The 72,089-nt window shown below is 45.9% G+C and overlaps 2 long non-coding RNA genes across 4 annotated transcripts; one reads left to right on the top strand and one right to left on the bottom strand.

The window, feature by feature from the left end:
* Nucleotides 1–37,850: 37,850 nt before the first annotated feature.
* On the bottom strand, nt 37,851–53,663 carry LOC126987346 (uncharacterized). 3 transcript variants are annotated; one of them, XR_007740761.1, is made up of 4 exons: nt 53,165–53,663; nt 38,336–38,419; nt 38,084–38,167; nt 37,851–37,999 (listed from the first exon to the last, which is right to left on the bottom strand). It is a non-coding gene; the product is annotated as an uncharacterized LOC126987346 (long non-coding RNA). The 3 variants fall into 3 exon arrangements; XR_007740762.1 differs by lacking the exon at nt 38,084–38,167; XR_007740763.1 differs by lacking the exon at nt 38,336–38,419.
* LOC126987345 (uncharacterized) lies at nt 38,769–54,437 on the top strand. Its single transcript, XR_007740760.1, has 2 exons — nt 38,769–39,070; nt 53,650–54,437. It is a non-coding gene; the product is annotated as an uncharacterized LOC126987345 (long non-coding RNA).
* The last annotated feature ends 17,652 nt before the right edge of the window (nt 54,438–72,089 follow it).

Below are 72,089 nucleotides of genomic sequence, written 5' to 3'. Positions count from 1 at the left end.
TCTCGTGATGCGTGGCATCTAGCCGAGAGTCGCTTGTTGTGTACTACAGAGAATTTGCCAAGTGATCACTGTATGGATAGCTAATTCAGTATGCCACGACCTTACAGCACCACCTATGACAAAAAAGCCCACCTCAAGATCACCCACCCACCACATTGACCTAGGGCATTCATGGTGGGTTGCGCTATGCCACCACCGCCTACAATTAGCTCGAATTAGGCCTTTTATGGCAAGCCCTTTTTAGGGTCCACCATACCACAGCCACGACTCGTGAAAGCCTAAAAAAGGGTCTGCCAACGTTCTCGGGTTAAGGAGGGCGCCCGGGGGGGTCCCTCCTGGGCACACAGTATGTCCTATGGCTTTGAAATTTTAGTATGTTGTTTGTTGGTGTAAGTGTATGACATTCTGTGAAATTTGGGTGAATGTGTAGAGGAGACTCAAACAAAGCATAAAATCTTATTTTTGTTTCACAGACTTTAGTTGAAAAAAATATACCATAGAAACTTTGTGTATAGATCTACATTTATCATTTTGTAATTTTTTTCATTTTTTGTTCTGGCTTAAAAAAATTGAAATTCATTTTCACTAATAATTTTCTCCACTTTCTCTCCCGTTTTCTTTTTACATTTTAAAAAATGTACAAAATGAGAAAAATTGCCGTTTAGTTGTAGATTATATTGATACCTTACAAAAAACTGTCAGACATTTTGTCGATTTTGTGAATTTTTTTTGTGTAAAAAACAAATTTTCAAGATTTTGGCTCCTTAAGATTTTTTTTTCCATTTCATGTGTCTTGCCATTTGTATTCATTTGATTGTCATGAAATGTTCACATATGATTGTTTATACCTTGTTCACTTACTGGGCCGCCAGTGTGCTGAGCAGATGTTTCACTTGTTGCATATTGGTACATCTGTGGCCCGAATAGCCCTTTCTATAAACTTTTACAAACATGAGTATATAAACAATAGGGTAAATTTGTATTTATTATGACTGCAGATGTGTTGCAATGGTACCAGGTAATAAGTTGAAAATGATAAGGTAATAAATATATAGCTATGTAAAGGCATCCAAAATACATTTAAAGTTTGGTGACATTTTGCTTCCAAATATAAGCATTTCATTATGTAACAGTAATCAACTGTAGAGGCAAATGCCCCTCATATCAAACAACGTAAAAAAAAAAAAATCCTAATAAATGAAAATCTTGCTTTCATAACAAAAAAATAATGCTCCAGATCACTACTTACTAGTACTTGGAATATTAGATTATCCCAATGGTTGATTTATTATAGTGTATTTTACTGAACTGTACAGGGAAATACCACTCCACAGATAACGTAAAAAAAAAAAAAATTTCCTGATAAATTAAAATTTTGCTCATAACAGAGAACATAAGAACGCAGGAGTCTGCAAGAGGCCGGTAGGCCTGTACGAGGCAGCTCCTTTGACCCTAAGCTCCCATGTATCTAACCCCACCTAATATCGCTGTCCATGAATTTATCTAGTCTATTTTTGATCGCCCTCCTTAAAAGACGGTCGGGTTCATTTCTGTTGAAAAGTAGGGAAAAAACATTATTAATAGTTTTTTTATGTACAGCTCATCAAAATGTAAGATATTGTATCGACACAAACTCGTATAATAATCATAAAAACTACACCAAATAGCAGAACAAGACTTTATCGTCAGTGCGTCGCGAACTGGTACATATATGCACCAACCCATGCCTGGTACATTGGTGCACCAATACGCGGCAGAGGGAAAAAATATTAGTGGTCCGCGATTTGGTATATATTTGTACCGTGGATTTTTACACTATACTACAGGCTATCCTCTCATAATGATACATAACTCCTCTCTCTGCAAAAGTCCAACGGACACTGGCGTGGTGGGCGCCGTGAAAGTTCCGCGGAGCAGGCAAGAGCGCTGAGTTGCCAAACGCTATTGTAACAGTCCCAGGTTCGACCCCTGGTCATAACAGGTTGAAAAATAAAAAAAGGGGAGGAAGAGGAAGAATAGTGACGCTATTATTCCTCAGCCTCACAGAGAGTGTACGGCTGGGTTCGATTCCCTGCTGTTCTCTCTCTGTAAGCTGCCACCAGGAGGTTGTAATATGGCACAACCCCCAAAGCCTGTAAGCGAGGAACGGCAGTTCTATGAACCAGGTGGGACGGAACTAAACTAACTGGTTAGTCCCCAGACTCTCCCTGCCCTTGCAGGCCAGGTAACACTTGACCTTAACAACTGTCCCACCTGGTAGATAGTGTCCGTCGCTCCCCAGCTTACTATGGGTTGTTCCTTGAGGTAGATGGTATCCTCAGTCCAAAGTTTGGTAGTGTGGGGTCGTGGTTACCTTCGGAGGTCGTGGTGGGGGAGATTGCGAGACTGCACCGTAGGCTAGGAAGGCTGTATGCATTAATACAGGACATAGGCAGAATACAATTTATTGGTTTGTTTCCCAAGTTCCCTTCCCCCGAACAATAATCCTCACTAGACGAGGGAAGTGTAGCATGTTTTGTTTATAACTGTGAAAACCTTTCTTCTAATCCCTAACATTCTTATGGATAAATGCTACACACGAGAGAGATGAACATATGTAGGTATATATCACAGGGCTACCGCCCGATTGGCTAGACAATCCGATATCAACTTTCTGCATCGGCGTGCACACACACCAAAAAACACTCATAAAAAAATAGGAAGAAAAGAGTTTAGTATGAGGGAAAGATCAGACTGTTACAGCTAACGGGGGGGGGGTCACTGTTAGCCCCTCGTCCACACAGCGGGTGCCCCTTACCCATTTGACACAATTTCCTTGTCTGGTGGAGGCCTGAGAGCTACACAATATGCTGTCGTGCCTTGCCTACAGGGGGGGTTGTGGAGCCGTTTACTCCCATCACAAGCCTGCTGGTCTCCCGGGCGGCGGCAGGGACTGGAGTGTCTCGCCCTTACCTTTGCTCAGTTCAGGCACTCATGACTGAGGGCATGACCCTTGTCAACCACTGGCGTCTGGGTCCATTCCCGACTCAATTGGGCGGCTTCAAGATGGCGGGCACTCGCCTTCCCTACCCCTGGACACCGGCCTTCAGCTGTCTCTCGCCACCTGCGCCGTGCGGGAAGATTAAGTCTAGAATGAATCACTAATGAACGTCGGCTAGGGCTATCTCTCACTCCCAGGCAGCCGTACTCTAGCGAGCTGTGAGCTTACCTCCACCGTGCGGGAAGGTTAAGTCTAGAATGAATCATGCCAGCCGGAGCGGTTGCCTCGCTACCTTTCCCTCTGACGTGGCCTTCCCCAGGTTCTAACACTTTTCCTTCTTGCCTTTCAGCTTGGTACATTAATCTATCCTTCCTCTGCCTTTCTGAGGTTGTCTTTTTGTGTGTTGATTCTAAACTTAATTTTCCCTTATTTTCTAAGACGTAACGTATAAATATATAAAAATATATGGTTAGAGTGGATTTATATCAGGGGTGCCAACTCAAGCTGTGGTTCGTATTTCTCGTTCTCCTCCCTTAGCTACTTATAACATATTAACCGCTACGGGTATTGTTTTGGCTGAGGAGAAACTGGATCCGGTAAATAACCATGGCCAAGTACAAGGGGGTATTCCCAATTTTCCCAGCTGGCTTTTAACTGGCGTCCACGGTGTTGGTATGCTGGCGGGTATGTTACACTATTAATGTGTTAACAGGCCTTAAAACTATCAAGCTTGCAGCTTTGGTCGCTGGATATTGTCCATTTACGTGTAGTTCTGTCTTAGTATTGTTACGAATATCGCTTCAGATTTATTTAGGTTAGTTCAAAAGACATATTTATCAATGAATATATTATTGCATTAGTTTATTATTAGTACACGCACTATTTGCCTGACCCGGTGGCCTGTGGCTTGCCTTCGGTGCACCCACCACCGCCCTGATCCCTCCCACCAACTTCAGTTTCCTTACCAGTCTTTATTTATTTATTTATTTATTTATTTATTCTTTTTTTTTTCAGCACATGACTTTGTGTCCCAATGTCCACCACTGGTGTTAGTGTTGAAGTGAGGCATCGAGACAGTTGCTGTGGTCAGTACTTGTTCCGTCCCTGCTGCCGCTGACTTCAGGACTCCTTGGTGCATCCCTCGCCTTGCCTGCTCAATTGGTCACTGAGTGTGGCTTTGAAGCAACCTCGCCGCCTTCTCCAGCATCTCTGAGGTTCCTCAAGGCCAGCCAACTCCTCACATCCAGAGTAGTGTTGCAGTGGAGGCTGCAAGGCGGGACAGCAGCTGGAGTGGCTGGGATCAGCAGGAGCAGACTGCTACTGGTGTGAGGTTCAGGAGTGATAAAAAACACCACCAACACAACCACCAACAACAACAACAACAACTGCTGGCCTCTTCATCCACAAAGGGGGAAGTTTGAATTTCAGAAGTGTGAGAAGATCTGAGAATGAGAGCAAGTTTACTGACCAAAGCCAAGAGTGTGAGAAAAGACATGCAGGGAAGGATGACCTCAACAAATACACCCACACACTCTGGTGTAAGACCTCATGAAAGTCGGGAGTGTGGCAAAAGGTTTAGTAATAGGAGTAACCCCAAACATCACACCCTTACACACACCAGTGCAAGAAATCATGAGTGTGAAGTTTGTGGGAAATGTTTCAGTCAGAAGGGTACCCTCAAATTACACACTCTTACACACACCAGTGCAAGAAATCATGAGTGTGAAGTTTGTGGGAAATGTTTCAGTCAGAAGTTTACCCTCAAGAAACACACTCTTACACACACTGGTGAAAGAAATCATGAGTGTGAAGTTTGTGGGAAATGTTTCAGTCAGAAGGGTAACCTCAAGAAACACACTCTTACACACACTGGTGAAAGAAATCATGAGTGTGAAGTTTGTGGGAAATGTTTTAGTCTGAAGGGTAACCTCAAGAAACACACTTTTACACACACTGGTGAAAGAAATCATGAGTGTGAAGTTTGTGGAAAATGTTTCAGTCTGAAGAGTATCCTCAGGAAACACACCCTTACACACACTGGTGAAAAAAATTATAAGTGTGAAGTTTGTGGAAAATGTTTCAGTCAGAAGGGTACCCTCATATTACACACTCTTACACACACTGGTGAAAGAAATCATGAGTGTGAAGTTTGTGGGAAATGTTTCAGTCGGAAGGATAACCTCAAATTACACCTTGTTACACACACTGGTGAAAGAAAGCATGAGTGTGAAGTTTGTGGGCAATGTTTCAGTCAGAAGGGTCACCTCAAATTACACACTCCTACACACACTGGTGAAAGAAAGCATAAGTGTGAAGTTTGTGGGCAATGTTTCAGTCAGAAGGGTCACCTCAAATTACACACTCTTACACACACTGGTGAAAGAAATCATGAGTGTGAAGTTTGTGGGAAATGTTTCAGTCAGAAGGGTCACCTCAAATTACACCTTGTTACACACACTGATGCAAGAAGTCATGAGTGTGAAGTTTGTGGGAAAAGATTCAAACTGAAGAGTATATTGGACATGCACCTCTTCAGACACTCTGGTCATAAAGGGTTCAAGTGCGATGTTTGTGGGAAACGTTTCATGACTAAGGGTGAGATTGTCAGGCACATGAAGGTCCACTTCTCCTGAGGTGCTGTGCTGATTCAGTTCTGCTGTGTGTGTGAGTGCAAGTGTTTGTTGTTGTGGTGTTACAGGGCTGTGTGTAGCACAGAGAACAGAAAATATTCATCTGTTGGAACAAATGGTGACTGTGACGGCATGATCTGTTATTCACTTTCCACCCCAGGCTTCATGTGGTTGGTGGGTCCTGTGAAAGGTCTGATCTTTTTGGTGACTGTGCTGGGCTGGCTGTTGTGGCCTGGGCTTATTGGTCAAGTGTGTGTGTTAATAGTAATAATATAGTGTATTTGGTCTTACCAGCCGCTAAGCTAAAAATGTACACATTATAAACACATTGTAAAGAACAGTAGGTAGGGGTTCAGGGATCTAACACATCAGTGGGAGGTTGGAATGATAGTGGTGGGAGGGTTGAGTGCAGTGTGGTGGTGCCGGGGAGGGGGGGACATCCTCTTCCAGATGGTGGCAAGGTGTTAGTCCCAAGGTGTGACATTCATGTAGGTGTGAAAGAGGGGTGACGATATGATTGAGCACATGCTACTTGAGTGATGTATGTATATAAGAGAGAAAGGGATTATGGTAACAGTTGTGACTGAATGGAATAGGATGTTGGAGAGGGATGTAAAGGTTAAATGCATGCAATATTATTTCAGCTGAGGTCATTTTCAAAGCAGACAATTGTTGTCATTCAGTAGATCATGTCATTCTTAATCATCAGAAATCATTTTCAAGACTCAATTCTGACCTGTCACATTGCGTAGATCTTGTCATTCTTAGTCAGTTGAGGTCATCTTGAAGCCAACAATTCTTGTTTCATAGTTCAATTCTTGTCATTTTCCCTCTTTTTGTTCCTCAGATATATTTTTCAAATTAATATCATATTTATTTCCATTTATTTCATTTTGGGAGCAGGCATAAAGGCCAGGTTATGTTAGGTTACCTTATATTTAGTTTAATTAGGTCAGATGAGGTTAGGCTACATTTAATTTGATTAGGGTAGTTAGATTTAATTGTGTTCAATGAATGTGTAATATGCTTCAGTTATATAATGTGTACTCGCCATTGCCAATGGAGCTTGGGAATAATAACACATGACTTAGTCATTCACTTTTTTATTGGATTAACCTGCAGTTTGAGTATTACAGCTTGATGTAGCACGTAACAGCTGATACAGCACAACAAATAAGTAATTACTGAGAAATCATCTATACAGGAAGGTAGTTGGTGTGGAAGAGAAATGGCTACTAACTCTGCCCTGTGCACAGGGGGTGATAAGTGGTGCCACAAAGAGATGCTCAGGGCTGAGAAATGTAAATCAAGTAGTGGTGCATTACAGGTGCCCAGTTTGTGAAAGACGGGACAGGAAACGGAGGAAATAGGTAACTGGAACTGTGTGGCAAAGCAGAAGGGAGGAAAGGACCTGCAGAAGCCACTGCCTCAACAGACTATTGGAAATGGTTTGACTATAGTAAGTCTGCTGGTCAACAGAAAAATATTCTTAATGTCGTGCCTGGCATGGGCACTCCTTAATAATGTTGGTTAATTATACCTCAAAGTAGAATTAATTGTTGATCACTTAAACCAGAGAGTAAAATTAGTAGTTCATTTACCAAGTCTAATAAGGCACCGTTATCGCACACAGGATTATCATCTGCCAAATAATATGGGTAGCGTGACTTTAACACTATTACTTAAGGTAAATATATTTGTTTAGAGATTCTGATGATGAACTAAGGGTCAAGGGACAGGATTCAGCCATACAAGACTAAATTGTCGCTCATAACACTTAGAACTTAGTCTAATTATAAACTAACATGTAAACACAAGAAACAAGTAGCACCAACACACGAAGAAAACCTATTGTTATGCCGGACGTGTTACTTGGGTTCCGTGTCGCCGTCAGGAGACTCCGTGGGAGGGAGATATGGAAACACCTTGCACAGCTTCTGTAGTTTAATATTCTTCCTTAGTTGTACAATTCACTCTTGACTCTTCACTGACCACTAGCTTACTATGACTGGGACTAACTCCTCTCGCCCTCTTCTCCTATATATACCGAACAGTACAGTCTAGAACGTTACAGTATATATTAGATTATACAAGAACATGTAGCAAAAATATGTGCGAGTTGGCAACACTTCCCGCCTGGCGCCTGGCCGCGGGGCGCGGGCGGGGCCTTGCTCCCCGCCCCTCTACTCGCTCCTCCCGGAGCCTTCCGGAGTCCCATAGACCCCGGGGGAAGCTTCCAGCACAACACTATCAAGTGTTCCCACTAATGTGTGGTAAAAAACCTGCTCACTCAGTCTAACATCACTCATCAACTTAATTAAGCCTTGACTACAACTACCGAGTGTTTGCGCTCCACCGTGGTTACCCCTGATAATGACACACACACCATTTGTCCTTTACCCTCTTTCCTCCTCCCGCACACAACCCCCAGGGCATGCTGGCTTGGGTCCCGACAGCAGTCAGCCAGCCTACCATCAGACAGACTTACTTCGATACCTCGTATAAAAGTCCGTAAATATAATATTATAGCCTAGGTATATTGAACACTTCTATGTATGTGAGGCCAGTTATGCTATTCGAAGCAACAAGTTGAAGAGGATGACATGGAGCCAAGAGTGCAGAATGCTGAGATACATGGGCCATGTGAGATGGACAAGTAGGGTATCAAACTAGGTGATAAGAATGTGTGGTGTGGAGGTGGTGCCCCTCTTGAAGATCTGTTAGGCAGCATGTTGGTAACCCTCCGCCACTTGTCAATGGTTGAAAACTCTCAACGTCTTGCAGTGGGAGTCAAGTCCTCTGGATCACCACGTTGTTTTATTCTTATGCCTCCGACTGTGAGTTGTGCACATTTACATTTGAAAGTAATCTATTACTAACTGCAAGGTCTACATATATGCCTACCTGTACTCAGGAAAAGAAGTTTCTAATAATTTCCTGCCTGACAACTTGACCAGGAATCTGTCTGTTGTTTCTCACAGGCTGAACTGGTACTTCTTCTGCAGCGATCCACTCAGTAGTTGTACAGGAGCATACAAGAGGTCGCAATCTTCATAGTCTTCTTGGGGTCATACTGCAAACTTCCTCCTGACTTATGTAGGCACCTGCACCTTGACTTGAGGATCCCAAAGGTCCGTTCGACAACGCATCTTGTCCTGCGAGGACTTGTTGTATCGTTCCTCCCCAGGTGTTGTCGGGCTTTTTTTTTACAACAGAGGAGGCAGCTCAAGGGCACAAAAAAAGAAAACAACAATAAAAAAAGCCCGCTACTCGCTGCTCCCAAAAAAGAATTAAAAGAGGTGGCCGAAAGAAAGATCAATTTCGGGAGGAGAGGTGTCCTGATACCCTCCTCTTGAAAGAGTTCAAGTCGTAGGCAGAAGGAAATACATGTGAAGGAAGGTTGTTCCAGAGTTTACCAGCGTGAGGGATGACAGAGTGAAGATGCTGGTTAACTCTTGCATAAGGGGTTTGGACAGTGTAGGGATGAGCATGAACAGAAAGTCGTGTGCAGCGTGGCCGCGGGAGGGGGGGAGGCATGCAGTTAGCAAGTTCAGGAGCCCCTCGGCGTGCAGGCCCCCAGGGTGAGTGTGCGGGTGGTGGAGGGCCAGGGTGTGGACGGGCTACACTTGGGACAGGAAGGAGGGGAGGGCCAGGGTGTGGACGGGCTACACTTGGGACAGGAAGGAGGGGAGGGCCAGGGTGTGGACGGGCTACACTTGGGACAGGAAGGAGGGGAGGGCCAGGGTGTGGACGGGCTACACTTGGGACAGGAAGGAGGGTAGGGCCAGGGTGTGGACGGGCTACACTTGGGACAGGAAGGAGGGGAGGGCCAGGGTGTGGACGGGCTACACTTGGGACAGGAAGGAGCGGAGGGCCTGGGTGTGGACGGGCTACACTTGGGACAGGAAGGTGGGGAGGGCCAGGGTGTGGACGGGCTACACTTGGGACAGGAAGGAGGGTAGGGCCAGGGTGTGGACGGGCTACACTTGGGACAGGAAGGAGGGGAGGGCCAGGGTGTGGACGGGCTACACTTGGGACAGGAAGGAGGGGAGGGCCAGGGTGTGGACGGGCTACACTTGGGACAGGAAGGAGCGGAGGGCGAGGGTGTGGACGGGCTACACTTGGGACAGGAAGGAGCGGAGGGCCAGGGTGTGGACCGGCTACACTTGGGACAGGAAGGAGCGGAGGGCCAGGGTGTGGACGGGCTACACTTGGGACAGGAAGGAGCGGAGGGCCAGGGTGTGGACGGGCTACACAAGTGACAGGAAGGAGCGGAGGGCCAGGGTGTGGACGGGCTCCACTTGGGACAGGAAGGAGCGGAGGGCCAGGGTGTGGACAGGCTACACTTGAGACAGGAAGGAGGGAGGGCCAGGGTGTGGACAGGCTACACTTGGGACAGGAAGGAGCGGAGGGCCAGGGTGTGGACGGGCTGTACTTGGGACAGGAAGGAGCGGAGGGCCAGGGTGTGGACGGGCTGTACTTGGGACAGGAAGGAGCGGAGGGCCAGGGTGTGGACGGGCTGTACTTGGGAGAGGAAGGAGCGGAGGGCCAGGGTGTGGATGGGCTGTACTTGGGACAGGAAGGAGCGGAGGGCCAGGGTGTGGATGGGCTGTACTTGGGACAGGAAGGAGCGGAGGGCCAGGGTGTGGACGGGCTGTACTTGGGACAGGAAGGAGTGGAGGGCCAGGGTGTGGATGGGCTGTACTTGGGACAGGAAGGAGCGGAGGGCCAGGGTGTGGACGGGCTGTACTTGGGACAGGAAGGAGCGGAGGGCCAGGGTGTGGATGGGCTGTACTTGGGACAGGAAGGAGGGGAGGGCCAGGGTGTGGACGGGCTGTACTTGGGAGAGGAAGGAGGGGAGGGGCAGGGTGTGGATGGGCTGTACTTAGGACAGGAAGGAGCGGAGGGCCAGGGTGTGGACGGGCTGTACTTGGGACAGGAAGGAGGGGAGGGGCAGGGTGTGGATGGGCTACACTTGGGACAGGAAGGAGGGAGGGCCAGGGTGTGGACAGGCTACACTTAGGACAGGAAGGAGGGAGGGCCAGGGTGTGGACGGGCTTGACTTGGGCCAGGAAGGTGGGTAGGGCCAGGGTGTGGACAGGCTACACTTGGGACAGGAAGGAGGGAGGGCCAGGGTGTGGACGGGCTACACTTGGGACAGGCAGGAGGGAGGGCCAGGGTGTGGACAGGCTACACTTGGGACAGGAAGGAGGGGAGGGCCAGGGTGTGGACAGGCTACACTTGGGACAGGAAGGAGCGGAGGGCCAGGGTGTGGACGGGCTACACTTGGGACAGGAAGGAGCGGAGGGCCAGGGTGTGGACGGGCTACACTTGGGACAGGAAGGAGCGGAGGGCCAAGGTGTGGACGGGCTACACTTGGGACAGGAAGGAGCGGAGGGCCAGGGTGTGGACAGGCTACACTTGGGACAGGAAGGAGCGGAGGGCCAGGGTGTGGACGGGCTACACTTGAGACAGGAAGGAGGGGAGGGCTAGGGTGTGGACGGGCTACACTTGGGACAGGAAGGAGGGGAGGGCCAGGGTGTGGACGGGCTGTACTTGGGACAGGAAGGAGCGGAAGGCCAGGGTGTGGACGGGCTGTACTTGGGACAGGAAGGAGCGGAGGGCCAGGGTGTGGACGGGCTGTACTTGGGACAGGAAGGAGCGGAGGGCCAGGGTGTGGATGGGCTGTACTTGGGACATGAAGGAGCGGAGGGCCAGGGTGTGGATGGGCTGTACTTGGGACAGGAAGGAGCGGAGGGCCAGGGTGTGGACGGGCTGTACTTGGGACAGGAAGGAGTGGAGGGCCAGGGTGTGGACGGGCTGTACTTGAGACAGGAAGGAGCGGAGGGCCAGGGTGTGGACGGGCAGTACTTGCGACAGGAAGGAGGGAGGGCCAGGGTGTGGACGGGCTGTACTTGGGACAGGAAGGAGTGGAGGGCCAGGGTGTGGATGGGCTGTACTTGGGACAGGAAGGAGCGGAGGGCCAGGGTGTGGATGGGCTGTACTTGAGACAGGAAGGAGCGGAGGGCCAGGGTGTGGACGGGCTGTACTTGGGACAGGAAGGAGCGGAGGGCCAGGGTGTGGATGGGCTGTACTTGGGACAGGAAGGAGCGGAGGGCCAGGGTGTGGATGGGCTGTACTTGGGAGAGGAAGGAGGGGAGGGCCAGGGTGTGGACGGGCTGTACTTGGGAGAGGAAGGAGCGGAGGGCCAGGGTGTGGACGGGCTGTACTTGGGAGAGGAAGGAGGGGAGGGCCAGGGTGTGGATGGGCTGTACTTGGGAGAGGAAGGAGGGGAGGGGCAGGGTGTGGATGGGCTGTACTTAGGACAGGAAGGAGCGGAGGGCCAGGGTGTGGACGGGCTACACTTGGGACAGGAAGGAGCGGAGGGCCAGGGTGTGGACGGGCTGTACTTGGGACAGGAAGGAGTGTAGGGCCAGGGTGTGGATGGGCTACACTTGGGACAGGAAGGAGCGGAGGGCCAGGGTGTGGACGGGCTGTACTTGGGACAGGAAGGAGGGAGGGCCAGGGTGTGGACGGCTGTACTTGGGACAGGAAGGAGCGGAGGGCCAGGGTGTGGACGGGCTGTACTTGGGACAGGAAGGAGGGGAGGGCCAGGGTGTGGACGGGCTGTACTTGGGACAGGAAGGAGCGGAGGGCCAGGGTGTGGACGGGCTGTACTTGGGACAGGAAGGAGGGGAGGGCCAGGGTGTGGGCTCCTAGGCAAACTCGGCCCATCGCTGTCTCGGCAACTCGGCTCGTTAGAATACCAACTCGGCCCATAAGATACCATCTCGGCCCATGTTGAAATTGCTATCATTGCTTTTTTCCATGATAAGAGCGTGGCAGAAACTGAATGAGCAGCGATACTAATATTTGTAAATATGAAACAAGTAAAAAAACAAGCAAAACGTAAAATACAACAACAAGATGGTATAAAAGCAGTCAAATAAAAAAGAAAAAAAACTAGTATGAATAGTTAAAAAGTAAAACTAAGTAAAAAGAAAAAGTTCTAAAATACATGCAATCAAAAGTTAAAAATTATGGATTAACTGCAATATGATGTGAGACAGCCCTTAGTAAGTTCTTGGCAGAACGCTGGCCATTACTGAATTCTTCCCAGAGGTTCACAAGCTGTCCATGTTGTTTCCGATACTTCTGTTTCTCGTACCTCAAAACTTTTCCATCCGACAAAAGCCTTACTTGAATGGAGACCAGCTTGGCTTCATCATGTAGAAGTTTTACTAACAGGTAAAAGTTTAATTGGCCTTTCCTCGCCTTCAAATTTAGTCTGCAGTGCCAACCTTCAACATCGTTGTTTGTGCGTATACTTCGCTGAAATGCACACCAAGAAGTCGGAGGCCATATGCTTGAGGTAATCCACGTGGTCTTGACATAGTCTAGAAGTTGTAGCAGCTGTGGCGATCCGTTGGCTTTCCTGTAAAATCGGATGAATAATTCTTCAATGTTCTCTGCTGGCACATATGGAAGAGAAAGTAGCTTTCTTAAGTACTTGTGCATATCTACGTCATTAGTATAAGGACTCTGAAGGCCAAGTTCTTGTATTTTCCTCCATACAGCCTGGCCCCAATGAAATACACATCCACGAATCTCAACCTCTGGGAAGATTTCAGGAATTGCGCGCCAAACGCTTGCCTCGAAATCAATTAAAATTTCCGTTAATTTAAAACTATCACCGAGGATTTCCTTTGTTTTAGCCAGAATTTTCTTGTAGTCTCTCCTCCGTTTTCCAGACATTAAAGCAAATAAAAGAGGAACTTGTTTAAAATTTCCATCACGCTGCACAAATGCATGAATACTAAATAGCTGCGTGAAGGGCTGTCTCACAACTTTAAAAGTAGCGTCAGCATACCATCGTTTTGCCTTTGCAAGTAACTTCAGCTGATAATTAGTAGCAAAAATCAAATGGCGCCTTTCACCTACACGAACATCATATTGTAAAAACTCTGATGGTATGTGATCCTCATTTAAATCAAAGTTCAGGTCAACTGGCTCGTCTGGTCTGTTTGCCCTGCATTTTCGGTTTCCTTGACGCGCCAAGTTAATAGGAGCGGGAAGTGAAGTCAGAGGAACATTTTGGTCCACGTGTTCCCTTAGAACCTCGTCTACTATGTCTGCTGCGGGGCGGAAGACATCTTCCATTGCCTTTCTCTTAACTATGGATGACACTTTTGTTGAGAGGGCAGGGCAGGCTTCGGGTGGATGGCAGTGGTCCATCTCTCCCCGAATATACTCATTATTATGTTCTTTTATTACCACTGGGCATGTTGTGTTTCTATTTCTTACAGAACAACGCCAATGTACACAAACGTTAGTTTTCCTTTTCACTGTGTATGAATACCCGAGACTATCTATAAGTTTATGTTGCCCTCTCTGTGTGGAAGAACAAATCTTTTCATATGTCACAATTTCACTGGGACTTTCTGTTTCAGAGTCCCCTGCTGCCACAGCACCATTGATAGGCGAGGAACATTCACCATTTTCTAGCACTGGGATTTCATTTGCTTGGGAGAAGCACAGGTGACACATCCAGTCAATTTCCCTCCCTTCTCTCACTGCTGCACGATATTCGTCCCTAGTTATTCCAGTTCCACATTTGCGATGTTGCCACAAACTGCATCTATCGCATAACAACGCCTCCTGTAAAGAATATAAAAGTATCATTAATAAAGAGTCTTCAGGCTCTCTAAACACATGCACATACACACGCACACATTTTTCATCCACGTACCAATATGTCATTATCACATTATAAGAATACACTTAGATTTCGTTTTACCTGTAAAGGGCGCACGGTATTCCCGCAGACCAAACAGTTACTCTCCATATTGACTGACCAGTCCTTCCTCCTCGAAGTGCAGGAGAAATCTAACCTGTTTCCCAAAGCAGTCCACCACCTCGTCTTCCCCTCGTGAAACAACCTAATACCTCGCTTTTCAGTCCCGTCTTTCAATTGGTAAACTGCTGCTGCCTGGTAGTTGCATGAGAACTTACCAAACTGCTAACTGCTAACTACCGTCAACTGCCGTCAACTACTGTCACCTCCCTTTATTGATAACTAGAAATACATGTAAAAATCCCTACTTGTTATACATCCACCAATATTTTAATGAAACTTATTGTTTCAGTACAAAATATTAATTTGCTGACTTTTAATGCTAAGTACTATAGAAATGTATTTAGGCCCAAAAATCACTACTTGTTATGCATTCAGCATTTTAATACAACTCATTTTCTTAGCTTGCTTACGAGGTCAGTTGTCATGGGAACGGTTTCGATACCTGAACGTTTCGCTCCTTAGTATGAATTTCGGTAGTTATATATTTTGTGTGTGTGTGTGTGAGGAAGGAGGGTGGGGTTGGAGGAAAGGAAAGAGGGAGATAGCAGGGAGGGAGAGTCTGGGAGGAAGGGAGGGAGGAGGGATGGGATGGGAGATAAGGCGACAAGCGTGTGTGCAGTGTGTCTGGGTGTGGGTGGGTGTAATAATAATAGTAATAATAATAATAATAATAATAATAATAATAATAATAATAATAATAATAATAATAATAATAATAATAATGTATGTAATAATAATATGTATTATTATTATTATTATTATTGTGTGTGTGTGTGTGTATCTTTATCACTAAAAATTTTACATATCTCTGCTAATTGCGATGGTAAGTGAGTGATTATCGGATTAAATTAGTTCACCCTTATGCAAAAAAGTCTCTTAAAGACAATGGTGTATAGCTTGTACAGATGGTCCGAGTTGGTGGAGATAATGGTCCGACTTGGTCATATAAATGGGCCGAGTTGGCGTTTGAAATGGGCCGAGACAGCGATGGGCCGAGATGGCCCGACACCGGGTGTGGACGGGTACACTTGGGACAGGAAGGAGCGGAGGGCCAGGGTGTGGACGGGTACACTTGGGACAGGAAGGAGCGGAGGGCCAGGGTGTGGACAGGTACACTTGGGACAGGAAGGAGCGGAGGGCCACGGTGTGGACTGGTACACTTGGGACAGGAAGGAGCGGAGGGCCAGGGTGTGGACAGGTACACTCAGGACAGGAAGGAGTGGAGGGCCAGGGTGTGGACGGGTACACTTGGGACAGGAAGGAGCGGAGGGCCAGGGTGTGGACGGGCCACGCGTGTGTAGGGTTGCCACCCTGACCTCAGGAAAATACCAACATCTTACTCCAATACGGAACTAACTGTATTTTAAGTTATGGGTCTTGTCTTGTTGCAGTGTAGGTGATGTTCACTTTGGGCGACTTGGGAGTCCACCGCCCAACACTGTGCCCTACTCCTAGGGCCGCTTTCACTTTATTTGTTTGATCATTACCAATGGCGGTGATCAACGCATAGTTTTCCACGTGAAACTGGCCTATGGGGTAGTGGTAGAGGAGGTGAGAGGTGTTGAGAGTGTGTGGTAAGGTGCAGGGCTGGGCTCACCCCGCAGCCGCCACTACCCCATAGGCCAGTGTTACGTGGAAATACTATAGCGGCAATCACCGAAATTTGTAACGATAAAAACAAACAAAATGACTGTGAAAGCGGGCCCTAATGTGCCTCAGCTGGTCAGGGAGGGAGCTACTCTCTGCCCCCTTTGGAGTAGTCGCGTGTAGGACAGGGGGCTCATCAAGGATCCCCTGCAGAAACAGGTCAAATTTTCTCCTGAAGGTCTCCATGCTGCAGTTTGAGGTGTCCCTGATGTCCCTGGGCAGGCAGTTGAATAGTCTTGGTCCCTCGTTGGTAAAGCTGGCAGCATGTATGGACCTAAGACATTGACTGACTGTTTCAATGGATGTCCTGGGGCAGGTGCGGCCAAATTGGGGGTGTGTCTGGCGTGTTATCCCTCCTTCAGTTTGTGGTGATGGGTTAGGCACTTGCTTCTTCAGTGTTAATTACTGTATGTAGTACTATCTCTTCGTCTTTGGAGGGAGTAGAGTTGCAGAGTCTTGAGCCTGTCCCAGGAACTCAGATTTTTCATTGAGTTCAGCTTCCTTGTGAAGACCCTTTGTGTCTGTTCCAGTCGCTTGATATTGTACATTTTGTGTGGGGACCACAGATGGCACAGGTATTCCATTTTCGACAACACCAGGGACTTACAGAGCGGGAGGAGGTGTTCGGGTTCCCTCGTCTTGAAGGTGCAGAGTATCCATCCTGTCATCCTGCTGGCCGTCCTTGTGATGTCAATGTGCTCAGTGGGTGAAAAGTCATTACTAACTAGTACCCCCAGGTCATGTACGGAGCTCTTCTCTGCAATTTCTTGACCTTTCACCTGGTACTGTGATCTTGAGGTGGCCATTTTCCCCATATCTTATTAATTCAAATTTATTTTTGTTCAAAGACATGTTGTTGTCCTAACCTAACCTAACCCAGCCCTAAAATTTCTGTGGCCTGCCATGACTGACAGCCGCTGCCCACTGCTGGTGGAGGAAGGGGGAGGGACATTGCGTCGCCTTCTTTACACATACGTATTTTAAGACAACCCATAACAAATACATCATTTTTCTGTTGGTATCCAAGGCGGTGGCTGAGTGGTTAGCGTGCCGGTCCAGTATTCACTGCGTTGTGGATGATTTGGGTTCGAATCCGCCGCTACCACCTGGGATTTTTCAGTCACCGCCGAGGGGCCCAAGACCACCCACATGCTGTCCTGAAGACCACCCATCAACGTGGACTCTAAAGGAACTGTCAAAGGGAAATCAAGAATGAGCTTCCGGGCGCAGCATGAGCCAAGAATAGACGGCGCCAGTATAAACACTTGCCTGCACCACGTCGGGCTTGGGCCAACCACCACTCTTCCTATGGCTATTTATTACCCACAAAAAATGGAAATGTGTACATTTCAGGATAAATAAAAGTACAGTAAAACCCCGATTATCCGAAATGGAAGGGGGGAAGCCTCTTTCGGATAAGCCGATTTTTCGGATAATCCGGATTTATGGCCGCCATTTTGATCGCCGCCAGTTTGATCGTCGGCATTGTGTCTTGCTTTCTCGTTTGGATGAATATCACTTTGATCTTGCACCTTGGTTCTTATTTTCTCATTAGAACACATGTAGCTAGTATGGACGGACCATTAGCCAGGATGGATGAGGATGCTGTCGCTGCTGCTTTTTATCCAAAAAAAATTGTGTTGTGGATGGAAAACAATTTTTCGGCATGGTGATGTAGAAAGAAGTGAGGTCGAAGCACAGGTAGAACGCGATGCGACTGCCCAGTGTGAAGTGTGTGACGCGACTGCCGCCGACTGACGATGTAAACAATGAAACCAAACAAACACACGCTACGCTAAACAAAGTAGTACGCTTAAAACATGTGATGTAAATGTTTTATTGTATGTTTGTCTGTGTGTCTCCTTGTCTGGACCAGTGTATGTTGATACTTGTGAGCGTTGCAGATCTGAATTGTGAATGTTGCAGAGTGCGATTGTGAATGGTTGTGCAAGCTTGCAAGTGTGACCTTGATGCATCGTGCAGGTGGAGACACAGTATGATGACTCATATTATCGCGCAACTCGTATGTTGGAAGGGGAATGTGGCATGGAGTGGAGAGGGGAGTCGTGTTTGTGTCGTTGTCTTGAGAGTACGGTGTGAGAGTAGTCGTGCAGTAGTTTGTTCGTTCGCCGCACCTACGTCCTTGCTGGGGCGAAGGTGCGGACGTGGTGTTGTTGAGAGTTTGTTTAATGTTTTTTGTCTAATACATTGATCTATTCGTTACAAGCTATTTCGGCAATACGTATTAGAAAGCATATTCATTTTAACTGTTCTTATCAATTTTATATGTGTTAATATAGTACATATGTAGTTACTTTTATTTATTTTTGATGTTTTATAATGTTTTAGTATAGAAAAAAAAATTTAATTGCATTATCCAGATCAATTTCGGATAATCCGCTTTCGGATAATCGGGGTTTTACTGTACGATGAAAGAGAAGGTTTTTGCCTTAGGCCAGTATTTATGTTATGACTACAGTACCCTCTCCAGTTTCGTGCTCACTTCGTTTTTTTTATGTGGCTTATGGCGCCGGTAAACTATCCATCTGAGCCTAATGGTCGGCCCCGAGCCTGTCATGGCGCAGGCAACTGTTTATAGTGGTGCCATTATAATTGGGTCATGCTGCCCCCCCCTTGTTATCTCAAAATACGTACCTTGGAAAATTGGCTGAGCTCTGAAAACACGCTTGTGATTCGCTGGGAGTCCAATGACGTCATCGCTGGCGCTCACCCAATCAGCGGCCTCACTGCCTTATTAACCCGTAGGCCGTAGACCGTAGGGTTGCGCTATGCCACCACCGCCTACAATTAGCTCGAATTAGGCGTTTTATGGCGAGCCCTTTTTAGGGTCCACCGTACCACAGCCACGACTCGTGAAAGCCTAAAAAAGGGTCTGCCCACGTTCTCGGGTTAAGGAGGGCGCCTGGGGGGGACCCCCCCAGGCGCCCTCCTGGGCCCATACTGTGGGCACACAGTATGTCCTATGGCTTTGAAATTTTAGTATGTTGTTTGTTGGTGTAAGTGTATGACATTCTGTGAATTTTGTGAAATTTGGGTGAATGTGTAGAGGAGACTCAAACAAAGCATAAAATCTTATTTTTGTTTCACAGACTTTAGTTGAAAAAAATATACCATAGAAACTTTGTGTATAGATCTACATTTATCATTTTGTAATTTTTTTCATTTTTTGTTCTGGCTTAAAAAAATTGAAATTCATTTTCACTAATAATTTTCTCCACTTTCTCTCCCGTTTTCTTTTTACATTTTAAAAAATGTACAAAATGAGAAAAATTGCTGTTTAGTTGTAGATTATATTGATACCTTACAAAAAACTGTCAGACATTTTGTCGATTTTGTGAATTTTTTTGTGTGTAAAACACAAATTTTCAAGATTTTGGCTCCTTAAGATTTTTTTTTCCCATTTCATGTGTCTTGCCATTTGTATTCATTTGATTGTCATGAAATGTTCACATATGATTGTTTATACCTTGTTCACTTACTGGGCCGCCAGTGTGCTGAGCAGATGTTTCACTTGTTGCATATTGGTACATCTGTGGCCCGAATAGCCCTTTCTATAAACTTTTACAAACATGAGTATATAAACAATTTGTGGGTAAATTTGTATTTATTATGACTGCAGATGTGTTGCAATGGTACCAGGTAATAAGTTCAAAATGATAAGGTAATAAATATATAGCTATGTAAAGGCATCCAAAATACATTTAAAGTTTGGTGACATTTTGCTTCCAAATATAAGCATTTCATTATGTAACAGTAATCAACTGTAGAGGCAAATGCCCCTCATATCAAACAACGTAAAAAAAAAAAATCCTAATAAATGAAAATCTTGCTTTCATAACAGAAAAAATAATGCTCCAGATCACTACTTACTAGTACTTGGAATATTAGATCATCCCAATGTTTGATTTATTATAGTGTATTTTACTGAACTGTAGAGGGAAATACCACTCCGCAAATAACGTAAAAAAAAAAAAAATTCCTGATAAATTAAAATTTTGCTCATAACAGAGAAGAAAATAATGTTCCCCATCCTGCTCTTCATCTGTTTCTAACTCGTCACTTTCCTCGGAGAGCTCATCATCTGGGTCATCTGAACTGACAAAAAACCTGAATCATCTGAATCACCAGATGAGGTATCCGATCGCCCTCCTTAAAAGACGGTCGGGTTCATTTCTGTTGAAAAGGAGGGAAAAAACATTATTAATAGTTTTTTTATGTACAGCTCATCAAAATGTAAGATATTGTATCAACACAAACTCGTATAATAATCATAAAAACTGCAGCAAATAGCAGAACAAGACTACATCGTCAGTGCGTCGCGAACTGGTACATATATGCGCCAACCCATGCCTGGTACATTGGTGCACCAATACGCGGCAGAGGGAAAAAAATATTAGTGGTCCGCGATTTGGTATATATTTGTACCGTGGATTTTTACACTATACTACAGGCTATCCTCTCATAATGATACATAACTCCTCTCTCTGCAAAAGTCCAACGGACACTGGCGTGGTGGGCTCCGTGAAAGTTCCGCGGAGCAGGCAAGAGCAAGGCAAGTATAGAGAGGTATCGTCACTCTCATAGAACGTGAAGAACCAAATTTTGAAATAAGCTTTTTTATTAGGACCTCTCGGATGTTTTTTATATTATAAACTACCACAGTAAAATAAAATAAGATGTGGATTTTTCGTTATATACCCTATGAAGCAATTGTCGGTGAATAAAAAATATAAATAGAAATGCTCACGGCATCTCATCCTGGACGATGATTGGCTGGCGTCTCGATAAGCTCCGCCCCTTCCTCGAGCCTAATTAAGCCCCGCCCCATCCTCGTTGTCTGCCCAAACCGACGACTTCACACACCTCACTCCCACCCTGTTTCTTGACCCCAACATTCATTTTTACGAAAAATTGAGACCACCATCATCTTCCTGAGAAAATTCTGCATCACACTAGCATAAAATTGTAACCATTATGAAAAATTACACATACGAAAATCAGAGTTAAGTGAACTATGGAGTAAACATTTTCTTGCACTAATTTCCCTTCAATTCCTTAGTACTCAGCTGGTTTTCGTCGCATCACTTTTTTAAGCACAGATCCTAAATCTGCATGCTTTTCTGCTTCTGATGATATGTGGTACGTCCCGAGGTAAAAATACGCATAGGGTCAAAATCGCCTCTGAACATAAGCCGTGCCGTGACAGCGTTCATGCACATCGGCATTTGTTTACTCAAGTCAGACTCGCCGCTCACGCACAGCCCCAAGGCCACGGCTTGAGGTGAGCGGCGAGCCTGACTGAAACAAAAGCAATGCGAAAATTGCCGTCTTGAGATTTTCAGAATTTTTCAAGCATTACAAAAATAGGCTGAAAGTCAAAATTGAGCTCTTGTGAAAGGCTATAGGAGTTGCCAACAGTGATTTCCTCCCGCCTGTATGACGATACCTTCTCTATACTTGCCTTGGGCAGAGCTGAGTTGCCAAACGCGATTAATGTGTTAACAGGCCTTAAAACTATCAAGCTTGCAGCTTTGGTCGCTGGATATTGTCCATTTACGTGTAGTTCTGTCTTAGTATTGTTACGAATATCGCTTCAGATTTATTTGGGTTAGTTCAGAAGACATATTTATCAATGAATATATTATTCCATTAGCTTATTATCAGTACACGCACTATTTGCCTGACCCGGTGGCCTGTGGCTTGCCTTCGGTGCACACACCACCGCCCTGATCCCTCCCACCAACTTCAGTTTCCCCGTCCCAGGGCTCAATGCATTCAGGCTAAAAATCGGGCAAACAGAGTACTAGGTTTCATCTCAAGGACCGTGAGCAATAGAAGCGCAGAAGCCACTGCCTCAACAGACTATTGGAAATGGTTTGACTATAGTAAGTCTGCTGGTCAACAGAAAAATATTCTTAATGTCGTGCCTGGCATGGGCACTCCTTAATAATGTTGGTTAATTATACCTCAAAGTAGAATTAATTGTTGATCACTTAAACCAGAGAGTAAAATTAGTAGTTCATTTACCAAGTCTAATAAGGCACCGTTGTCGCACACAGGATTATCATCTGCCAAATAATATGGGTAGCGTGACTTTAACACTATTACTTAAGGTAAATATATTTGTTTAGAGATTCTGATGATGAACTAAGGGTCAAGGGACAGGATTCAGCCATACAAGACTAAATTGTCGCTCATAACACTTAGAACTTAGTCTAATTATAAACTAACATGTAAACACAAGAAACAAGTAGCACCAACACACGAAGAAAACCTATTGTTATGCCGGACGTGTTACTTGGGTTCCGTGTCGCCGTCAGGAGACTCCGTGGGAGGGAGATATGGAAACACCTTGCACAGCTTCTGTAGTTTAATATTCTTCCTTAGTTGTACAATTCACTCTTGACTCTTCACTGACCACTAGCTTACTATGACTGGGACTAACTCCTCTCGCCCTCTTCTCCTATATATACCGAACAGTACAGTCTAGAACGTTACAGTATATATTAGATTATACAAGAACATGTAGCAAAATATGTGCGAGTTGGCAGCACTTCCCGCCTGGCGCCTGGCCGCAGGGGCGCAGGCAGGGCCTTGCTCCCCGCCCCTCTCGCTCCTCCCGAGCCTTCCGGAGTCCCATAGACCCAGGGGAAGCTTCCAGCACAACACTATCAAGTGTTCCCACTAATGTGGTAAAACCTGCTCACTCAGTCTAACATCACTCATCAACTTAATTAAGCCTTGACTACAACTACCAGTGTTTGCGCTCCACCGTGGTTACCCCTGATAATGACACACACACCATTTGTCCTTTACCCTCTTTCCTCCTCCGCACACAACCCCAGGGCATGCTGGCTTGGGTCCCGACAGCAGTCAGCCAGCCTACCATCAGACAGACTTACTTCGACACCTCTGTCTGGGGCGATACCTCGTATAGGAGTCCTTAAATATAATATTATAGCCTAGGTATATTGAACACTTCTATGTATGTGAGGCCAGTTATGCTATTCGAAGCAACAAGTTGAAGAGGATGACATGGAGCCAAGAGTGCAGAATGCTGAGATACATGGGGCATGTGAGATGGACAAGTAGGTTATCAAACTAGGTGATAAGAATGTGTGGTGTGGAGGTGGTGCCCCTCTTGAAGATCTGTTAGGCAGCATGTTGGTAACCCTCCGCCACTTGTCAATGGTTGAAAACTCTCAACGTCTTGCAGTGGGAGTCAAGTCCTCTGGATCACCACGTTGTTTTGTTCTTATGCCTCCGACTGTGAGTTGTGCACATTTACATTTGAAAGTAATCTATTACTAACTGCAAGGTCTACATATATGCCTACCTATACTCAGGAAAAGAAGTTTCTAATAATTTCCTGCCTGACAACTTGACCAGGAATCTGTCTGTTGTTTCTCACAGGCTGAACTGGTACTTCTTCTGCAGCGATCCACTCAGTAGTTGTACAGGAGCATACAAGAAGTCGCAATCTTCATAGTCTTCTTGGGGTCATACTGCAAACTTCCTCCTGACTTATGTAGGCACCTGCACCTTGACTTGAGGATCCCAAAGGTCCGTTCGACAACGCATCTTGTCCTGCGAGGACTTGTTGTATCGTTCCTCCCCAGGTGTTGTCGGGCTTTTTTTTTTTACAACAAAGGAGGCAGCTCAAGGGCCCAAAAAAAAAAACAAAAATAAAAAGCCCGCTACTCGCTGCTCCCAAAAAGAATTAAAGAGGTGGCCGAAAGAAAGATCAATTTCGGGAGGAGAGGTGTCCTGATACCCTCCTCTTGAAAGAGTTCAAGTCGTAGGCAGGAGGAAATACAGATGAAGGAAGGTTGTTCCAGAGTTTACCAGCGTGAGGGATGACAGAGTGAAGATGCTGGTTAACTCTTGCATAAGGGGTTTGGACAGTGTAAGGATGAGCATGAACAGAAAGTCGTGTGCAGCGTGGCCGCGGGAGGGGGGGAGGCATGCAGTTAGCAAGTTCAGAAGAGCAGTCAGCGTGGAAATATCGATAGAAGATAGAAAGAGAAGCAACATCGCGGCGGAATTTAAAAGGTAGAAGGCTATCATGGGAGGAGGAGAGCTGATGAGACGAAGAGCCTTAGGAACAGAGAGAGGGATAGAATCCGGAAGAGGGCAAAATGGGTACTTCCAAAACTTTATTTGACAACAAAAATAACGTTACTGGAAACGCTGTGCCGAATGGCACACGGCACTCATACCAGAGAAGTGAGAAGGAGCAGAGGACTGTGATACCCTCTCCTCAACAGGGCACCGACGCACTAATACATGCCCGTGAATGAGTTGAAAAATTCGGCCAGGTTAACCACAGTGAGCGCGAGTTTCAAAACCCTTAATTTTTGTGCCAAACGGCAAACGGTTTCCATTCTAGGGTTAAGCAGTATAGGATATACGTTGTCAGGTCCGGGGCTTGTATTTGTTTTAAGGGACTGGAGAGCTTTAAGGACTTCATCGGTAGTTATTACAAAGTTAGGCAATGCCTGCTCAAGAGGAGGAAGAATCTTCCTCCAAGAGAGCGACCCGCTGAGGGCCACTCCATGTATTATTCCTCCAAGGATAAAACTAAGCGTAAGGACAAGAAAATACAAGAAATAAAAGACCCTAAATAAAATGCATAAAAGACAAAACTTAGGGCATAAAAGTCTCCAATTAGAAAGAAAAGAAGAAAAAATAGGAAAATAGGCAAATCGGAAAATAGGAAAACCTGAATATAGTGTGAAGAAGAAAAAAGCAGATCATCACAAGAAGAAGAAAATACGGAAATAAAGAAAAATGGGAAAAAATATGTACTAAATCAGAAGAGGAAAACAGGAAAATCTGAATCTAGGTACACAGAAAAAATAAAGAATCAAGAAGGACCTAAGAAGATGTGCAAAGAGGAGATTTGATTGATTGATAGTTTATTGTTGCAGATAAACAAGAGGAGAAGGGAAAAGAAGAAAACAGGGAAATAAAATAAAGAAATGGGAAAATAGGTCAATCGGAAAGGATAAAATAGGAAAGTCTGAATATAGGGAGACAGAAAAGTGAAACAATCAAGAAGGAGCCAAGAAGCTATAAAGGAAGGAGAAGAAGAAGAGGAGGAGGAAGCAAACAAGTCCCCTGTGACATCAAGATCAAGGTCGAGGTCCGCCGCGTGCCCTGAAGTGCCCTGGCAGTGTTTCTCGTGGAGGAGGAGGAGCCCCTCATCGTGCAGGCCCCCAGGGTGAGTGTGCGGGTGGTGGAGGGCCAGGGTGTGGACGGGCTACACTTGGGACAGGAAGGAGGGGAGGGCCAGGGTGTGGACGGGCTACACTTGGGACAGGAAGGAGGGGAGGGCCAGGGTGTGGACGGTCTACACTTGGGACAGGAAGGAGGGGAGGGCCAGGGTGTGGACGGGCTACACTTGGGACAGGAAGGAGGGAAGGGCCAGGATGTGGACAGGCTACACTTGGGACAGGAAGGAGGGAGGGCCAGGGTGTGGACGGGCTACAATTGGGACAGGAAGGAGGGAGGGCCAGGGTGTGGACAGGCTACACTTGGGACAGGAAGGAGGGAGGGCCAGGGTGTGGATGGGCTACACTTGGGACAGGAAGGAGGGGAGGGCCAGGGTGTGGACGGGCTACACTTGGGACAGGAAGGAGGGGAGGGCCAGGGTGTGGACGGGCTGTACTTGGGACAGGAAGGATGGGAGATCGAGCGTGTGGACTGGCTATACTTGGGACAGGAAGGAGGGGAGGGCCAGGGTGTGGACGGGCTACACTTGGGACAGGAAGGAGGGGAGGGCCAGGGTGTGGACAGGCTACACTTGGGACAGGAAGGAGGGGAGGGCCAGGGTGTGGACGGGCTGTACTTGGGACAGGAAGGAGTGGAGGGCCAGGGTGTGGACGGGCTACACTTGGGACAGGAAGGAGGGGAGGGCCAGGGTGTGGACGGGCTACACTTGGGACAGGAAGGAGGGGAGGGCCAGGGTGTGGACGGGCTACACTTGGGACAGGTAGGTTCAGGTAGATAGCGGAAGTCTTGCCTTTGGATCGGCACTTCCTGATGTGATCATGACACTGTGGTCTTGTGGTCTGGGTCTGGGTCTTATTTCTGATTTGGTTTCACTATATTGATTTTATCTTTTTCTTTTGTTTTCCCAGAATTTAAAAATTGTTCTTTTACTTTGCTCAATCCCTTGTTCTTCAAAAAGGAGTCTCCCTATTATATTTTCCTCTTCTTCGTCATAGGGTCGTTGCAACATTAAATTTTTCCCCCTTTCTTCCCTATAAGCATCACACTGCAGCAAAAAGTGGTTCAAGTCTTCTTTATCAGCTCCACACATTACACAGGTATTTGGCTCATTCTTGAATCTTTTTCTGTCACCAAGGTTCATATTATTTGTACGGCATTTAACCAGGCAAAACTTAAGAATAACCACTCCAAACCAATATTCGTAGTAATTTAGCACGTGAAAGAATTATTATTATAATGCATTTTTGTATACGTTTTACCTTGGGGAGGGGCCAGGGGGGCAAGCCTCTTTAATTATAGAGTTAGGTGGCTTGGATTTTCTAAGTCCATTGTTATTGTTTCACAAGCACCTCTATACACAGACTGAGCCTCATACCTGCCTTGCAGTGCACCCTACAAACTAGTTCCTAAGTCAGTAATATCCAAAATGCGCATGGATTATAACGATTTCGGACAAAAAAAACGGTCTTTTAAGAGTTTTACGTTATTTTTTTCTCTATATTAAAGCAACTAATGCCGCAGCTATTTGTATTTTCTAATACATTCGTAAAATGTTACTACGCGAGGGTATCAGCGGCGGCACCTAACGGTGGGTTCCTGAAGTCAGTTGTTTCCAAGCCGCCATAATGGATGGAAGGCCCGACACTCACTCCCTCAAAATATCCGTCTACTTTACCTTTCGGTAAGTGTTAACTGAGCATTTAACCTCTTTATTGGCGTGCATGTAGGTTGACAAAAGGACCGATTACTATCCCAGTACCGGGTCCAACAAAGACACGGGCGTGTCAAGTGTAACATATGGTGTGACAAGCACGTGTCAGAAAACAAACGGATATTGTTCAGTGCGCGATACTTATAGTGGAATTTGAGTAAAATGGAGGCCAGGGTCATACGTAGCAGTCGGTAGGTCACTCCCGCGTCAGTTAACAGCAGGAGCGTCAGTTCGATCTGGATGACAGCTGTCACAAATCTGTTTTATTTTGTACCTTAAACTACTCGGTAAAAATGATCTAGCATCAACTTACAAGAAGTGGACGGGTTGACCGTCAGTATTGTACCATATGTAATTATGAAACATGACATTTCCCAAGAGTTGCTCGACTATGATTGGGGTGGTGGGGTGGGGGTTCAACTACGCTGACCATCCAAGTACACGCCCTACACTCGTCAACAGACCCGCTGCAGCGGCTACTACGTTATATAGGAATAGATTACAAGAGTATACGTTAGGGAATTTCCTTTCTTTAGAGACTAGGGATTTTTCCCGATTTTGGGGATTTTTGTAGGGACATTTTGAAAGCCCATTTTTCAGTGATTTGGCCGTCCACCACCAAAACCACTGTTCCCTACAGGGATTAATCGAGCTAACGACCACCAAAACCACTCTTCCCTACAGGGATTAATTGAGCTAACGACCACCAAAGCCACAGCTCCCTAAAGGGATTAATCGAGCTAACGCCGCCGCCGCAAAATAGCTCGCATTCATTACCTACCGTATGAAGCATCACTAGGTCTTCATATATTTTTTTTCTACAAACGTTTGGTTAGCGACGGTACGCTTGGTTGGCAACGGTACGCTTGGTTAGCGTTGGTATGCTTGGTTAGCGATGGTACGCTTGGTTAGCGATGGTACGCTTGGTTAGCGATGGTATGCTTGGTTAGCGATGGTACGCTTGGTTAGCGATGGTACGCTTGGTTAGCGATGGTATGCTTGGTTAGCGATGGTACGCTTGGTTAGCGATGGTACGCTTGGTTAGTGATGGTACGCTTGGTTAGCGATGGTATGCTTGGTTAGTGACTAGCCCATGCGTGTGAGACCAGGTCCACCACGCGTGGTTATTTATTTTTTTAGAACACGTAGCCCAACAGCTGCCGTGCTGAGGGCCGGGTATAGCCCGGGCCTGTTCAGCCCGAGTCCCGGATGACCTTGAGTCATGGTTCAGGGCTGTTTTGGGGTGGTTAGCGATGGTATGCTTGGTTAGCGATTAGCCCATGCATGTGAGTATACGGTAGAGATTTTCCCTACTTTCGAGACTAGGGAATTTTTCCTGATTTAGGGATTTTTCTAGGGGAATTTTGGAAGGGCATTTTTCAGTGATATGGGCTCCCCCCCCCAATACCCCGGTTCCCCACAGTTCCCCAGGCTTGTCTTGGGGGATTGGGGGTGGTGGAGGGGGTGGAGTGGTGATTCTTAGGATTTACCATATATTCTTCCTCTTTTCCAATCTCATTTCCTCAAGCACCCTCTCTAGGAGGTTGTTACTTTCCCCTCTCAATATGTGCTGCAAGTATTTCAGCTGCCCCTCCATTATCCTTCCCTTCATGCTGGAGATTCCTATTTCTCCCCTTAACGCCGCTTCTTGTGTGTAGCTAGGTGCTCCCATTATTTTCCTTCCCTCACTGTTTTCTATTCCTTGCAGTTTTTGTATTTCTTCTTTGCTAAAATCAATCACATTTGCACCATATAAGATTCCTGGTAGGGCTATACTTTTCCAATACACCTTTCCTATTGTTAATCTTGCACAACTTCTAGCAATTACAGAGTACGTTAGGTTGGCCATTTTTACTGCTTTTTCCTGCATTATTTGTTTTTGCTCTTTGAATAAGTTTCTGCTGTCATTAACAGTTATTCCTAGATATTTCAATTTGTTGCTAACCTTTATACCTTCTATTTCATTGGGTTTTTCTTTCATATTAAATATAATAATATTGCTTTTTTCCTTATTAATTTCTAGGCCACATTCCCTCCCTGATGCCAATACTTGTTCTATCACCTCTTCTGCATCTACTACACTACTTGCAAGTAACATTCCATCGTCCGCAAAGAAGAGTGATGTTATGCTAAAGTTCTCGTCTCTGTACCCTTTGTTCAGCTTCTCCAACTGATGCATAATTTTATATGTAACTAATTTGAATAATGTTGTCGAGCCCGTGCATCCTTGTCTTATTCCGCTGCTGACTTCTATCGTTACCTTTTCTTTTTCATCCAGCCTGACCTTAGTTAGGTCCCCATCATACAGTTTTGTGATTATGTCAATAGCTTTCTCATTTATGTTATATTCCATTAGCATTTTAACCATTGAGTCCCTTTTTACACTATCAAATGCTTTCGCAAAGTCAATTGATATTACTATTAGTGGCTTTTTATTTATAAATGACTTTTCTACACAATGTCTCAGAATAAGAATATTCTTCTCCATTCTCGCACCAGCCGTAAATCCTGCCTGATTTTCTTTTTCCCAGTGATTTTTATTAAGTTGTTCTTCAATACCCATCCTTATTACAGCCATTAGTAGCTTGTATCCTATGTTTGTCAGAGCTATTGGTCGATATTCATTTACTTTTGGTTTTCTTACCTTGGGGATCATGACTGTTTCACTCTCCTTCCACTCCTCTGGTATTTCCCCTGTCTGTAGTGCGTGTTTGAATGTTTCTATTAGCATTTTGATAGGGTCTGGCACAAATCTTTGCTTTCTAAACTACCCTCCTATGGTTTCTATCCTTCTCTCTGTACCTTTATCTCCAGTTTCCTAACTGTCCTATCCATTGATGATCTTCTTTCCAAAACGAACTGTCCTATCCATTCCTACGCCGATGATTCCACTCTGCATTATTCAACTTTTTGAAGACCCCCTCAGGAACTTAACGACTCTCAAGGCTGGGCTGCAGCCTCAGACCTTACTATTATTTCCGATTGGGGCAAGAAGAAGTGTCCTTCAACGCCTCAAAACACAGTTTCTCCACCTATCCACTCGACACAATCTTCCAAACAACTATCCCCTATTCTTTGACAACACCCTATCACCTTCCTCAACACTAAACATCCTCGGTCTATGCTTAACTCACAATCTGAACTGGAAACTTCAGATCTCATCTCTTACTAACTCAGCTTCCTCGAGGCTGGGCGTTCTGTACCGTCTCCGCCAGTTCTTCTCCCTGCACAGTTGCTGTCCATATACAGGGGCCTTGTCCGCCTCGTATGGAGTATGCATCTCATGTGGGGGCTCCACCACAGCTCTTCTGGACAGAGTGGAGGCTAAGGCTCTTCGTCTCATCAGCTCTCCTCCTCATACTGATAGTCTTCTACCTCTTAAATTCCGCCGCAATGTTGCCTCTCTTTCTATCTTCTATCGATATTTCCACGCTGACTGCTCTTCTGAACTTGCTAACTGCATGCCTCCCCCCCGCAACCGGCCCCTCTGCTCTCGACTTTCTACTCATGCTCATCCCTACACTGTCCAAACTCCTTATAAAGAGTTAACCAGCATCTTCACTCTTTCATCCCTCACTAAACTAAACTCTGGAACATTCTTCCTTCATCTGTATTTCCTCCTGCCTACGACTTGAACTCTTTCAAGAGGAGGGTATCAGGACACCTCTCCTCCCGAAATTAACCTCTGATTTTGGACACTCCTTTAACCTCTGTTCGGGAGCAGTGAGTAGCAGGCCTTTTTTTCTTTTCTTTTTTCCTTTGCGCCCTTGAGCTGTCTCCTTAGATGTAAAAAAAAAAAAAAAAAAAAAAATTCCAACAATGTCCTGTCTTCTAGGAATACTTTATAAAACTCCGGTTTTATTCCATCAGGGCCTGCAGCTTTTTTATTCCTTAGTTTAATTAAGCACCTTTTAACTCTTTCTTCAGTTATAATTTCATCTTCTAGGTATGTCACTCCCTCCCCTATTTCTAGAGCCATATCAATATGTTCTCTTATTTCAGTAGCACAGGCTTCTATATGGATAGGCATGTTCACTAGATCTCTCCCTTCTTCCTCTCCACTTTTGACCTGAAATTGTCTCCCCCTCACCATCTCAAGTTTAGTATTCTCCCTCTTTTTTACATACTCCTCCTTAGTCCTGTCATTCCACTCCTTGTTGATGTTGTTTTGGTGCTTCCCGTATATGTCTCTCCAGTATGTCTCAACCTGTAATCTTACTTCTTCTCTTTCCAGTTTTCTGTTGTCCCTGCTATACACATTATCTATCAACTTTTCTGTCTCCTTTTCTTTGTCTCCCCGTAACATCCTTATATACTTCCAAGTGTTCTTGCCATTACTTTTGTCCTCTTTTATTTCTCTTGCTTTCTTTTCATCACTTATTCTCATCTCCCTTTTAACTAATAATTGTAGTTTTCTTTTTGATCCATATACTTTTGTTTCCACTTGTCTGCTTCCTCTTCTTCCTTTGCATTCCTCCTCCTCCTATGGTACGTTCTCCTCACCTTTGTCTCCTCCCGGATCTCTCTGGTAAACCATGCCGGTCCTTCCCTGACTTCTTCAACCCCTATGTTCTTCCGCCTGTAATGGCCCTTGAGATAACCATTGGCTGTCTTGATTATCCTCTGTTCTAGGTCCCTCATGTTCTTAACTCTGTCATCTAACACACTGGCTGTAAGTTTTTCTCCATATATCTTTAGTGAAGCTTTGTCTGTTTTATAATACTCTCTTGTTATCCATGATTTCCTGTTATACCTTTTCCTCTCCCGCCCCACACTTAGGTGAATTTCCATTAGATTATGGTCGGTCAGATCAAACTCTTCCTGTTCCTCATCAATTCTCATTTTACTATATTTTTTGTAGAATTCATCTGTCACTAGGGCGTAGTCTATGACACTTTTCTGTTTATCTCGTGACCATGTATATAGCCCCTCACACTTAACGTCATTGAGCATTGTGAGCTTATACTTTTCTAGCCAATCTAAAACCATTTTCCCATTAGCATCTAGGCTTTGATCACCTTTGTATCCTACATGGCCATTAAAATCTCCAATGATCAATACTGGTTCATCTGTACTACTCTCCACAAACTATTCTGATTCTGCTCTTATTAGTTTGTTTTCTCTCCATCCGTAACACTAAAATAAACTACTATAATTAGAACTTCCCATCCCTTATGTTCCCTTTAACTACTAATATATCTTTACATTTGGTTGTTATTTTATCAAAGTGTATATCCTTATTGTATTTATGCAGAATCATCAACCCTCCACCTTTTTTGTCTTTCAACTCTCTCATCTGTTCTGTTATAATGACCCTACTACTGAAGCTTACATCTCTTATTTTCTTCTGAGTTTCACTTAAGCAGATAATGCTATTCTCATCAATAAGGTCTTCAATTTCCTTCACTTTAACCTTTGTCAGGCCTTGAATGTTAATAGCCTTAATGATGAAGTTGTCTTCTCTTCTATTACCAAGTTTAACATTCACAATGTGATCAAATCCATTATTATACTTATATACCTTATTCTTAGTACTACTTACGTCATTATGCTTCCCTTCCCGTCACTCCCTCCTCTGAACTCTTACCACCTTGCCCTTCCTGATGATCCACTGCCCACCTTCCTCTCTTCTTCTCCTGAGCTCTTCCCGCAGCTGGTTATTCTCCTCTCTCTCTTTCTTGGTAAGGACTGGGACAATGAATATCTCCTTCATAGTGTCCTCGGAAGGAGTGGACGGGCTACACTTGGGACAGGAAGGAGGGGAGGGCCAGGGTGTGGACAGGCTACACTTGGGACAGGAAGGAGGGGAGGGCCAGGGTGTGGACGGGCTACACTTGGGACAGGAAGGACGGGAGGGCCAGGGTGTGGACAGGCTACACTTGGGACAGGAAGGACGGGAGGGCCAGGGTGTGGACGGGCTACACTTGGGACAGGAAGGAGGGGAGGCCAGGTGTGGACAGGCTACACTTTGGACAGGAAGGAGGAAGGAGGGAGGGCCAGGGCGTGGACAGGCTACACTTGGGACAGGAAGGAGGGAGGGCCAGGGTGTGGACAGGCTACACTTGGGACAGGAAGGAGGGAGGGCCAGGGTGTGGACAGGTACACTTGGGACAGGAAGGACGGGAGGGCCAGGGTGTGGACGGGCTACACTTTGGACAGGAAGGAGGGGAGGGCCAGGGTGTGGACGGGCTACACTTGGGACAGGAAGGAGGGGAGGGCCAGGGTGTGGACGGGTACACTTGGGACAGGAAGGAGGGGAGGGCCAGGGTGTGGACGGGCTACACTTGGGACAGGAAGGAGGTGAGGGCCAAGGTGTGGACAGGTACCCTTGGGACAGGAAGGACCGGAGGGCCAATGTGTGGACAGGTACACTTGGGACAGGAAGGAGGGGAGGGCCAGGGTGTGGACGGGCTACACTTTGGACAGGAAGGAGGAGGGCCAGGTGTGGACAGGCTACACTTGGGACAGGAAGGAGGGAGGGCCAGGGTGTGGACAGGTACACTTGGGACAGGAAGGAGGGAGGGCCAGGGTGTGGACAGGCTACACTTGGGACAGGAAGGAGGGAGGGCCAGGTGTGGACAGGTACACTTGGGACAGGAAGGAGGGAGGGCCAGGGTGTGGACAGGTACACTTGGGACAGGAAGGAGCGGAGGCCAGGGTGTGGATGGGCCACGTGTGTGTAGGGTTGCCACCCTGACCTCAGGAAAATACCAACATCTTACTCTCCAATACGGAACTAACTGTATTTTAAGTTATGGGTCTTGTCTTGTTGCAGTGTAGGTGATGTTCACTTTGGCGACTTGGGAGTCCACCGCCCCAACACTGTGCCCTACTCCTAGGGCCGCTTTCACTTTATTTGTTTTGATCGTTACCAATGGCGGTGATCAACGCATAGTTTTCCACGTGAAACTGGCCTATGGGGTAGTGGTAGAGGAGGTGAGAGGTGTTGAGAGTGTGTGGTAAGGTGCGGGGCTGGGCTCACCCCGCAGCTGCCACTACCCCATAGGCCAGTTTTACGTGGAAATACTATAGCGGCAATCACCGCCATTTGTAACGATAAAAACAAACAAAATGACTGTGAAAGCGGCCCCTAATGTGCCTCAGCTGGTCAGGGAGGAGCTACTCTCTGCCCCCCTTGGAGTAGTCGCGTGTAGGACAGGGGGCTCATCAGGGATCCCCTGCAGAAACAGGTCAAATTTTCTCCTGAAGGTCTCCATGCTGCAGTTTGAGGTGTCCCTGATGTCCCTGGGCAGGCAGTTGAATAGTCTTGGTCCCTCGTTGGTAAAGCTGGCAGCATGTATGGACCTAAGACATTGACTGACTGTTTCAATGGATGTCCTGGGGCAGGTGCGGCCAAATTGGGGGGGTGTCTGGCGTGTTATACCGCCTTCTGTTTGTGGTGATGGGTTAGGCACTTGCTTCTTCAGTGTTAATTATGTAGTACTATCTCTTCGTCTTTGGAGGGAGTAGAGTTGCAGAGTCTTGAGCCTGTCCCAGTAACTCAGATTTTTCATTGAGTTCAGCTTCCTTGTGAAGACCCTTTGTGTCTGTTCCAGTCGCTTGATATTGTACATTTTGTGTGGGGACCACAGATGGCACAGGTATTCCATTTTCGACAACACCAGGGACTTACAGAGCGGGAGGAGGTGTTCGGGTTCCCTCGTCTTGAAGGTGCAGAGTATCCATCCTGTCATCCTGCTGGCCGTCCTTGTGATGTCAATGTGCTCAGTGGGTGAAAAGTCATTACTAACTAGTACCCCCAGGTCATGTACGGAGCTGTTCTCTGAAATTTCTTGACCTTTCACCTGGTACTGTGAAAAAAGAAAGGAAACAGAAAGAGAGAACGGGTCATTTTAAAGCCACAGATGAAGCCTTACGATTGGCTGAGCTCTGAAAACACGCTTGTGATTCACAAGGAGTCCAATGAAGTCATCGCCGGCGCTCACCTGATCAGCGGCCTCACTGCCTTATTAACCCGTAGGCCGTAGACCATAGGGTTGCGCTATGCCACCACCGCCTACAATTAGCTCGAATTAGGGGTTTTATGGCGAGCCCTTTTTAGGGTCCACCGTACCACAGCCACGACTCGTGAAAGCCTAAAAAAGGGTCTGCCCACGTTCTCGGTTTAAGGAGGGCGCCTGGGGGGGTCCCTCCTGGGCACACAGTATGTCCTTTGGCTTTGAAATTTTAGTATGTTGTTTGTTGGTGTAAGTGTATGACATTCTGTGAATTTTGTGAAATTTGGGTGAATGTGTAGAGGAGACTCAAACAAAGCATAAAATCTTATTTTTCTTTCACAGACTTTAGTTGAAAAAAATATACCATAGAAACTTTGTGTATAGATCTACATTTATCATTTTGTAATTTTTTTCATTTTTTGTTCTGGCTTAAAAAAAATTGAAATTTATTTTCACTAATAATTTTCTCCACTTTTTCTCCCGTTTTCTTTTTACATTTTAAAAAATGTACAAAATGAGAAAAATTGCCGTTTAGTTGTAGATTATATTGATACCTTACAAAAGACTGTCAGACGTTTTGTCGATTTTGTGAAATTTTTTTAAGTGTAAAAAACAAATTTTCAAGATTTTGGCTCCTTAAATTTTTTTTTCCATTTCATGTGTCTTGCCATTTGTATTCATTTGATTGGCATGAAATGTTCACATATGATTGTTTATACCTTGTTCACTTACTGGGCCGCCAGTGTGCTGAGCAGATGTTTCACTTGTTGCATATTGGTACATCTGTGGCCCGAATAGCCCTTTCTATAAACTTTTACAAACATGAGTATATAAACAATTTGTGGGTAAATTTGTATTTATTATGACTGCAGATGTGTTGCAATGGTACCAGGTAATAAGTTCAAAATGATAAGGTAATAAATATATAGCTATGTAAAGGCATCCAAAATACATTTAAAGTTTGGTGACATTTTGCTTCCAAATATAAGCATTTCATTATGCAACAGTAATCAACTGTAGAGGCAAGTGCCCCTCATATCAAACAACGTAAAAAAAAAAAATCATAATAAATGAAAATCTTGCTTTCATAACAGAAAAAATAATGCTCCAGATCACTACTTACTAGTACTTGGAATATTAGATTATCCCAATGTTTGATTTATTATAGTGTATTTTACTGAACTGTACAGGGAAATACCACTCCGCAAATAACGTAAAAAAAAAATTTCCTGATAAATTAAAATTTTGCTCATAACAGAGAAGAAAATAATGTTCCCCATCCTGCTCTTCATCTGTTTCTAACTCGTCACTTTCCTCGGAGAGCTCATCATCTGGGTCATCTGAACTGACAAAAAACCTGAATCATCTGAATCACCAGATGAGGTATCCGATCGCCCTCCTTAAAAGATGGTCGGGTTCATTTTTGTTGAAAAGGAGGGAAAAAACATTATTAATAGTTTTTTTATGTACAGCTCATCAAAATGTAAGATATTGTATCAACACAAACTCGCATAATAATCATAAAAACTGCACCAAATAGCAAAACAAGACTATATCGTCAGTGCTTCGCGAACTGGTACATATATGCGCCAACCCATGCCTGGTACATTGGTGCACCAATACGCGGCAGAGGGAAAAAATATTAGTGGTCCGCGATTTGGTTTATATTTGTACCGTGGATTTTTACACTATAATACAGGCTATCCTCTCATCATGATACATAACTCCTCAAACTTTACTTAGCACTAGTTAGACCTCATCTCGATTATGCAGTTCAGTTCTGGTCCCCCTATTATAGAATGGATATCAAGATGTTAGAATCTGTACAGAGGAGGATGACAAAGATGATTCAGGGGGTGAGAAACTTGCCTTACGAAGACAGGCTGAAGCAGTTAAATCTACACTCTCTAGAAAGGCGAAGGTTGCGAGGAGACTTGATCGAAGTTTATAAATGGATGAAGGGATTTAATAAAGGGGATGTCAATAAAATTTTGAGAGTGAAAGAGCCAGGTAGGACATGTGGCAATGGTTTTAAGTTAGACAAATTCAGATTCAACAAAGACATAGGCAAGAATTGGTTCACCAATAGAGTGGTGGATGAATGGAACAGGCTTGGGAGCCATGTTGTGGGTGCCAATACCATAGATACATTCAAGAAGAGGTTAGATAAAGCCATGGATGGTGAGGTAAGGTGGGGTTGAGTGTACAGGAGCTGCCTTGTATAGGCCAACCGGCCTCTTGCAGACTCCTTACGTTCTTATGTTCTTATGTTCTTTTTATTTATTTATTTTTTTTCAGCACATGACTTTGTGTCCCAATGTCCACCACTGGTGTTAGTGTTGAAGTGAGGCATCGAGACAGTTGCTGTGGTCAGTACTTGTTCCGTCCCTGCTGCCGCTGACTTCAGGACTCCTTGGTGCATCCCTCGCCTTGCCTGCTCAATTGGTCACTGAGTGTGGCTTTGAAGCAACCTCGCCGCCTTCTCCAGCATCTCTGAGGTTCCTCAAGGCCAGCCAACTCCTCACATCCAGAGTAGTGTTGCAGTGGAGGCTGCAAGGCGGGACAGCAGCTGGAGTGGCTGGGATCAGCAGGAGCGAGCAGACTGCTACTGGTGTGAGGTTCAGGAGTGATAAAAAACACCACCAACACAACCACCACCAACAACAACAACTGCTGGCCTCTTCATCCACAAAGGGGGAAGTTTGAATTTCAGAAGTGTGAGAAGATCTGAGAATGAGAGCAAGTTTACTGACCAAAGCCAAGAGTGTGAGAAAAGACATGCAGGGAAGGATGACCTCAACAAATACACCCACACACTCTGGTGTAAGACCTCATGAAAGTCGGGAGTGTGGCAAAAGGTTTAGTAATAGGAGTAACCCCAAACATCACACCCTTACACACACTGGTGCAAGAAACCATGAGTGTGAAGTTTGTGGGAAATGTTTCAATCAGAAGGGTCACCTCAACACACACACCCTTACACACACTGGTGCAAGAAACCATGAGTGTGAAGTTTGTGGGAAATGTTTCAGTCAAAAGGGTAACCTCAACACACACACCCTTACACACACTGGTGCAAGAAATCATGAGTGTGAAGTTTGTGGGAAATGTTTCAGTCAGAAGGGTAACCTCAACACACACACCCTTACACACACTGGTGAAAGAAATCATGAGTGTGAAGTTTGTGGGAAATGTTTCAGTCAGGAGGGTACCCTCAAATTACACACTCTTACACACACTGGTGAAAGAAATCATGAGTGTGAAGTTTGTGGGAAATGTTTCAATCATAAGGGTCACCTCAACACACACACCCTTACACACACTGGTGCAAGAAATCATGAGTGTGAAGTTTGTGGGAAATGTTTCAGTCAGAAGGGTAACCTCAACACACACACCCTTACACACACCAGTGCAAGAAATTATGAGTGTGAAGTTTGTGGGAAATGTTTCAGTCAGAAGGGTCACCTCAACACACACACCCTTACACACACTGGTGCAAGAAATCATGAGTGTGAAGTTTGTGGGAAATGTTTCAGACTGAAGGGTACCCTCAAATTACACACTCTTACACACACTGGTGAAAGAAATCATGAGTGTGAAGTATGTGGGAAATGTTTCAGTCAGAAGGGTAACCTCAATTTACACTCTTACACACACTGGTGAAAGAAATCATGAGTGTGAAATCTGTGGAAAATGTTTCACTGAGAAGGGTACCCTCAAGAAACACACTCTTACACACACTGGTGAAAAAAATCATGAGTGTGAAGTTTGTGGGAAATGTTTCAGTCGGAAGGGTACCCTCAAATTACACACTCTTACACACACTGGTGAAAGAAATCATGAGTGTGAAGTTTGTGGGAAATGTTTCAGTCACAAGAGTAACCTCAAAGTACACACTCTTACACACACTGGTGAAAGAAATCATGAGTGTGAAGTTTGTGGGAAATGTTTCAGTCAGAAGGGTACCCTCAATTTACACCTTGTTACACACACTGATGCAAGAAGTCATGAGTGTGAAGTTTGTGGGAAAAGGTTCAAACTGAAGAGTATATTGAACAGGCACGTCTTCAGACACTCTGGTCATAAAGGGTTCAAGTGCGATGTTTGTGGGAAACGTTTCATGACTAAGGGTGAGATTGTCAGCCACATGAAGGTCCACTTCTCCTGAGGTGCTGTGCTGATTCAGTTCTGCTGTGTGTGTGAGTGCAAGTGTTTGTTGTTGTGGTGTTACAGGGCTGTGTGTAGCACAGAGAACAGAAAATATTCATCTGTTGGAACAAATGGTGACTGTGACGGCATGATCTGTTATTCACTTTCCACCCCAGGCTTCATGTGGTTGGTGGGTCCTGTGAAAGGTCTGATCTTTTTGGTGACTGTGCTGGGCTGGCTGTTGTGGCCTGGGCTTATTGGTCAAGTGTGTGTGTGTTAATAGTAATAATATAGTGTATTTGGTCTTACCAGCCGCTAAGCTAAAAATGTACACATTATAAACACATTGTAAAGAACAGTAGGTAGGGGTTCAGGGATCTAACACATCAGTGGGAGGTTGGAATGATAGTGGTGGGAGGGTTGAGTGCAGTGTGGTGGTGCCGGGGAGGGGGGGGACATCCTCTTCCAGATGGTGGCAAGGTGTTAGTCCCAAGGTGTGACATTCATGTAGGTGTGAAAGAGGGGTGACGATATGATTGAGCACATGCTACTTGAGTGATGTATGTATATAAGAGAAAAGGGGATTATGGTAACAGTTGTGACTGAATGGAATAGGATGTTGGAGAGGGATGTAAAAAGGTTAAATGCATGCAATATTATTTCAGCTGAGGTCATTTTCAAAGCAGACAATTGTTGTCATTCAGTAGATCATGTCATTCTTAATCATCAGAAATCATTTTCAAGACTCAATTCTGACCTGTCACATTGCGTAGATCTTGTCATTCTTAGTCAGTTGAGGTCATCTTGAAGCCAACAATTCTTGTTTCATAGTTCAATTCTTGTCATTTTCCCTCTTTTTGTTCCCTAGATATATTTTTCAAATTAATATGAAATTTGTTTCCATTTATTTCATTTTGGGAGCAGGCATAAAGGCCAGGTTATGTTAGGTTACCTTATATTTAGTTTAATTAGGTCAGATGAGGTTAGGTTACATTTAATTTGATTAGGGTAGTTAGTTTTAATTGTGTTCAATGAATGTGTAATATGCTTCAGTTATATAATGTGTACTCGCCATTGCCAATGGAGCTTGGGAATAATAACACATGACTTAGTCATTCACTTTTTTTATTGGATTAACCTGCAGTTTGAGTATTACAGCTTGATGTAGCACGTAACAGCTGATACAGCACAACAAATAAGTAATTACTGAGAAATCATCTATACAGGAAGGTAGTTGGTGTGGAAGAGAAATGGCTACTAACTCTGCCCTGTGCACAGGGGGTGATAAGTGGTGCCACAAAGAGATGCTCAGGGCTGAGAAATGTAAATCAAGTAGTGGTGCATTACAGGTGCCCAGTTTGTGAAAGACAGGACAGGAAACGGAGGAAATAGGTAACTGGAACTGTGTGGCAAAGCAGAAGGGAGGAAAGGACCTGCAGAAGCCACTGCCTCAACAGACTATTGGAAATGGTTTGACTATAGTAAGTCTGCTGGTCAACAGAAAATATTCTTAATGTCGTGCCTGGCATGGGCACTCCTTAATAATGTTTGTTAATTATACCTCAAAGTATAATTAATTGTTGATCACTTAAACCAGAGAGTAAAATTATTAGTTCATTTACCAAGTCTAATAAGGCACCGTTATCGCACAGGATTATCATCTGCCAAATAATATGGGTAGCGTGACTTTAACACTATTACTTAAGGTAAATATATTTGTTTAGAGATTCTGATGATGAACTAAGGGTCAAGGGACAGGATTCAGCCATACAAGACTAAATTGTCGCTCATAACACTTAGAACTTAGTCTAATTATAAACTAACATGTAAACACAAGAAACAAGTAGCACCAACACACGAAGAAAACCTATTGTTATGCCGGACGTGTTACTTGGGTTCCGTGTCGCCGTCAGGAGACTCCGTGGGAGGGAGATATGGAAACACCTTGCACAGCTTCTGTAGTTTAATATTCTTCCTTAGTTGTACAATTCACTCTTGACTCTTCACTGACCACTAGCTTACTATGACTGGGACTAACTCCTCTCGCCCTCTTCTCCTATATATACCGAACAGTACAGTCTAGAACGTTACAGTATATATTAGATTATACAAGAACATGTAGCAAAAATATGTGCGAGTTGGCAACACTTCCCGCCTGGCGCCTGGCCGCGGGGCGCGGGCGGGGCCTTGCTCCCCGCCCCTCTACTCGCTCCTCCCGGAGCCTTCCGGAGTCCCATAGACCCCGGGGGAAGCTTCCAGCACAACACTATCAAGTGTTCCCACTAATATGTGGTAAAAAACCTGCTCACTCAGTCTAACATCACTCATCAACTTAATTAAGCCTTGACTACAACTACCGAGTGTTTGCGCTCCACCGTGGTTACCCCTGATAATGACACACACACCATTTGTCCTTTACCCTCTTTCCTCCTCCCGCACACAACCCCCAGGGCATGCTGGCTTGGGTCCCGACAGCAGTCAGCCAGCCTACCATCAGACAGACTTACTTCGACACCTCTGTCTGGGGCGATACCTCGTATAGGAGTCCTTAAATATAATATTATAGCCTAGGTATATTGAACACTTCTATGTATGTGAGGCCAGTTATGCTATTCGAAGCAACAAGTTGAAGAGGATGACATGGAGCCAAGAGTGCAGAATGCTGAGATACATGGGCCATGTGAGATGGACAAGTAGGGTATCAAACTAGGTGATAAGAATGTGTGGTGTGGAGGTGGTGCCCCTCTTGATCAAAGACACTGAAGTTAGGGTTGACTGAAGATCTGTTAGGCAGCATGTTGGTAACCCTCCGTCACTTGTCAATGGTTAAAAACTCTCAGTCTTGCAGTGGGAGTCGAGTCCTCTGGATCACCACGTACACACGCTGACCACTCCCACCGGTGCACCATACGCAATCTGCAGGTGTAAGCTGATATTAATTACATATTAATAATAATCGCCATATAAATTAAGATCAAGAATGCCGAACATGTGGCCATTATGATTTCTTGTTTTGTTCTTATGCCTCCGAGTGTGAGTTGTGCACATTTACATTTGAAAGTAATCTATTACTAACTGCAAGGTCTACATATATGCCTACCTGTACTCAGGAAAAGAAGTTTCTAATAATTTCCTGCCTGACAACTTGACCAGGAATCTGTCTGTTGTTTCTCACAGGCTGAACTGGTACTTCTTCTGCAGCGATCCACTCAGTAGTTGTACAGGAGCATACAAGAAGTCGCAATCTTCATAGTCTTCTTGGGGTCATACTGCAAACTTCCTCCTGACTTATGTAGGCACCTGCACCTTGACTTGAGGATCCCAAAGGTCCGTTCGACAACGCATCTTGTCCTGCGAGGACTTGTTGTATCGTTCCTCCCCAGGTGTTGTCGGGCTTTTTTTTTTTTTTTTTACAACAAAGGAGGCAGCTCAAGGGCACAAAAAAAGAAAACAATAATAAAAAAGCCCGCTACTCGCTGCTCCCAAAAAAGAATTAAAAGAGGTGGCCGAAAGAAAGATCAAATTCGGGAGGAGAGGTGTCCTGATACCCTCCTCTTGAAAGAGTTCAAGTCGTAGGCAGGAGGAAATACAGATGAAGGAAGGTTGTTCCAGAGTTTACCAGCGTGAGGGATGACAGAGTGAAGATGCTGGTTAACTCTTGCATAAGGGGTTTGGACAGTGTAGGGATGAGCATGAACAGAAAGTCGTGTGCAGCGTGGCCGCGGGAGGGGGGGAGGCATGCAGTTAGCAAGTTCAGAAGAGCAGTCAGCGTGGAAATATCGATAGAAGATAGAAAGAGAAGCAACATCGCGGCGGAATTTAAGAGGTAGAAGGCTATCAGTAGGAGGAGGAGCTGATGAGACGAAGAGCCTTAGGAACAGAGAGAGGATAGAATCCGAAAGAGGGCTAAATGGGTACTTCCAAAACTTTATTTGACAACAAAAATAACGTTACTGGAAACGCTGTGCCGAATGGCACACGGGCACTCATACCAGAGAAGTGAGAAGGAGCAGAGGACTGTGATACCTCTCCTCAACAGGGCACCCGACGCACTAATACATGCCCGTGAATGAGTTGAAAAATTCGCCAAGGTTAACCACAGTGAGCGCGAGTTTCAAAAACCCCTTAATTTTTGTGCCAAACGGCAAACGGTTTCCATTCTAGGGTTAAGCAGTATAGGATATACGTTGTCAGGTCCGGGGCTTGTATTTGTTTTAAGGGACTGGAGAGCTTTAAGGACTTCATCGGTAGTTATTACAAAGTTAGGCAATGCCTGCTCAAGAGGAGGAAGAATCTTCCTCCAAGAGAGCGAACAGCTGATGGCCACTCCATGTATTATTCCTCCAAGGATAAAACTAAGCGTAAGGAAAAGAAAATACAAGAAATAAAAGACCATAAATAAAATGCCTAAAAAGACAACAACTTAGGGCATAAAAAGTCTCCAATTAGAAAGAAAAGAAGAAAAAATAGGGAAAATAGGCAAATCGGAAAATAGGAAAACCTGAATATAGTGTGAAGAAGAGAAAAAAGAAGCAGATCATCACAAAAGAAGAAGAAAATACGGAAATAAAAGAAAAATGGGAAAAAATATGTACTAAATCAGAAGAGGAAAACAGGAAAATCTGAATCTAGGTACACAGAAAAAATAAAGAATCAAGAAGGACCTAAGAAGATGTGCAAAGAGGAGATTTGATTGATTGATAGTTTATTGTTGCAGATAAACAAGAGGAGAAGGTAAAAGAAGAAAACAGGGAAATAAAATAAAGAAATGGGAAAATAGGTCAATCGGAAAGGATAAAATAGGAAAGTCTGAATATAGGGAGACAGAAAAGTGAAACAATCAAGAAGGAGCCAAGAAGCTATAAAGGAAGGAGAAGAAGAAGAGGAGGAGGAAGCAAACAAGTCCCCTGTGACATCAAGATCAAGGTCGAGGTCCGCCGCGTGCCCTGAAGTGCCCTGGCAGTGTTTCTCGTGGAGGAGGAGGAGCCCCTCGGCGTGCAGTGCCACTGCTTGTGTGTGGGGGGGTTGGAGGGCCAGGGTGTGGACGGGATGTACTTGGGACAGGAAGGAGGGAGGGCCAGGGTGTGGACGGGCTACACTTGGGACAGGAAGGAGGGAGGGCCTGGGTGTGGACGGCTACACTTGGGTCAGGAAGGAGGGGAGGGCTAGGGTGTGGACAGGCTACACTTGGGACAGGAAGGATGGGAGGGCTAGGGTGTGGACGGGCTACACTTGGGACAGGAAGGAGGGAGGGCCAGGGTGTGGACAGGCTACACTTGGGACAGGAAGGAGGGAGGGCCAGGTGTGGACGGGCTACACTTGGGACAGGAAGGAGGGGAGGCCAGGGGTGGACAGGCTACACTTGGGACAGGAAGGAGGGAGGGCCAGGGTGTGGACGGGCTACACTTGGGACAGGAAGGAGGGGAGGGCCAGGGTGTGGACGGGCTACACTTGGGACAGGAAGGAGGGGAGGGCCAGGGTGTGGACGGGCTGAACTTGGGACAGGAAGGAGGGGAGGTCCAGGGTGTGGACGTGCTACACTTGGGAAAGGAAGGAGGGAGGGCCAGGGTGTGGACGGGCTACAGTTGGGACAGGAAGGAGGGAGGGCCAGGTGTGGACGGCTACACTTGGGACAGGAAGGAGGGAGGGCCAGGGTGTGGATGGGCTACACTTGGGACAGGAAGGAGGGAGGGCCAGGGTGTGGACGGCCACACTTGGGACAGGAAGGAGGGAGGGCCAAGGTGTGGACGGGCTACACTTGGGACAGGAAGGAGGGGAGGGCCAGGGTGTGGATGGGCTACACTTGGGACAGGAAGGAGGGGAGGGCCAGGGTGTGGATGGGCTACACTTGGGACAGGAAGGAGGGGAGGGCCAGGGTGTGGACGGGCTACACTTGGGACAGGAAGGAGGGGAGGGCCAGGGTGTGGACGGGCTACACTTGGGACAGGAAGGAGGGGAGGGCCAGGGTGTGGACGGGCTACACTTGGGACAGGAAGGAGGGGAGGGCCTGGGTGTGGACGGGCCACACTTGGTACAGGAAGGTGTGGTGGGCCAGGGTGTGGATGGGCTACACTTGGGACAGGAAGGAGGGGAGGGCCAGGGTGTGGATGGGCTACACTTGGGACAGGAAGGAGGGGAGGGCTACACTTGGGGGTATTATTCTAGTGTTTGCCCATACTCACCCCTCGCAACCAAAATTGGCTAGGGGGCCATTGAGACTTCGGGGAATGCGGTGGTAAACATGATATGCGTTGCAAATGCATAGTTTTTGAGTTATGAGGGGTTGAAAAATACCCTAGATGTAGGGAAATTCCTTACAATTACTAAGATGTAGGGAAATTTCATACATTCCGGGTTTTTTTTACAACGTACGGAAACCACGCAAGGTAATTATTGAAAATCACTCCGCACCTCCATATTGTACTTAAGGGCATATTATACATACGGACGATGTGTTTACATGGCGACGCCATTGCAATATGAGCAGCGTTGCCAACGATCCGGTTAGCAATGATACGCTATGTGAGACCAGGTCCACCATGCGTTGTTATTATTATTTTTTTGGTGTGAACACGCACCTTTACCTAATACTATTTCCGATAATACGCTTGGTTAGCGATGGTACGCTTTGTTAGCCATTAGCCCACGCATGTGAGACCAGGTCCACCACACGTGGTTATTTTTTTTTTATAACACGCACCTTTAAGAGGGGGGGGTCCAGGGCAGCCCCCCCTTGGTTAGCAGGGTCTTCGAGGGGGCTGAAGCCCCCTCGTTAGCTAATTAGTTAGTTAGCGGGCCGCAGTCTCCTGAGCGGCCCAAACAGACAAAATATTAGCTTGGAGGTTTTGTATTTTTTTGCCCTGGGCTTTATTTTGCTCTCCAGCAGCTTAAGAATGATTTAACTTGCTGTTAAATAATTGTTAGTAGCTATTTTGATTTCTGGTCTTAAGATAAGTGATTTACAGACGCCCTCTCGCTGGAGAGGGCGTCTGTAAATCACTTATCTTAAGACCAGAAGTCAAAATAGCTATAGGTTCTTCAGCTAACAATTATTTAACAGCAAGTTAAATCATTCTTAAGCTGCTGGAGAGCAAAATAAAGCCCTGTGCAAAAAAATACAAAACCTCAAGTCTGTTTGGGCCGCTCAGGAGACCGGCCCGCGGCACATTCGCCCCTCAGTGGTCACACACACCACACACAGATGCAAACCTTAAAACCATACCAGCAAAGGGTAAATACATTTTTTTTCTATCAGCAGGTACCACGTTTGGACATTTGGCTCCAAACGACAGCCAGTATTATTTTTTCCCGAAATAGAAAAGAGGAACCGAGTTAAGTCCAAACTACTTGTCTTCGAGTCGCCGCTGGATAGCCAATATGGTCCCTTGATGCACTGTACTCCTGAAAAAAAAATCTCCTTCAACTCATGCAGGATAGCATTATTTATGGTACCTTTCCTCAACTATTTCTTCATTTTGCCAACAAAAATCACCATTACTAAGTGAAGAACAAATTTCAGTTTGCTTTCTTTTGTGATCATCTGTATTTAACACCTGCTGAGCTCCACAATCTACATCCTGCTTCCCTTCACATGACAATATCACATCATCATCACCATCACCCAGAGTCAGTAGTAGTGTGTGCAAGATTGACACATTGACGAGGGATAGATCGTTGGGCGTGTTTGGGTTGGCTTGTATATGGATACTGACAACATTTTCTCTTAGCTTTTTGGGCTAATGTCCACTTTGAAGACTTCATCTTTCAAAGATTTATCAAAGATAACTCACCACTTGTGTGTAGAGTGGTAAATTGTTCAACGATGACGAGACGGCTTCTTGGATGAGCCGTTTTACAACGTAAACAATATTTAAGCGGGAAAAGTTGAACTTGATCTTGATCTTGAACGTTCGCTGCCTGTAATCCCGATCGGAAAACGGATAATCCATTTTTTTGTATGTTTGCATAAATGCAGTGTTATACATTAGCTCATGATTGAGGCAAATATGAGGCAAACTGTATCGGGCCAATTTGGTTTTAGTATTAATTGGTTCAATTAACATTTACTGATGTAAGGCCGACACCGCTAACGAAGCGGTTTGCTGCAACAGTCACTCAGCCGCCGCTGCCGACACAACCCCGACAGTAGCCGATGCTGGCCCAATAACCCCATGTTTTCTGGGGAGCGGAGGGCCAGGGTGTGGACGGGCTGTAATTGGGACAGGAAGGAGCATAGGGCCAGGGTGTGGACGGGTACACTTGGGACAGGAAGGAGCGGAGGGCCAGGGTGTGGACGGGCTGTAATTGGGACAGGAAGGAGCATAGGGCCAGGGTGTGGACGGGTACACTTGGGACAGGAAGGAGCGGAGGGTCAGGGTGTGGACGGGCTGTAATTGGGACAGGAAGGAGCGGAGGGCCAAGGTGTGGACGGGCTGTAATTGGGACAGGAAGGAGTGGAGGGCCAGGGTGTGGACGGGCTGTAATTGGGACAGGAAGGAGGAGAGGTCCAGGGTGTGGACGGGCTGTAATTGGGACAGGAAGGAGGAGAGGTCCAGGGTGTGGACGGGCTGTAATTGTGACAGGAAGGAGCATAGGGCCAGGGTGTGGACGGGTACACTTGGGACAGGAAGGAGCGAAGGGCCAGGGTGTGGACGGGTACACTTGGGACAGGAAGGAGGGGAGTGCCAGGGTGTGGACGGATACACTTGGGACAGGAAGGAGGGGAGGGCCAGGGTGTGGACGGGTACACTTGGGACAGGAAGGAGCGGAGGGCCAGGGTGTGGACGGGTACACTTGGGACAGGAAGGAGCGGAGGGCCAGGGTGTGGACGGGTACACTTGGGACAGGAAGGAGTGGAGGGCCAGGGTGTGGACGGGTACACTTGGGACAGGAAGGAGGGGAGGGCCAAGGTGTGGACAGGTACACTTGGGACAGGAAGGAGGGGAGGGCCAGGGTGTGGACGGGTACACTTGGGACAGGAAGGAGGGGAGGGCCAAGGTGTGGACGGGCTACACTTGGGACAGGAAGGAGGGGAGGGCCAGGGTGTGGACGGGTACACTTGGGACAGGAAGGAGGGGAGGGCCAGGGTGTGGACGGGTACACTTGGGACAGGAAGGAGTGGAGGGCCAGGGTGTGGACGGGTACACTTGGGACAGGAAGGAGGGGAGGGCCAAGGTGTGGACAGGTACACTTGGGACAGGAAGGAGCGGAGGGCCAGGGTGTGGATGGGCCACGCATGTGTAGGGTTGCCACCCCGACCTCAGGAAAATACCAACATCTTACTCTCCAATAAATAAAAGTACGATGAAAGAGAAGGTTTTTGCCTTAGGCCAGTATTTATGTTATGACTACAGTACCCTCTTAAGTTTCGTGCTCGCCTTGTTCCGAAGGTGTAGCGCTAAACTCGAGGGTCGCGAAACTCAAGGTATTGAAAACACTGAAAAAGCGCTTATTTGTTCCGATCCGTGGAGATTTTTTTTATTTTTTATTTTTTATGTGGCTTATGGTGCCGGTAAACTATCCATCTGAGCCTAATGGTCGGCCCCGAGCCTGTCATGGTGCAGGCAACTGTTTATAGTGGTGCCATTATAATTGGGTCATGCTGCCCCCCCTTGTTATCTCAAAATACGTACCTTGGGAAATTGGCTGAGCTCTGAAAACACGCTTGTGATTCGCTGGGAGTCCAATGACGTCATCGCTGGCGCTCACCCAATCAGCGGCCTCACTGCCTTATTAACCCGTAGGCCGTAGACCGTAGGGTTGCGCTATGCCACCACCGCCTACAATTAGCGCGAATTAGGGGCTTTATGGCGAGCCCTTTTTAGGGTCCACCGTACCACAGCCACGACTCGTGAAAGCCTAAAAAAGGGTCTGCCAACGTTCTCGGGTTAAGGAGGGCGCCCGGGGGGGTCCCTCCTGGGCACACAGTATGTCCTATGGCTTTGAAATTTTAGTATGTTGTTTGTTGGTGTAAGTGTATGACATTCTGTGAATTTTGTGAAATTTGGGTGAATGTGTAGAGGAGACTCAAACAAAGCATAAAATCTTATTTTTGTTTCACAGACTTTAGTTGAAAAAAAATACCATAGAAACTTTGTGTATAGATCTACATTTCTCATTTTGGACTTTTTTTCATTTTTTGTTCTAGCCTAAAAAAAATTGAAATTCATTTTCACTAATAATTTTCTCCACTTTTTCTACTGTTTTCTTTTTACATTTAAAAAAAATTTACAAAATGAGACAAATTGCCGTTTAGTTGTAGATTATATTGATACCTTACAAAAGACTGTCAGACGTTTTGTCGATTTTGTGAAATTTTTTGAAGTGTAAAAAACAAATTTTCAAGATTTTGGCTCCTTAAGATTTTTTTTTCCATTTCATGTGTCTTGCCATTTGTATTCATTTGATTGTCATGAAATGTTCACATATGATTGTTTGTACCTTGTTCACTTACTGGGCCGCCAGTGTGCTGCGCAGATGTTTCACTTGTTGCATATTGGTACATCTGTGGCCCGAATAGCCCTTTCTATAAACTTTTACAAACATGAGTATATAAACAATTTGTGGGTAAATTTGTATTTATTATGACTGCAGATGTGTTGCAATGGTACCAGGTAATAAGTTCAAAATGATAAGGTAATAAATATATAGCTATGTAAAGGCATCCAAAATACATTTAAAGTTTGGTGACATTTTGCTTCCAAATATAAGCATTTCATTATGTAACAGTAATCAACTGTAGAGGCAAATGCCCCTCATATCAAACAACATAAAAAAAAAAAAAAAAAAAAAATCCTAATGAAAATTTTGCTTTCATAACAGAAACAATAATGCTCCAGATCACTACTTACTAGTACTTGGAATATTAGATTATCCCAATGGTTGATTTATTATAGTGTATTTTACTGAACTGTAGAGGGAAATACCACTCCGCAAATAACGTAAAAAAAAAAAATTCCTGATAAATTAAAATTTTGCTCATAACAGAGAAGAAAATAATGTTCCCCATCCTGCTCTTCATCTGTTTCTAACTCGTCACTTTCCTCGGAGAGCTCATCATCTGGGTCATCTGAACTGACAAAAAACCTGAATCATCTGAATCACCCTCCTTAAAAGACGGTCGGGTTCATTTCTGTTGAAAAGGAGGGAAAAAAACATTATTAATAGTTTTTTTATGTACAGCTCATCAAAATGTAAGATATTGTATTGACACAAACTCGTATAATAATCATAAAAACTGCACCAAATAGCAGAACAAGACTATATCGTCAGTGCGTCGCGAACTGGTACATATATGCGCCAACCCATGCCTGGTACATTGGTGCACCAATACGCGGCAGAGGGGAAAAATATTAGTGGTCCGCGATTTGGTATATATTTGTACCGTGGATTTTTACACTATAATACAGGCTATCCTCTCATAATGGTACATAACTCCTCTCTCTGCAAAAGTCCAACGGACACTGGCGTGGTGGGCGCCGTGAAAGTTCCATGAGCAGGCAAGAGCGCTGAGTTGCCAAACGCGATTAATGTGTTAACAGGCCTTAAAACTATCAAGCTTGCAGCTTTGGTCGCTGGATATTGTCCATTTACGTGTAGTTCTGTCTTAGTATTGTTACGAATATCGCTTCAGATTTATTTAGGTTAGTTCAAAAGACACATTTATCAATGAATATATTATTGCATTAGTTTATTATCAGTACACGCACTATTTGCCTGACCCGGTGGCCTGTGGCTTGCCTTCGGTGCACCCACCACCGCCCTGATCCCTCCCACCAACTTCAGTTTCCCCGTCCTAGGGCTCAATGCATTCAGGCTAAAAATCGGGCAAACAGAGTACTATGTTTCATCTCAAGGAGCATGAGCAATAGGAGCGCTGAAGTCATCCTCAAACTTTACTTAGCACTAGTTAGACCTCATCTTGATTATGCAGTTCAGTTCTGGTCCCCCTATTATAGAATGGATATCAATATGTTAGAATCTGTACAGAGGAGGATGACAAAGATGATTCAGGGGGTGAGAAACTTGCCTTATGAAGACAGGCTGAAGCAGTTAAATCTACACTCTCTAGAAAAGCGAAGGTTGTGAGGAGACTTGATCGAAGTTTATAAATGGATGAAGGGATTTAATAAAGGGGATGTCAATAAAATTTTGAGAGTGAAAGAGCCAGGTAGGACGCGTGGCAATGGTTTTAAGTTATACAAATTCAGATTCAACAAAGACATAGGCAAGAATTGGTTCACCAATAGAGTGGTGGACGAATGGAACAGGCTTGGGAGCCATGTTGTGGGTGCCAATACCATAGATACATTCAAGAAGAGGTTAGATAAAGCCATGGATGGTGAGGTAAGGTGGGGTTGAGTGTACAGGAGCTGCCTTGTATAGGCCAACCGGCCTCTTGCAGACTTCTTACGTTCTTATGTTCTTATGTTCTTTTTTTTTTTTTCAGCACATGACTTTGTGTCCCAATGTCCACCACTGGTGTTAGTGTTGAAGTGAGGCATCGAGACAGTTGCTGTGGTCAGTACTTGTTCCGTTCCTGCTGCCGCTGACTTCAGGACTCCTTGGTGCATCCCTCGCCTTGCCTGCTCAATTGGTCACTGAGTGTGGCTTTGAAGCAACCTCGCCGCCTTCTCCAGCATCTCTGAGGTTCCTCAAGGCCAGCCAACTCCTCACATCCAGAGTAGTGTTGCAGTGGAGGCTGCAAGGCGGGACAGCAGCTGGAGTGGCTGGGATCAGCAGGAGCAGACTGCTACTGGTGTGAGGTTCAGGAGTGATAAAAAACACCACCAACACAACCACCAACAACAACAACAACTGCTGGCCTCTTCATCCACAAAGGGGGAAGTTTGAATTTCAGAAGTGTGAGAAGATCTGAGAATGAGAGCAAGTTTACTGACCAAAGCCAAGAGTGTGAGAAAAGACATGCAGGGAAGGATGACCTCAACAACACCACCCACACTCTGGTGTAAGACCTCATGAAAGTCGGGAGTGTGGCAAAAGGTTTAGTAATAGGAGTAACCCCAAACATCACACCCTTACACACACTGGTGCAAGAAACCATGAGTGTGAAGTTTGTGGGAAATGTTTCAATCAGAAGGGTCACCTCAACACACACACCCTTACACACACTGGTGCAAGAAACCATGAGTGTGAAGTTTGTGGGAAATGTTTCAGTCGGAAGGATAACCTCAAATTACACACTCTTACACACACTGGTGAAAGAAATCATGAGTGTGAAGTTTGTGGGAAATGTTTCAGTCACAAGGGTACCCTCAAATTACACACTCTTACACACACTGGTGCAAGAAACCATGAGTGTGAAGTTTGTGGGAAATGTTTCAAGCATAACGGTCACCTCAACACACACACCCTTACACACACTGGTGCAAGAAATCATGAGTGTGAAGCTTGTGGGAAATGTTTCAGTCAGAAGGGTCACCTCAACACACACGCTCTTACACACACTGGTGAAAGAAATCATGAGTGTGAAGTTTGTGGGAAATGTTTCAGTCACAAGGGTAACCTCAAGAAACACACCCGTACACACACTGGTGAAAGAAATCATGAGTGTGAAGTTTGTGGGAAATGTTTCACTGAGAAGGGTACCCTCAAATTACACACTCTTACACACACTGGTGAAAGAAATCATGAGTGTGAAATCTGTGGAAAATGTTTCACTGAGAAGGGTACCCTCAAGAAACACACTCTTACACACACTGGTGAAAGAAATCATGAGTGTGAAGTTTGTGGAAAATGTTTCAGTCAGAAGGGTACCCTCAAATTACACACTGTTACACACACTGGTGAAAGAAATCATGAGTGTGAAGTTTGTGGGAAATGTTTCAGTCAGAAGGGTACCCTCGTGGGAAATGTTTCAGTCGGAAGGATAACCTCAAATTACACACTCTTACACACACTGGTGAAAGAAATCATGAGTGTGAAGTTTGTGGGAAATGTTTCAGTCACAAGGGTAACCTCAAATTACACACTCTTACACACACTGGTGAAAGAAATCATGAGTGTGAAGTTTGTGGAAAATGTTTCAGTCGGAAGGGTACCCTCAAATTACACACTCTTACACACACTGGTGAAAGAAATCATGAGTGTGAAGTTTGTGGAAAATGTTTCAGTCGGAAGGGTACCCTCAAATTACACACTCTTACACACACTGGTGAAAGAAATCATGAGTGTGAAGTTTGTGGGAAATGTTTCAGTCACAAGGGTACCCTCAAATTACACACTCTTACACACACTGGTGAAAGAAATCATGAGTGTGAAGTTTGTGGGAAATGTTTCAGTCACAAGGGTAACCTCAAATTACACACTCTTACACACACTGGTGAAAGAAAGCATGAGTGTGAAGTTTGTGGGAAATGTTTCAGTCAGAAGGGTACCCTCAAATTACACCTTGTTACAGACACTGATGCAAGAAGTCATGAGTGTGAAGTTTGTGGGAAAAGGTTCAAACTGAAGAGTATATTGGACATGCACGTCTTCAGACACTCTGGTCATAAAGGGTTCAAGTGCGATGTTTGTGGGAAACGTTTCATGACTAAGGGTGAGATTGTCAGGCACATGAAGGTCCACTTCTCCTGAGGTGCTGTGCTGATTCAGTTCTGCTGTGTGTGTGAGTGCAAGTGTTTGTTGTGGTGGTGTTACAGGGCTGTGTGTAGCACAGAGAACAGAAAATATTCATCTGTTGGAACAAATGGTGACTGTGACGGCATGATCTGTTATTCACTTTCCACCCCAGGCTTCATGTGGTTGGTGGGTCCTGTGAAAGGTCTGATCTTTTTGGTGACTGTGCTGGGCTGGCTGTTGTGGCCTGGGCTTATTGGTCAAGTGTGTGTGTTAATAGTAATAATATAGTGTATTTGGTCTTACCAGCCGCTAAGCTAAAAATGTACACATTATAAACACATTGTAAAGAACAGTAGGTAGGGGTTCAGGGATCTAACACATCAGTGGGAGGTTGGAATGATAGTGGTGGGAGGGTTGAGTGCAGTGTGGTGGTGCCGGGGAGGGGGAGGACATCCTCTTCCAGATGGTGGCAAGGTGTTAGTCCCAAGGTGTGACATTCATGTAGGTGTGAAAGAGGGGTGACGATATGATTGAGCACATGCATCCCCCCCATCCCCTCTCTTCCCCCAATCAGAATTATAACAGGTTGCATTTACATGTGTCTTGTATGCCCTCAAATCTCAGTGTACCACTTGGGAATTTATGTAAAGATAAAAAAGCATTCCGAGAGATGAGTTTTATTATCATAAGAAAATAGCGTGTGTTCCTTAATTTCACTCTGGCAGCCAGTGAGTCCTCAATGTTGCAGGAAACATGTCACCGGGAACAAATGTAAAACACTCATTTTACGTGCACAGATTTGGCGGTACTGATATATCAATGTGAATATATGCAGCAACATACTGTAAATTTGAGTTAGTTACCTATCATTCCAATCCATGGCATTCATCACACAGCACACTGGAGTGCTTTGGACACAGGCCTACCGCAGTGAATGCAGTAAGTCCTGGTCTGGCTGGCTCCTTTTGCTGGACAGAAGAAACACCTCTTTCTGCTAGGTGACACTGCTTTCCTGTTCCTAGGCTCTCATGTGATGTCGAAGCAGGACCGAATCACTGTGCTAACTTATAATATGGAAAAAAAGAGGGCATTTACACTTTTTTCTTCACAATAGCACTGATACAGTGGCCGGATGCTCAAAGGTGGTGGTAACTTAGCCCAGGTGACGGTTGTAAGTCGCTGGTCACGTCGTGGGTTTGTTCCGCGCTAGGATCGTCCTCCGCAGTGATGCACAGCGTGGTTGCCGCGGGGTGCTAAGGGTTAGCCCTATGGTTCACAAGTGAGTGAATCATTGAAACAAAAAAGACAGCCAATCAGGATCAAGGAAGGTGATTGCAAAAAAACGGCGCCAGCGACAAAAACTACCGCGAGTCAGTATTTCCTCAAGTCCATACAGCCAAGCTAAGATGGGGAAGACTAGTGAGTATTGGCCGGAGAGGAGGTTACCGTGCTGGAAATAACGACGGTCAAGATTTAGAAGTGGGGCATTTGTCTGGCAGGCGCGGCAAAGAGGTGTGGGCAGGGTGCCGTGCCTGCTGCCATACGTGCAGGGTGCCGTGCCTGCTGCCATACGTGCAGGGTGCCGTGCCTGCTGCCATACGTGCAGGGTGCCGTGCCTGCTGCCATACGTGCAGGGTGCCGTGCCTGCTGCCATACGTGCAGGGTGCCGTGCCTGCTGCCATACGTGCAGGGTGCCGTGCCTGCTGCCATACTTGCAGGGTGCCGTGCCTGCTGCCATACGTGCAGGGTGCCGTGCCTGCTGCCATACGTGCAGGGTGCCGTGCCTGCTGCCATACTTGCAGGGTGCCGTGCCTGCTGCCATACGTGCAGGGTGCCGTGCCTGCTGCCATACGTACAAGGTGCCGTGCCTGCTGCCATACGTGCAGGGTGCCGTGCCTGCTGCCATACGTGCAGGGTGCCGTGCCTGCTGCCATACGTGCAGGGTGCCGTGCCTGCTGCCTTAGATCATAATTAGCAGATATAACGACATTTTATTCTTAACGAAATATATGATAAAATAGTTTCTAGAGATGGGACACTTCAAGCTTCACGTTCAATATGTAAAAATTGGATAATCAGAATTTCATCAAACTTTTTGGTTAATTACAATTTTCTTCTGATTACGTAGCACGAGCAGACTAACGGGCACTGGCAACACTGAAACCTGAGCGATGCGGTGCATGATAATTACTATATTGATACGAGTTATTGCCTGGTACCGTTAGCGATGACGTCCCTACGATGCCCTAGAATTTCTTAACTCCACCAGAACAAGTAATTTACACTTAAGATTGGTTTTACTGACGCGCTCGCACCTCGCATCTTACCCTACAAAACGCCCCTGCGGTGTCATGATATCAGTAGTATAGAGCCTTCGTTTATTACTAGCCATTTCGAACTTCTAGGCAAACCATAGAGAAGACTGGAAACATTAAGTGTGAAAATGGCTATGAATTAATTGCACGGACATGCTTGTGTGGCAAATACAGGTTTTATAATTCAGTACGGCCAGAGTACGACACTTTGGGCTGAAGGTGTACGATGGTTGACCTGTTGGTCATGGCGGCGTTGTGGGAATCAACTCGCAGCCGTAAAATAGCTCGCAGAAAGAGGTGTTCAACTTGCATACTTTTCTATATTTCACTCACTGCTGTCGTTTACTTGTCCTGCTTGGGCTCCAACACACGGCACAAACACCAGAGCAACACTTTTAATCATGAGGAGGCTTTACAACAAACGAATAGGGCAGATTTTAGGGAGAATTACCCCACGTAGATGTTCACTCAGTTCCTGCTCGTTTGGTCAGGTGTGTCCTTTTCCTGCGGGCAATATCAACCACGAAGCAAGAATAAGAGGAGGAAATCAGGGAAATGCAAAAAATAATGGCAGTGGAAAATGTCAGATATGCTGGGAGGGGAGAGAATTCAAGAGGAGGGGAGGGAAGGGTGATCAGTGGCGTACCGAGGGGGGGGGCCATGGGCCATGGCCCCCCCCTTTTGCAAAGAAAAATAATAATGAATAAATAAATGTTACAGGAAAATAATAGGAATATGTATATTAGTATTACGATTACGAATGTGTGTGTGTGTGTGTGTGTGTGTGTGGAGTTGAGAGCTCAGTGGCACCGACTGACCGAGTTATTTCCCCTTTGGTTTTGTTTTGAGTTAATGGTAGGATACAAGGTGTGCTCTGAGTGATAAAAAAGTAAAATGTTAAATGATGGGTTCATAAAATTGTGTGAAGAGTGTGACGTCAAGCTGTCACCTGAAAGCGGCGGAGGGTGTTTGACCGTTTGTGGCGGGAGCGGGAGACAGGAAGAAGAGGAACACGAGATTGGGATGGCTCTGGCAGAGAGAGAGAGAGAGCACGAAAGTCGTAAGTGTGCCTTCTCTCCTTCTTGCCTCTCAGATTTACTTGATTTTAGGTGTAAGGTGCAGTCAAAGTGATTGGAGGACTATATAATTATACTGTAGAGGCACCAAGTGAACTTGTCTGGTGACAGTGGTGAGTATGTAATGTGCTTCTGTATTATGACGGGGAGAGTGGCAGGCGACGCGAGACGCGTATGGGACCTGTAAGGTCGACCTTTGCCGCTATATTACCACCTTTAATGACCGTTTTGTGCTTGACAGTGGACAGTGTAGAGTGGCTGAGTGACTATTGTGTGTTCAGCACCTGAACAATGGAGCTGCTGAGTTGAATAAGAGCAGGTGATCTATTTTGAGAAACATTCATTGACGACGTAGGCTCGCGTGGCCGTAGCCTATTCATGTTATCCGTATATTCTTCTGACCACAAATTCCAAATTTCTGAAAATTATGATTGATAGACTTCATTTTCTGTTTATGTAGTACTTTTTTCAATAGCGTGTGTCATTTCTTGAAGTCCCGCAGGCTTGGGATTTGTGCCTTTCCATTCTTTACATATTTCCTCCTTGGTCACAAAACGCTTCACGTACGTACTCTATCTGGTGTAGGAAAGTCACCACTGACTCGGCTGATGCCCCGGATAATTACGTTAATCAGTTAGGTAAATAATGAAATAATGATTAAGAATAATTAGCCTACTGCAAAACACGTTAGGTGAAGAAGCAGCAGCCAAGCCTAATCTAAAGCAATAAGTGACCCAGGTTTTCTCATGAGTTTGGAAGTGCTCACCTCAGTTCTAAGTGTCACTAAACCCTTGCCAGAAAACTGCAGGGGTCACAACAAGAACTGATGGGTGCTCTTGGAAATGTAGCTACACAGAGATGCATAGATGCATTTCAGTCCTATCGTGATGGAAATAAGTTCAACCAACTTTTTGCCCAAGCTGAGGAAAGGTACGGAGATATCATCCAGAAGCCTTGAACAATCAGTGGTCATCAGAAACATAATTAAGGCTAACACTCCAACAGCAACTCCATAGGAGTACTATCGAAGAGCTGTTTTTCTCCCATTTTCGGACACTGCTATAGCACAACTCAGGGAAAGGTTTGCATCTAAACACATTAGGAGTTTTTTGTTGGGAAATCTTGTTCCCTCTCTTTCAGTCGATACTGATTTTAGTGAACTGAAGGAGGCAGTTGAATTTTATGGAAAATTTCTTGATGGAGATGCAGATCTCGTTGAAGATGAATATCTACGGGGGCAGAGTTATTGGAAGCGTCGTGAATCTCATGAGAGGTCAAAGCAAGTTGTTGAGACATTGGCACGTGCCAAAAATATTGGGCACATATACAAAATTTTCCACCTTATTGCAATTTTTTCAACCCTACCTGTTAGCACTTCCACCAATGAGCGATCCTTTAGTGCCCTTAAATTGCTTAAAACATACCTTAGGAACGCAATGAGTGAAAGTCGTTTAAATGGACTGGCCTTACTTTGTCTATTGTGACACAAATCTTGATCATGAAGTCCTTGATGAATTTGCACGTAAGAACAGACGCCTAAATTTGAGGTAAACCAGTTTCAATGTATTGTTGTTAACAGTAACTAATCTAATTCATCTAGTTAATTTTTATTTTATATTCATAAAATAACTGACCCAGTTTCCATGTATCTTGTAAAAACAGGTATTACAGCAGCAGCCTGTATAAACGAAGATTATACATGTTATATGAATATAAAAAATATAAAAATTCCTTGCCAGTATATTACTTTTTTTTATCAGAACATGTAGTTCTAAAGTAAGTAGTGTTGTTTCGAGGGTAAATTTTTGCAGTCCAAATTACAGAAATGAACAAGATTTTAAAAGTAATGTTCGCTCAAGTAACATAAAATTAGTACTTTTAAGATTATTTAAATCTCCCAGATTTATGTTGTACTTAAATGCTACCAACAAACTTCTAAAATGTACAATGTATGTATATGTATGTATCAATGCATGTATGTATAAAAAATAATAAATTTACCCTCGCGATCTAACCCGAATCCTCAAGCTGTATGGGATCCCTGCGCTTGCAATAATACTGGACGCAGAAAAATTCTCTCTCTCTCTCTCTCTCTCTCTCTCTCTCTCTCCCTTCCACGCAGCTACAAGACACCTCACCGCCCACCCAGCCAGCCTGCACCAGGACCCAAGACCCCAACTCAAGGAACAAAACCCAAGGCATTACCATCCTTCAATGGAACTGCCTTGGAGCCTACTCCAAGCTACCAACACTGATGGAAACTGGGAAACTGGAAAACATCGATGTCTTCATGCTCCAGGAAACACTGCTCTTGCCCAAAACCCCCTTCAAAATTTCAGGCTACAAATCCTTTCTACTGCCCAAAATAAATGGGGCCTCACGTGGGTGTGCCATTCTTGTACGACACCACATTGCATGCCAGGAGCTAGCAGCACCACCTCACTGCGGCGACCGGGTGGAAGTCCAAGGCGTGATCATTCAGCTGCACTCAACTCCACTAACCCTCTTCAACATCTATGCGCCACCTCAGTCTACACCTGAATTGGGAGAACTCTTCACAGCAGCCAGCGAAGAACCAACCTTCATAGGGGGAGACTTCAACGGCCACCACCCTCACCTAGAGTCTCCCTCTCCACCCAACACAGCAGGCCGACACATCGCAGAGCTGCTGGAAGAAGCACGAGGAGTAGCTCTACTGAACGACACCTCTCAGCCAACTCACATCAGGGGCGGGCGACTAGACCTCTTCTTCATCTCCACACCCTTACGACCTGTGGCCTCCTGGTCTGTCCACCCCACCATCACCAGCGATCACTTTGGTGTCACCACTCACCTAGCCTTGGACAACTTGCCCCAACCCCAGCTGCCTCCTCCTCACTACAACATCAAGCGAGCTGACTGGAACGCCTTCACCTCTGCCTTGGAAAGGGCACTCGCAACTCCACCTGCCACTACCGACCTGGAGGTGCGAGAGAGCCACGTAACGCACGCCTTCCAACAGGCTGCCAGCGAGGCCATACCACTAACGAGGCTCTCAGGCACCTTCCACAAAGATCACTGGATCTATGGTGAACGAGTGCGGGAGCTCAACCACCGCCTCAACACAGCCAGGAAAACCTACCGCAAACGCCCCACCTCCCCCAACAGGCGTTACTTGCAGGCTGTCGCCAAACACGCTTGCGTCACCAAGCGGCGATTACGAGAAGAAGCCTGGCTCCAGTGGTGCCAGGGTCTGGATGCACACTCCACCCTGGGGGAGATGTGGACCAAACTACGCTCTGTCTCTAGCCCTCGCCCCCCTTGTCCACCAACTCACCCTAACCCACAAGAAGAAGCTGAGCGACTGTCAGCCAGCTTTGCAGACCGCACCTCGCCCCACCAACTCCCACACACCACCAGGGAGATGCAGGAACTTCTGGCAGCAGGAAGGGCAGCTCTTGTGGAGGAAGCCTGCACAACTCCTGATGCAGCTGATGTTCCCTTCACCATGCAGGAACTGAAGGACTGCCTCAAACGTGGTGGCGACACAGCTCCAGGAGCAGATGGAATCTCCTATTCCATGCTTAGACATGCTGGCTCAAAGGGCGAGAGCACCGCACTACACCTTATTAACCTCTCCTGGTCAGAAAGCCGCATTCCCCAAGCCTGGAAGACAGCAGTGATTCAGCCCATCCCAAAACCCAAAGATCCCGGCTCCTTGCGCCCAATCTCACTGCTCAGCTGTTTAGGGAAGACAGCAGAACGTATGGCACTCCATCGCCTACAGTGGCGAACAGCAGACCTCCACCCATCCCTCTTTGCATACCTTCCACAAAGAGGCGCCACTGACTGCGTAGTCACCCTCCTCACCCACATGCGAAGAGGCCGGGGTATTGCTGTCTTCCTGGACTTGGAGAAAGCATTCGAGCTAGCCTCCCCTCTGGCAATCCTCTCTGCCCTTGCTCGCAAGGGGATCGGGGGAAGACTCCTTGCATGGCTGAGAGAGTTTCTCCATGGCCGTGGAGGGCAAGTCCGCTTCCAGGGACATGTTTCGAGGCGCTTCGACTACATCAATGGCACACCTCAAGGCAGTATCCTCGGCCCCTTCCTCTTCAACGTTCTCATGGAGGAGCTGCTGAGCGTTGACTACGGAGAGGGGGCTAAGCTCCTCTGCTATGCTGACGACCTTGCCCTAGTCCTGAACCACCGAACCTGTCTCCATCAAGTTCCACACGCCCTCAACCAGCTCAACAGGAAGTGCACAGAACTAGGGCTCAAGATCAACTTTGAGAAGTCCAAGGTCATGCCAGTTGGCATGCCTTCCCCTGAACGGCCCTTCCAAATAGCAAACCAGGACCTCGCCTACACTACCACCCACCAGTAGCTACCTGGGTGTCTGGCTGGACAGTCACCTTCGGTTCGGCACTCAGGTACGCTATCTAAGAGAGCGCGTAGCAACTCGCACCAACATCCTGCGAGCTCTGTCCAAACAAAACACGGGGGCATCCTATCGTGTCTTACGCGCCTTCTACACACACGCCATACGGTCTATCATAGACTACTGCGCTCCTTGCCTGTGTTCGCTCTCCCCTGCACTCACAAAGAAGTTAGAGGTGGCACAAAATGACGCTCTCCGGGTCATCCTAGGAGCCCCGCCATGGACCCGCCTGACCAACCTTCGCCTGGAAAGTGGCTTCCCATCACTCCACCACCGCATCCTTGCCCGAACATCCACTGTAGTTGGGAAGTTCATGAAGCAGCAATCACACGGCACAGTCTCCACACAGCTGCTTCATGCCTTCCAGAGACCACCACAAGCCACTCCAGACGAGGACTGGATACATGATGCCGCCGACGCAGTCCGTCACTTGGAAGTGGAGAGGCTTGTCTGCAGTGGCTCAGACCTGCCACACCCTGACTACCACTCCCCTCCACCCTGGGTTCCTAGTCCATTCCAGATGAGCCTCCCTACCACCTCAGCTCCTAGGGCCTCTCACCTCATCACCCTCCGCCAAGAGGCTTTGCAGCGCGTGGCTTCGATGGACAACAGGACTGCCAGCCACTACTACACCGATGGCCGATGGGTCTGTGGGGGCTGCCTTCGTGTGCGGAACCCAGACAGGACTGTGGCGCCTGCCACCGCAAGTCTCCATCCTGCAGGCAGAACTGGCAGCCATCCTCTGTGCCCTGCGTCACGCCACTGCCGATATGAACACCACCATCATCATCCACTCCGACTCGCTGTCAGCCCTCAAGGTCCTGCAGGCAATGAGCGTCAGAGACAACACTCGGCTCATAACCACCATCCTCCATGAAGCCAACACCCTTGTCTCACTGGGCAAGAACATCATCCTGGACTGGGTGCCAAGCCACGTTGGTCTGAGAGGGAACGAGAAGGCTGACTGTGTTGCTGCCACGGCTCGGTCCCTTCCACAGATCACCTTCCCCCTTGCCCCCAGCCTGTCCTACATTAAGAACAAAGCATCCCAGGCGGCCCTCTCACTCACCCGACCAGAACACGAGGCCGTCCTGGTTCAGGGCTCTGCCTCTGCCTCGTGGTACAGCACGGTCACCCACCACAAGCCTGTCATACAGTTCCCACACACCCATAGGCGGATCCAGGGGGGGGGCCACGGGGCCATGGCCCCCCCAAGCGCTCTGAGAGTATGTTTTGGCCCCCCCCAAAATTTACATATGGAGGCAAGAAGACGGGGTTGTCAAGATTAAAAAAGGTCAAGGCTGATGAAAGCAATGTTTTTAAATATTACGATGTGATTATTGTGATTCTTATATGTTATATATTAATATATGCTTAATAAAGACCAAAAGTATTCTGGATCTAATTCTTGAGTTATGCCCCTGAAAAGCACAATGCAATCCGATGTGACTTAATTCCATGTGTACAGTCCGTCGTCGATGAACAGTTGGCCCCCCCCAAAACTCAAGGCTGGATCCGCCCTTGCACACACCACACCCAACACCATCCTCGCCTCCATCCGCCGCCTCAGACTCGGGTTTGCCTGCTACGAGGAGGTGGCAAACAAGGATACCCCACCCTGCCCCCACTGCTGGCAAGCCACCCGGAAACCTCTGCTGCACTACATCCTGGAGTGCCCCCTCACCGCCCCGCTGCACCCACTCGGCCCACAGCTCCACCCTGACGACGACACGGCTCCCCAGACAGCAGCAGAGCGAGTGAGCCTCACCCAAGACTCCACCCTGGCAGAGGTGGTGGCAAAATTCCCACCTCCTCGATAAGCTGAAAACTGAAGACATCCTCTGACGGGCCCGCCGGCCCGTGCCCTCCCCTGGGAGGACAAATCAACAACAACAACAACTCTGTGTGTGTGTGTGTGTGTGTGCGCGAAAGAGAGAAAAGTGGGGGTGCACTCTCATTCGGGGAGTATGGTGCACGATAATGCATAATAATAATAATAATAATAATAATATTAATAATAAACCTCTTACAAAATCGCAGCAAGACTCTGCCCCTTGGGTGGTGTGGAAATAAGGACAAAGTGTAGTATTTTGCTGTTCTCAGCGAGCACTCGATCCTTCCCCACTGCCTGGCCATCCCCAGCGGCACCTCACCATTCACCTGCATGACTCACACAGACTTTGCTTGACGGTCCTGGCATTCCATATACAGGTACAGTCTCCATATTTTATAATTATGCCGTATGGCTGACATTGACGGCAGATGGCAGACACACACTAAAAAATGGCAGAAATGCGATAATTAAAGCAGGCAGGGCAACTGGCAACTGCGGTGTGTTGGGTTGAGAAGAGCGTGACAACGCCGCGGCGGCAACGCTGCCAAGTGTTGTACAAATTTCTTTGTATTCACTCACAGATAGAGAATCAATCCTAAAAAACATATTTGTTTTAATACTAGAGTGAGAGAGAAAGAGAGAGACACGGGGAGAGAGAGAGAGAGAAGGGTGTGAGAGGCACGGTACGCGAGGTCAGGTGGAGACCTAGCACCAGTGTCTAGCGGCTGTCTACGTCAGAGCCGCCACTTAAGATTTGCCGGCCATATAGTACTCCTGCATACTAACTCAGCACACGGCGGGCACGGCAGCGGGGCACGTGTGGGCAAGTGACAGCCTCCGGGGACACTTCCTGGACAGTACTTCTATTTTTGTGGTAATTTCGGTGTTTGAAATGTGTTTCTGTCGCATAACATTCTGGCGCTACTCCATTTATTATATTTTATTCCCCCGAGAGAGAGAGAGGGGGAGAGAACACCCCAGAGAGAGAGAGAGAGGGAGAAGAGAACACCCCAGAGAGAGAGAGAGAGGGAGAAGAGAACACCCCAGAGAGAGAGAGAGAGAGAGAGAGAGAGAGAGAGAGAGAGAACACCTCCTGAGAGAAAGAGAGAGAGAGTGAAGTTGGTTGGCGAGGGTGGAGTGTTTCATTTTAGACTCACTGGCCCGCACCGCAATTTGAAAGAAACTAACCTGAGTAACCTAACCTAGCGTAACCTTCCCTAACGGCTCGCCCCCTGCTCTCACATCTCATCTCTGCATGCTGAATAAATATAAACTAACCTAACTTAAGGGAACCGTCGGTAGATTTCTATTTTCAAAACTATTGAACAAAAAAAATTACTCACTTATGTCTTTTAGACCTGAATGATGTGAGGATATTACAGAAGTTTTGGTATTATTCTAGTGTTTGCCCATACTCACCCCTCGCAACCAAAATTGGCTAGGGGGCCATTGAGACTTCGGGGAATGCGGTGGTAAACATGAAATGCGTCGCAAACGCATAGTTTTTGAGTTATGAGGGGTTGAAAAATACCCTAGATGTAGGGAAATTCCTTACAATTACTTAGATGTAGGGAAATTTCATACATTCCGGGTTTTTTTTACAACGTTCGGAAACCACGCAAGGTAATTATTGAAAATCACTCTGCACCTCGAAAATACGATATTACGCCTCCATATTGTACTTAAGGGCATATTATACATACGGACGATGTGTTTACATGGCGACGCCATTGCAATATGAGCAGCGTTGCCAACGATCCGGTCAGCAGTGATACGCTAGGTGAGACCAGGTCCACCATGTGTGGTTATTTTTTTTATTTTTTTTTTTGGAACACACACCTTTACCTAATACTATTTCCGATGGTACGCTAGGTTAGCGATGGGACGCTTAGTTAGCCATTAGTCCACGCATGTGAGACCAGGTCCACCACGCGTGGTTATTTTTTTTAGAACGCGCACCTTTACCTAATACTATTACCGATGGTATGCTTGGTTAGCGATGGTATGCTTAGTTAGCCATTATCCCATGCATGTGAGACCAGGTCCACCACGCGTGGTTAATTTTTTTTTTAGAACACGCACCTTTAAGAGGGGGGGGTCCAGGGGGGGCACAGCCCCCCCTTGGTTAGCATGGGGGTCGAGGGGGGCGAAGCCCCCTCGTTAGCAGGTCGTAAAGTTCGGTTGGAGTAGTTTAGATATGCTCCCCCACCCAAATACCCCGGGTTCACGCAGGTCCCCCAAGATCGTTGGGGGAAGGGGATTAATTCGGCTTCTTTGCTTTTAAGTACTTTTTTTATTTTTTTATTTATTTTTTACTATGATATATGGAGGCGTATTATCGTGTTCTGGAGGCGCGGAGTCAATATCCACAATCACCTTGTATACTGGGAATACGAGCCTGTGAAGCAGATTCAAAATCCGGTCAGTAAGGATTCACGTGTTCGAACAGCTCGGGCAAGAGGTTCGAGAGCCTGCACTTCCTGCACAAGCCGCAGTACTGTTAAAGGCGCGGTGTTGGATGGATCCCGGCTAGCCGGTGGTTTTACTTGTGTCAGTGATAAACAATGAAGATACACTGTGTTTGGTGCCACGGACTCTACTTGGAGGACGGAAACCTTGCGATGAGGTGACAACCTACTAGAGAGAGGGCATGAGTGTGATGGAGGCGGTTTATGTGAGCACAGATGGCTGCCGGTGCCACGCCAGATGGTGAGGTGAGCATCGTTTGGTGGGTTCACGACGCTTCTCTCCCAAAGCAAGCTTGGGGATCCACTGAGTGCGTGGTTTTCGTATGGGAAACACTAAATTCGTCGCAAACGCTTATTTTAGTGGTGGTGGGAGGAAAAATTCCCTAAATTTAGGGAATTTCCCTAGATCTAGGGAGTTTTTATCCCACAGATGGCCGCCGGTGCCACGCCAGATGGTGAGGTGAGCATCGTTTGGTGGGTTCACGACGCTTCTCTCCCAAAACAAGCTTGGGGATCCACTGAGTGCGTGGTTTTCGTATAGGAAACTCTAAATTCGTCGCAAACGCTTATTTTAGTGGTGGTGGGAGGAAAAATTCCCTAAATTTAGGGAATTTCCATAGATCTAGGGAGTTTTTATCCCCCCCCCCCACACACTAAAAAAATACGCGAATGCGACGGATTTCGTGTCCCCCACCCGAAACCCCGCATTCCCACCAGGTCCCCAGGCTTGTATGGGGGGGAGGGGGGAGTATGGGCAAACACTGGAATTTTACTGAAGTTTCAAAGGATTTTAATGAATACAAAAAAAGTATATGAAAAAATATTTTTACAATTTCAAAAATTTTCAATTCCATTCAGTTACTCACATACTTAGGATAAATTTTTACATAGATATAAAACTTACAAGTGTTGAAACAAAAATAGAGCCAGATTTTTCAGTCTTTTATTTTTTTACGTTTTTTTTCCACTCATGTTTAACCTGGTACCACCGACGGGCCAAATTTGTGGCTTTACCGTGTAGCAGCGACGGGCCAAATTTGTGGCTTTACCGTGTAGCAGCAACAGGCCAAATTTGTGGCTTTACCGTGTAGCAGCGACGGGCCAAATTTGTGGCTTTACCGTGTACCAGCGATGGGCCAAATTTGTGGCTTTACCATGTAGCAGCGACGGGCCAAATTTGTGGCTTTACCGTGTACCAACGACGGGCCAAATTTGTGGCTTTACCGTGTACCAGTGACAGGCCAAATTTCTGGCCCTACCGTGTACCAGCAACGGGCCAAATTTGTGGCTTTACTGTGTAGCAGCGACAGGCCAAATTTGTGGCTTTACCATGTACCACTGACAGGCCAAATTTGTGGCTTTATCGTGTACCACTGACAGGCCAGATTTGTGGCTTTACCATGTAGCAGCGACGGGCCAAATTTGTGGCTTTACCATGTAGCAGCAACGGGCCAAATTTGTGGCTTTACCGTGTACCAGTGGCGGGCAAAATTTGTGGCCTTACCATGTACCAATGACGGGCAAAATTTGTGGCTTTACCATGTACACACGACAGGCCAAGTTTTTGCCATGTTATAAACCCCCCAAAATAGATGATACATAAACTGTCCACAAATGCCTTGATACATATTATGAAATGGTTTGCATGAGTGATGATTTTTTCTCATTTCTCTTGCTTAGAGGTGCAGCTACCGAGTTAGATGGTTCACTTTTTCGTGAAAAAAAAGAAAAGTCTATTGTCACTGTGCATTTAGTCCTCTTTAAAATGGTACCTAAAACATCAAAATTGGTTAATTTGTTACAGAGAAATAGGGAAAAATGTGAGAAAAACGGTTTTGAGAAAACAGCCTTTAAATTTTGTTTTTTTCCTCCTTTATTTCTAGCTCTCAGATTATTTTTTGTCACTATCGCCAAAATTACATATTCTAAGTTTGCAAACATGTTTCTAAGTATATTCCTGATGCATGCTAGCTCTTAATATTGCACCTGGTCCCCCTTACAATGTAAGTAATAAAAAAATGTTCGTGTTCGGGATTTCGGATATAACGGACAAGGTCATTGATCAGAAATCCACGGGACTGACCGAGAACAGTTTTTGAACCACTCGCTCCCGGTAACTATAATAGCGTCTGCTGGCCACCTTGCCCTCCTCCCTTTATCTGTTGTCCCATCCTTCGGTTTCTGTAATCTTTTTTTTTTTGCTCACCTGATGAAATATTTTCCTCCGTGGTTCCCATTCAAATGAAGAATGTATTTATACCACAAGAAAGTTTTATGCATCAATCCAGGACATAAATGTAATGGAAAATGGCCAGGTGTTTGTGAGTGTCGGTACTGATACAGCTTTTGGGGGTCGAGGGGGCTAAGCCCCCCAGTTAGGTAGGTTAGGTTAAATTATGTTTGGTTTGTTTAAATTTATTCGGCACTCGGTATGGGGTGCGGAAATACGCACTGCGGGGCGGGTACATTGCGGCGGCGTGCGTGGTCCTATTTGCCGGCCGGTGTTTGTGTGTTATGCACCTGACTGGATGCCCTGTGCATTATAAATCAAGATCAAGAAGAAGATGAGAATTACCTCCTCGCAGAAATAAGTTGTTCTGCCGTCCACCTGGAATGTCACTCGGGGGATACACGGCAGGAAAAACATTAATTTGCCTGGTTTTGTTCTACTTTGTCCACTTGCGATCTTTGTGAGCGGTGAGTGAAATATAGAAACAGTAAACAAGTTGAACATCTCTCTCTGAGAGTTATTTTGTGACGCAGCTGCAGGCTGTGGCGGGTGTACAACAGGCACTGAAAAGTCAATCGTTTAATGATTTGTGACAAACAGTTATCAGATTATTTCATAACACAACGAGAACTACCAAGAAAACGTTTCGTCTACCAGTGCGAGATTGGCGCAATTTTACTTATGCCCATAACAATACGGCCCCTGCATATATATATATATATATATATATATATATATATATATATATATATATATATATATATATATATATATATATATATATATATATATATATATATATATATATATATATATATATATATATATATATATATATATATATATATATATATATATATATATATATATATATATATATATATATATATATATATATATATATATATATATATATATATATATATATATATATATATATATATATATATATATATATATATATATATATATATATATATATATATATATATATATATATATATATATATATATATATATATATATATATATATATATATATATATATATATATATATATATATATATATATATATATATATATATATATATATATATATATATATATATATATATATATATATATATACATACAGTAAACCCTCGATATAATGGACTAATTGGGGGGGAGCTTAGTCCAATAATGCCGAAAGTCCGTTATGAGCAGTGAAGAAGAAAAAAAAAGTAATAATAACGTAATAATAAACATTGGTATATGTTTTTTTTGTGTATGTTGTCTGCGCGTTGTCTATATAGCTGCACTTGGCAATGGATTGCAGGGCACTGAGGTAGGCTCTTTTTTTGTACTTTTTTGTTGCCCTTGAGCCGTGTCCTTTGATGTAAAAAACAACCTTCCCGTGGGTGTCATACTATAGTTGTGCCTTCATCAACAATGCCGTCGCTGTTGGCACCGTAATCCCACTGCTACAGTTTATATTGTGTCGCCGGGTGTAAGTTCTGTAATATTTCACTGCTGTTTGTTTCAGAGCCTAAGAGGAGCAGGAGATTCTTCGCACTGATCTATGACTTCTTGGTGTTCACGGACAGCGTGTTCAAGGAAGTGGAGGAGCGGGAAGAAAAGGTAATGTGGAGACCTCGTTATTTTGCAAAGCCGTACAGAGTTAGAGCAGAGAGCACAACAAAGTGTAGGATAAGGTTAGGGGAGGAGAGAGTGGAGGAGGTGACTGAGGTGAAATATTTAGGGACAGTTGTATGTAAGCATGGAAGGTGAGGTGAGGGAAAGAGCAGTGAAGGGCAGACAGGTGGTGGGTGCATTGGGGAGAGTTGTGAGAGGAAGAAGTGTGAGCATGGCGGTAAAGAGGGGAACAAGGAACAGTATTATCCTGCCAACTCTGTCGCATGCATCAGAGACGTGGACATGGAGTGCAGCGCAGCAATCAAGAATACGTGCAGTGGAAATGAGTTGTACAAGAGGTGCGTGTGGTGTGTCAGGATGGCATGGAGGAAGTAATGGAAGTGTGTGTGAGGGGTTTGGTATGGGTTGACAGTGAAGGGAGTGGAGTGTGGAGTGGTGGAGTGGGTGGTGCGCTGAGATGGTTTGGTATGGGTTGACAGTGAAGGGAGTGGAGTGTGGAGTGTGGAGTGGGTGAAGCATGGTGCACTGAGATGGTTTGGTATGGGTTGACAGTGAAGGGAGTGGAGTGTGGAGTGGGTGGTGCACTGAGATGGTTTGGTATGGGTTGACAGTGAAGGGAGTGGAGTGTGGAGTGGGTGGTGCGCTGAGATGGTTTGGTATGGGTTGACAGTGAAGGGAGTGGAGTGTGGAGTGGGTGGTGCGCTGAGATGGTTTGGTATGGGTTGACAGTGAAGGGAGTGGAGTGGGGGAGTGGGTGGGGCACTGGGATGGTTTGGTATGGGTTGACAGTGAAGGGAGTGGAGTGTGGAGTGGGTGGTGCACTGAGATGGTTTGGTATGGGTTGACAGTGAAGGGAGTGGAGTGTGGAGTGGTGCGCTTAGATGGTTTGGTATGGGTTGACAGTGAAGGGAGTGGAGTGTGGAGTGGGTGGTGCACTCACAGGGTTTGGTATGGGTTGTCATTGTTGTGAGTGGAGTGTGGAGTGGGTGGTGCACTGAGATGGTTTGGTATGGGTTGACAGTGAAGGGAGTGGAGTGTGGAGTGGGTGGTGCACTGAGATGGTTTGGTATGGGTTGACAGCGAAGGGAGTGGAGTGTGGAGTGGGTGGTGCACTGAGATGGTTTGGTATGGGTTGACAGTGAAGGGAGTGGAGTGTGGAGTGGGTGGTGCACTGAGATGGTTTGGTATGGGTTGACAGTGAAGGGAGTGGAGTGTGGAGTGGGTGGTGCACTGAGATGGTTTGGTATGGGTTGACAGTGAAGGGAGTGGAGTGTGGAGTGGGTGAAGCGTGGTGCACTGAGATGGTTTGGTATGGGTTGACAGTGAAGGGAGTGGAGTGTGGAGTGGGTGGTGCACTGAGATGGTTTGGTATGGGTTGACAGTGAAGGGAGTGGAGTGTGGAGTGGGTGAAGCGTGGTGCACTGAGATGGTTTGGACACCTGATGAGAATGGGGGAGAATGAATTTGTGAAGAGTGTACGAGGGAAGGATTGAGGGAGGGGAAGACCGCCTGTGAAGTGGATCAGTAGGGTGAGTGAGTATTGGAGCGAGGGAGTTGGAAGTGGCAGGATTGAGTGTGCTGAGATGGAGTGCCAGAACAGGGAGAGATGGAGGCACTTCTGCCGCAAACACCTGTGCCCCTGGAGGGGAGTTCCCACGAGGGAGCAGGACGTCAGAGATGTAGACCGACAGATAGATAGTCATTATCATGGATCACGGAGTAGGAACCTGCCAACTGCCCACCCACTTGTACAAGTCACTCTGGCTGTCTGGGTGTGAGGCACCTGGTGCACTTACACAGGTGCCTGGGCAGATGCTGTGCCAGAGGTGCTTCACGGGGACTGTTGCCGAGTGCTTCCTGCCAGGCCAGTTTCTTTACTCTCAGGGTGGCTGCTGTGTGTACAGATGTGGAAGGATTCTTATGGGGAACTTTCATATGGATTGGACATACAATTTATGAGAGAATGCAAAGAAAATAAACTATTTGAAAACTATTAATGTGATAGGCTCACTTAATTTCAGTCAGTTATATTGACAGAAGTATACATACCATTAGGTTGATGGTTTTCATTAAAGAACATTTTGAATCTTCTTTATATTTTGAGGTTCAGAATTGTGTTTGTTTTTGACATAAACATTCATGACGGGCTGCTCCAAGGGCCATGCAGGTGGGCGGCAGCGCTGTGCCACCCTCCCCTCGCTGCGGGGGACTGGCTGCCTCCATTTGTTCCTTTTAGGGGCTGTGAGGCAAAGTACTAACATACTTTATTTTAGTAATCCAGATAATTTTGTACGAAAATATAGTTGAGGAGAAACCATTGCTCATCTTGCTCTATTAAGGCAG

Source organism: Eriocheir sinensis, chromosome 64, assembly GCF_024679095.1.
Source record: "Eriocheir sinensis breed Jianghai 21 chromosome 64, ASM2467909v1, whole genome shotgun sequence".
In the NCBI taxonomy this organism is placed as follows: Eukaryota; Metazoa; Arthropoda; class Malacostraca; order Decapoda; family Varunidae; genus Eriocheir; species Eriocheir sinensis.
Note: the sequence above shows the minus strand (reverse complement) of the source record. Positions and strands in the feature narration are given on the sequence as shown.